This window comes from Girardinichthys multiradiatus, unplaced genomic scaffold, assembly GCF_021462225.1.
Source record: "Girardinichthys multiradiatus isolate DD_20200921_A unplaced genomic scaffold, DD_fGirMul_XY1 scaffold_59, whole genome shotgun sequence".
In the NCBI taxonomy this organism is placed as follows: domain Eukaryota; kingdom Metazoa; phylum Chordata; class Actinopteri; order Cyprinodontiformes; family Goodeidae; genus Girardinichthys; species Girardinichthys multiradiatus.
In genome coordinates this window covers 1-54,538 of record NW_025917712.1, presented here as the reverse complement: position 1 = coordinate 54,538, position 54,538 = coordinate 1, and the positions used below count along the sequence as shown (strand labels likewise).

General features: G+C 38.1%; 2 protein-coding genes across 3 annotated transcripts; both read right to left on the bottom strand.

Moving 5' to 3' along the window:
* Nucleotides 1-14,624: 14,624 nt before the first annotated feature.
* Nucleotides 14,625-23,923, bottom strand: LOC124865250 (phenylalanine--tRNA ligase alpha subunit-like). Its single transcript, XM_047360210.1, has 13 exons — nt 23,748-23,923; nt 23,411-23,548; nt 21,422-21,520; nt 21,207-21,325; nt 19,461-19,553; nt 18,276-18,404; nt 18,073-18,188; nt 17,912-17,996; nt 17,729-17,828; nt 16,900-17,068; nt 16,614-16,691; nt 16,145-16,259; nt 14,625-15,046 (listed from the first exon to the last, which is right to left on the bottom strand). Exons 1-13 carry the CDS (start codon nt 23,892-23,894, stop codon nt 14,941-14,943), a joined length of 1,494 nt encoding a protein of 497 aa, XP_047216166.1. The 5' UTR covers nt 23,895-23,923; the 3' UTR covers nt 14,625-14,940.
* A 1,842-nt stretch (nt 23,924-25,765) lies between these two features.
* Nucleotides 25,766-42,615, bottom strand: LOC124865251 (interleukin enhancer-binding factor 3 homolog). 2 transcript variants are annotated; one of them, XM_047360211.1, is made up of 18 exons: nt 42,553-42,615; nt 39,768-39,861; nt 38,058-38,281; nt 37,791-37,965; nt 37,355-37,502; nt 35,078-35,169; nt 33,883-33,978; nt 32,167-32,278; nt 31,989-32,086; nt 31,796-31,907; nt 31,596-31,709; nt 31,277-31,482; nt 30,945-31,121; nt 30,583-30,864; nt 29,469-29,571; nt 29,332-29,379; nt 27,691-28,101; nt 25,766-26,544 (listed from the first exon to the last, which is right to left on the bottom strand). In XM_047360211.1, the coding sequence occupies exons 2-18, from the start codon at nt 39,774-39,776 to the stop codon at nt 26,417-26,419; spliced, it is 2,535 nt and encodes an 844-aa protein (XP_047216167.1). In that variant the 5' UTR covers nt 39,777-39,861; nt 42,553-42,615; the 3' UTR covers nt 25,766-26,416. The 2 variants fall into 2 exon arrangements, with proteins under 2 accessions (XP_047216167.1, XP_047216169.1); XM_047360213.1 differs by lacking the exons at nt 25,766-26,544; nt 27,691-28,101 and adding an exon at nt 28,197-28,804 and having other exon boundaries at nt 42,553-42,613.
* Nucleotides 42,616-54,538: the final 11,923 nt, after the last annotated feature.

Sequence of the window (54,538 nt, the reverse complement as noted above, 5' to 3'; positions counted from 1 at the left end):
CACCTTGGACATTTGTGACCTTACTGGGTTTGTTAATGGTGATAATATTGATCAAATACTAGTAATAGTATATACTCATTGGAAGGAGTTAGTGATTTTTACTGGTAGGTTTTTCACCCTTTCCTCACCTCTTTTCCCTCAGGTCTTGCCTTGAGGGAGTAGAGGGGGCAGAGTAACGGCCCGATCCGGCGGGGGAGAATGCAGCCCGTTCAGGCGGTTCTCCCTGACCTCTGTCCTCCTCGACTTACTCTTCTCTTCCCCTTTTCTTTTTTATGTGTAATCCTTAATAATCCCTTGAGTTTCATACCCTTAATGCTTGTTCTTGCCTAACACCTAAATTCACTGGGTGTTTTAATGCCTAAACTTAAAAATTTGGCTTATTGTATTTTGGGCTTAATACCTAAAACCTAAAATTATTGAGTTTGTGTTTGATTAATAATTTTTTTATATAATATTTAATATATATTTGTTTATATACTTTTTATCTTTCAATTTATGGCCTACCCTGATGTCTTACCCTAAACCTAAGGTTTCAGGGTTATTGCCTAAAACCTAAATTCACTGGGTGTTTTAATGCCTAAACTTAAAAGTTTGGCTTATTGTATTTTGGGGCTTGATGCCTAAAAACCTAAAATTATTGAGTTTGTGTCTGATTAATAATTTTTATATGATTTTCTTAATATATATTTGTTTATATAGTGATAAATGGCCGAAACACTCAATGACCCAGAGGTCCACTACTGATGATGTGTCTACTCCTTTAATGTTTAATCTCTAACCATTCAATATTTCATATTAAATGTTTACCATTTATGGTTCAACTATAGGCGTTTTTAACTTAATTTTGCTTCAATCCTGAGCTATTCTTCAATTTCATGTTTTCGACTGCTGTTCTTCTTTTCCTCACTACTGATTTTTCTGTATTTTACACTGGGAAATAGAATCTTTCCACAATTTTAGTCTTTCAGTAACCAGCCTTTCAGGACTTATCTTACAGTGGGATTAGGACCTCAGCATTTATTTAGTAAGTTAGCTTGTTTGAAGGAGAGCTTATACAGCCTTAGCATGTTATACAACTCTGACTTTAGCTCTTTATTATTATTATTATTATTATTACTATTATTACTACTATTTCCTCTGCTTGGGTGCGTCCAAGGACATGAGAGCTGCGGACGGCGTGCGACGGCCAGTGCATTACCTTTGACTTTCCAGTTTCAACCACTCAGTCGCTGGACGAGTTGGGGAGAGTCGCCGAGAGAGAAAAATTGCCTAACCTAGCCAGCGCCTTTCGGACGAGCGGGCTCTCTTACATTCCAGTGGTCGCACCTGAGTTCTCTTGGTTAATTCAGCTCCCTTTTATAGCTTCATAGGTAGTGGGAGCAAGGCCCTTTGTGCCTGTTGGACAGCATCTCACCTTAATCTTAGTGGTGCAGGCTGAACACTCCAGGTAGCTCTTAATCTTTACTCTTTGTTTTTATCAATTTTTAACTGCATAGTTTATGTTGTACAGCCACAATAGAACATAGTGCTCTTTTCAGTTGACTATAGGGATCATGTACTAGGTACATAACTCACACTTAGCTGTTTTCTCACCTTTTGACATTTGTGACCTTACTGGGTTTGTTAATGATGATAATATTGATCCAAATACTAGTAATAGTATACTACTCATTGGAAGGAGTTTAGTGATTTTTACTGGTAGGTTTTTCACCCTTTCCTCACCTCTTTTCCCTCAGGTCTTGCCTTGAGGGAGTAGAGGGGGGCAGAGTAACGGCCCGATCCGGCGGGGGAGAATGCAGCCCGTTCAGGCGGTTCTCCCTGACCTCTGTCCTCCTCGACTTACTCTTCTCTTCCCCTTTTCTTTTTTATGTGTAATCCTTAATAATCCCTTGAGTTTCATACCCTTAATGCCTGTTCTTGCCTAACACCTAAATTCACTGGGTGTTTTAATGCCTAAACTTAAAAATTTGGCTTATTGTGTTTTGGGCTTGATGCCTAAAACCTAAAATTATTGAGTTTGTGTTTGATTAATAATTTTTTTATATAATATTTTTAATATATATTTGTTTATATACTTTTTATCTTTCAATTTATGGCCTACCCTGATGTCTTACCCTAAACCTAAGGTCTCAGGGTTATTGCCTAAAACCTAAATTCACTGGGTGTTTTAGTGCCTAAACTTAAAAGTTTGGCTTATTGTATTTTTGGGCTTGATGCCTAAAACCTAAAATTATTAAGTTTATATATGTTTGTTTATATACTTTTTATTTTTAAATTTATGTCCTAGCCCTGATGTCTTACCCTAAACCTAAGGTCTCAGGGTAGTTGCCTAAAACCTAAATTCACTGGAATTATTTATTACACCTGAACACCTGGGTTTAACCCTAACTTACAAGCCTGTTAAAAGCTTGATTCATGCTTTATTTCACACCTGGTGGGTTTGCTTACTTTAAAAGTTTTCTTACTTTAGTTTGACCTATACACCTGATATTTCCCATCTCAGCTTTTCTCTTTTTATATTTCTGTTCATGTTTCTACTGTACAGATGGTTTACACCTGGTTAAGTCCACTTCATCTTGCAAAAATAAAAGTCCGTTTTTCACTTACCCAGCATGCATTGCGCATGCTGTCAACTTCGTTTTTTTAAAGATTAATTCATTTTTAAAAAAACCTACTATGGTCTCTCTGAACCCTTATACTTTATATAATTGAGCTCAGGTGACCTTACTCTATCACACCAAGGAGACTAATTAGGTCTTGAAGTGTAACAATTGCTGTCACCAGGACTGACCTGGCTAGCTGGCTTAGTGACCCCTGGGCCGTTTCTGAGTTTTCATTCAAGAAGCCGGTCTGAATTCACACCTTTCTGGTAAGTTTTCTCACCTTGTTAAAGGGGTTGTGAACTGTTATGGTCCATCAACTGAGCATTCCAGAGGTTATGCGGTGTATGAAACGCTGGAAAAGCTGCTCAAAATTGAACTGGCATCTGGGGTGCCTGGATGGTGACAGTTTGCTGTTGCCATTTTAGGTTGCCCCTCCTGGAGGCTGGCAGGGTGGTCACAGTTTGCTGTGGCTGATCCTGTTTGTCCTTTGGGGCCATCAATTTGAGCTCTTTCTACCGCACTTTACAAAATTAAACAGAAAGTGGTATTTGCCAATCCTCTTGTGAAAATCAGTGATATTCACTCTAAAACCGATTTTCAACTTTAACTATTACACTTGTGCAAAACTGCAGATTGCTATGGTTGTTCCTGTAAACCTCAGTGATGTTCACTCTACAAACCGATTTGCAACTTTAACTATTAACCCTGTGTAAAACTGCAGATTGTTGTGACTATTCCTCATTTTGTGCTATTTTCACCAAACTTTAGAGAAACTAAGACAAAGATCTGTGTTATAATGGTGTTTGCCAATCCTCTTGTACAAAACAGTAATGTTCACTCTAAAACCGATTTTCAAACTTAACCCGGTACAAAACTGCAGATTGCTATGACTGTTCCTGAAAATAACAGTGATGTTCACTCTAAAACCGATCTTCAAACTTAAACCGGTACAAAACTGCAGATTGCTGTGACTGTTCCTGAAAATAACAGTGATGTTCACTCTAAAACCGATCTTCAAACTTAAACCGGTACAAAACTGCAGATTGCTGTGACTGTTCCTGAAAATAACAGTGATGTTCACTCTAAAACCGATCTTCAAACTTAAACCGGTACAAAACTGCAGATTGCTGTGACTGTTCCTGAAAAAACAAGTGATGTTCGCTCTACAACCGACCTTCAAATTTACCTGTTAAGATTATGCAAAACCTAATTTATATGACACACACCAAGACTTGATCAATCTTGGCTGGGCCTTCCTCGGGTTAGAGTGTATAGTGATAAATGGCCGAAACACTCAATGACACCCGAGGTCCACTACTGATGATGTGTCTAATCCTTTAATGTTTAATCTCTAACCATTCAATATTTAATATTAAATGTTTACCATTTATGGTTCAACTATAGGCGTTTTTAACTTAATTTTGCTTCAATCCTGAGCTATTCTTCAATTTCATGTTTTAGACTGCTGTTCTTTTCCTTACTACTGATTTTTCTGTATTTTACACTGTAAAATAGAATCTTTCCACAATTTTAGTTTTTCAGTAACTGTTTTTATCAATTTTTAACTGCATAGTTTATGTTGTACAGCCACAATAGAACATAGTGCTCTTTTCAGTTGACTATAGGGATCATGTACTAGGTACATAACTCACACTTAGCTGTTTTCTCACCTTGACATTTGTGACCTTACTGGGTTTGTTAATGGTGATAATATTGATCCAAATACTAGTAATAGTATACTACTCATTGGAAGGAGTTTAGTGATTTTTACTGGTAGGTTTTTCACCCTTTCCTCACCTCTTTTCCCTCAGGTCTTGCCTTGAGGGAGTAGAGGGGGGCAGAGTAACGGCCCGATCCGGCGGGGGAGAATGCAGCCCGTTCAGGCGGTTCTCCCTGACCTCTGTCCTCCTCGACTTACTCTTCTCTTCCCCTTTTCTTTTTTATGTGTAATCCTTAATAATCCCTTGAGTTTCATACCCTTAATGCTTGTTCTTGCCTAACACCTAAATTCACTGGGTGTTTTAATGCCTAAACTTAAAAATTTGGCTTATTGTATTTTGGGCTTAATACCTAAAACCTAAAATTATTGAGTTTGTGTTTGATTAATAATTTTTTTATATAATATTTAATATATATTTGTTTATATACTTTTTATCTTTCAATTTATGGCCTACCCTGATGTCTTACCCTAAACCTAAGGTTTCAGGGTTATTGCCTAAAACCTAAATTCACTGGGTGTTTAATGCCTAAACTTAAAAGTTTGGCTTATTGTATTTTGGGGCTTGATGCCTAAAAACCTAAAATTATTGAGTTTGTGTCTGATTAATAATTTTTATATGATTTTCTTAATATATATTTGTTTATATAGTGATAAATGGCCGAAACACTCAATGACCCAGAGGTCCACTACTGATGATGTGTCTACTCCTTTAATGTTTAATCTCTAACCATTCAATATTTCATATTAAATGTTTACCATTTATGGTTCAACTATAGGCGTTTTTAACTTAATTTTGCTTCAATCCTGAGCTATTCTTCAATTTCATGTTTTCGACTGCTGTTCTTCTTTTCCTCACTACTGATTTTTCTGTATTTTACACTGGGAAATAGAATCTTTCCACAATTTTAGTCTTTCAGTAACCAGCCTTTCAGGACTTATCTTACAGTGGGATTAGGACCTCAGCATTTATTTAGTAAGTTAGCTTGTTTGAAGGAGAGCTTATACAGCCTTAGCATGTTATACAACTCTGACTTTAGCTCTTTATTATTATTATTATTATTATTACTATTATTACTACTATTTCCTCTGCTTGGGTGCGTCCAAGGACATGAGAGCTGCGGACGGCGTGCGACGGCCAGTGCATTACCTTTGACTTTCCAGTTTCAACCACTCAGTCGCTGGACGAGTTGGGGAGAGTCGCCGAGAGAGAAAAATTGCCTAACCTAGCCAGCGCCTTTCGGACGAGCGGGCTCTCTTACATTCCAGTGGTCGCACCTGAGTTCTCTTGGTTAATTCAGCTCCCTTTTATAGCTTCATAGGTAGTGGGAGCAAGGCCCTTTGTGCCTGTTGGACAGCATCTCACCTTAATCTTAGTGGTGCAGGCTGAACACTCCAGGTAGCTCTTAATCTTTACTCTTTGTTTTTATCAATTTTTAACTGCATAGTTTATGTTGTACAGCCACAATAGAACATAGTGCTCTTTTCAGTTGACTATAGGGATCATGTACTAGGTACATAACTCACACTTAGCTGTTTTCTCACCTTTTGACATTTGTGACCTTACTGGGTTTGTTAATGATGATAATATTGATCCAAATACTAGTAATAGTATACTACTCATTGGAAGGAGTTTAGTGATTTTTACTGGTAGGTTTTTCACCCTTTCCTCACCTCTTTTCCCTCAGGTCTTGCCTTGAGGGAGTAGAGGGGGGCAGAGTAACGGCCCGATCCGGCGGGGGAGAATGCAGCCCGTTCAGGCGGTTCTCCCTGACCTCTGTCCTCCTCGACTTACTCTTCTCTTCCCCTTTTCTTTTTTATGTGTAATCCTTAATAATCCCTTGAGTTTCATACCCTTAATGCCTGTTCTTGCCTAACACCTAAATTCACTGGGTGTTTTAATGCCTAAACTTAAAAATTTGGCTTATTGTGTTTTGGGCTTGATGCCTAAAACCTAAAATTATTGAGTTTGTGTTTGATTAATAATTTTTTTATATAATATTTTTAATATATATTTGTTTATATACTTTTTATCTTTCAATTTATGGCCTACCCTGATGTCTTACCCTAAACCTAAGGTCTCAGGGTTATTGCCTAAAACCTAAATTCACTGGGTGTTTTAGTGCCTAAACTTAAAAGTTTGGCTTATTGTATTTTTGGGCTTGATGCCTAAAACCTAAAATTATTAAGTTTATATATGTTTGTTTATATACTTTTTATTTTTAAATTTATGTCCTAGCCCTGATGTCTTACCCTAAACCTAAGGTCTCAGGGTAGTTGCCTAAAACCTAAATTCACTGGAATTATTTATTACACCTGAACACCTGGGTTTAACCCTAACTTACAAGCCTGTTAAAAGCTTGATTCATGCTTTATTTCACACCTGGTGGGTTTGCTTACTTTAAAAGTTTTCTTACTTTAGTTTGACCTATACACCTGATATTTCCCATCTCAGCTTTTCTCTTTTTATATTTCTGTTCATGTTTCTACTGTACAGATGGTTTACACCTGGTTAAGTCCACTTCATCTTGCAAAAATAAAAGTCCGTTTTTCACTTACCCAGCATGCATTGCGCATGCTGTCAACTTCGTTTTTTTAAAGATTAATTCATTTTTAAAAAAACCTACTATGGTCTCTCTGAACCCTTATACTTTATATAATTGAGCTCAGGTGACCTTACTCTATCACACCAAGGAGACTAATTAGGTCTTGAAGTGTAACAATTGCTGTCACCAGGACTGACCTGGCTAGCTGGCTTAGTGACCCCTGGGCCGTTTCTGAGTTTTCATTCAAGAAGCCGGTCTGAATTCACACCTTTCTGGTAAGTTTTCTCACCTTGTTAAAGGGGTTGTGAACTGTTATGGTCCATCAACTGAGCATTCCAGAGGTTATGCGGTGTATGAAACGCTGGAAAAGCTGCTCAAAATTGAACTGGCATCTGGGGTGCCTGGATGGTGACAGTTTGCTGTTGCCATTTTAGGTTGCCCCTCCTGGAGGCTGGCAGGGTGGTCACAGTTTGCTGTGGCTGATCCTGTTTGTCCTTTGGGGCCATCAATTTGAGCTCTTTCTACCGCACTTTACAAAATTAAACAGAAAGTGGTATTTGCCAATCCTCTTGTGAAAATCAGTGATATTCACTCTAAAACCGATTTTCAACTTTAACTATTACACTTGTGCAAAACTGCAGATTGCTATGGTTGTTCCTGTAAACCTCAGTGATGTTCACTCTACAAACCGATTTGCAACTTTAACTATTAACCCTGTGTAAAACTGCAGATTGTTGTGACTATTCCTCATTTTGTGCTATTTTCACCAAACTTTAGAGAAACTAAGACAAAGATCTGTGTTATAATGGTGTTTGCCAATCCTCTTGTACAAAACAGTAATGTTCACTCTAAAACCGATTTTCAAACTTAACCCGGTACAAAACTGCAGATTGCTATGACTGTTCCTGAAAATAACAGTGATGTTCACTCTAAAACCGATCTTCAAACTTAAACCGGTACAAAACTGCAGATTGCTGTGACTGTTCCTGAAAATAACAGTGATGTTCACTCTAAAACCGATCTTCAAACTTAAACCGGTACAAAACTGCAGATTGCTGTGACTGTTCCTGAAAATAACAGTGATGTTCACTCTAAAACCGATCTTCAAACTTAAACCGGTACAAAACTGCAGATTGCTGTGACTGTTCCTGAAAAAACAAGTGATGTTCGCTCTACAACCGACCTTCAAATTTACCTGTTAAGATTATGCAAAACCTAATTTATATGACACACACCAAGACTTGATCAATCTTGGCTGGGCCTTCCTCGGGTTAGAGTGTATAGTGATAAATGGCCGAAACACTCAATGACACCCGAGGTCCACTACTGATGATGTGTCTAATCCTTTAATGTTTAATCTCTAACCATTCAATATTTAATATTAAATGTTTACCATTTATGGTTCAACTATAGGCGTTTTTAACTTAATTTTGCTTCAATCCTGAGCTATTCTTCAATTTCATGTTTTAGACTGCTGTTCTTTTCCTTACTACTGATTTTTCTGTATTTTACACTGTAAAATAGAATCTTTCCACAATTTTAGTTTTTCAGTAACTGTTTTTATCAATTTTTAACTGCATAGTTTATGTTGTACAGCCACAATAGAACATAGTGCTCTTTTCAGTTGACTATAGGGATCATGTACTAGGTACATAACTCACACTTAGCTGTTTTCTCACCTTGACATTTGTGACCTTACTGGGTTTGTTAATGGTGATAATATTGATCCAAATACTAGTAATAGTATACTACTCATTGGAAGGAGTTTAGTGATTTTTACTGGTAGGTTTTTCACCCTTTCCTCACCTCTTTTCCCTCAGGTCTTGCCTTGAGGGAGTAGAGGGGGGCAGAGTAACGGCCCGATCCGGCGGGGGAGAATGCAGCCCGTTCAGGCGGTTCTCCCTGACCTCTGTCCTCCTCGACTTACTCTTCTCTTCCCCTTTTCTTTTTTATGTGTAATCCTTAATAATCCCTTGAGTTTCATACCCTTAATGCTTGTTCTTGCCTAACACCTAAATTCACTGGGTGTTTTAATGCCTAAACTTAAAAATTTGGCTTATTGTATTTTGGGCTTAATACCTAAAACCTAAAATTATTGAGTTTGTGTTTGATTAATAATTTTTTTATATAATATTTAATATATATTTGTTTATATACTTTTTATCTTTCAATTTATGGCCTACCCTGATGTCTTACCCTAAACCTAAGGTTTCAGGGTTATTGCCTAAAACCTAAATTCACTGGGTGTTTTAATGCCTAAACTTAAAAGTTTGGCTTATTGTATTTTGGGGCTTGATGCCTAAAAACCTAAAATTATTGAGTTTGTGTCTGATTAATAATTTTTATATGATTTTCTTAATATATATTTGTTTATATAGTGATAAATGGCCGAAACACTCAATGACCCAGAGGTCCACTACTGATGATGTGTCTACTCCTTTAATGTTTAATCTCTAACCATTCAATATTTCATATTAAATGTTTACCATTTATGGTTCAACTATAGGCGTTTTTAACTTAATTTTGCTTCAATCCTGAGCTATTCTTCAATTTCATGTTTTCGACTGCTGTTCTTCTTTTCCTCACTACTGATTTTTCTGTATTTTACACTGGGAAATAGAATCTTTCCACAATTTTAGTCTTTCAGTAACCAGCCTTTCAGGACTTATCTTACAGTGGGATTAGGACCTCAGCATTTATTTAGTAAGTTAGCTTGTTTGAAGGAGAGCTTATACAGCCTTAGCATGTTATACAACTCTGACTTTAGCTCTTTATTATTATTATTATTATTATTACTATTATTACTACTATTTCCTCTGCTTGGGTGCGTCCAAGGACATGAGAGCTGCGGACGGCGTGCGACGGCCAGTGCATTACCTTTGACTTTCCAGTTTCAACCACTCAGTCGCTGGACGAGTTGGGGAGAGTCACCGAGAGAGAAAAATTGCCTAACCCCCTAACCCTAACCCTAACCCTAACCCTAACCCTAACCCTAACCCTAACACCTAAATTCACTGGGTGTTTTAATGCCTAAACTTAAAAATTTGGCTTATTGTATTTTGGGCTTGATACCTAAAACCTAAAATTATTGAGTTTGTGTTTGATTAATAATTTTTTATATAATATTTAATATATATTTGTTTATATACTTTTTATCTTTCAATTTATGGCCTACCCTGATGTCTTACCCTAAACCTAAGGTTTCAGGGTTATTGCCTAAAACCTAAATTCACTGGGTGTTTTAATGCCTAAACTTAAAAGTTTGGCTTATTGTATTTTGGGGCTTGATGCCTAAAAACCTAAAATTATTGAGTTTGTGTCTGATTAATAATTTTTTTATATAATTTTCTTAATATATTTGTTTATATAGTGATAAATGGCCGAAACACTCAATGACCCAGAGGTCCACTACTGATGATGTGTCTACTCCTTTAATGTTTAATCTCTAACCATTCAATATTTCATATTAAATGTTTACCATTTATGGTTCAACTATAGGCGTTTTTAACTTAATTTTGCTTCAATCCTGAGCTATTCTTCAATTTCATGTTTTCGACTGCTGTTCTTCTTTTCCTCACTACTGATTTTTCTGTATTTTACACTGGGAAATAGAATCTTTCCACAATTTTAGTTTTTCAGTAACCAGCCTTTCAGGACTTATCTTACAGTGGGATTAGGACCTCAGCATTTATTTAGTAAGTTAGCTTGTTTGAAGGAGAGCTTATACAGCCTTAGCATGTTATACAACTCTGACTTTAGCTCTTTATTATTATTACTATTATTACTGCTATTTCCTCTGCTTGGGTGCGGCCAAGGACATGAGGGCTGCGGACGGCGTGCGACGGCCAGTGCATTACCTTTGACTTTCCAGTTTCAACCACTCAGTCGCTGGACGAGTTGGGGAGAGTCACCGAGAGAGAAAAATTGCCTAACCCTAACCCTAACCCTAACCCTAAAGCAGGTCAATTTTAGCAAGTCCCATTGCTGGGAATGCTCTTGGCCACGCCCACTTTTGTGATCCCGCCCCCAATTGCCTTAACTCGCCCACAGAGCGTCAAAGTATGGGGAGGAACAGGTATGGCCAATCCCATGCTGGGAGGACCCAAATCAATCCCTTCAGGGACTTGCAGAAGCCCAACTCCAATGGGAATACATATAAATGCAATAGCCATCTCTCTCATGGTTTCTATATACCCAGAATGCCTTGGGAGTTTTAACACCGTTTTTGGGCATTTTCACCACTTTTAATCCTTTTTAACCCCCTACAACCATATATTGGCGTGTTCGTCTAATCAAGGGCTTTCCGCTGACATACATATATCCCACCTATAAACCACTTTACAAAACAGTCGAACCAAAAACAAACAGAAATTTCCCATGATGCCGCTGGACTCCGTATAATTATAGAATGCAACCATGAGTGAGAGTACTCTATCCCGGAGAGATCTAAAACATTTTTTAATGCCGACCTTCCAGGGAATCGGGAAGATACCTTTTGAGGTAAGCTTCCTCACATGATTATTACTTATCATGTGACTTGATCCTGGGGTCGTGCGGTGTATGGGGCACAGGATCAAGCTTAGCACTCCAGGGGTTGTGCGTTGTATGGAACACTGGAGATGCTGATTCCCTCTACTTGATCCTGGGGTCGTGCGGTGTATGGGGCACAGGATCAAGCCTAGCACTCCAGGGGTTGTGCGTTGTATGGAACACTGGAGTTGCTCGTCCCGGCAAGTGTCCTTCCCGGAGGACGGCCGGACCGTCGCGGCTTGCTGCGGCCGGTCTGGTTCGTTCTCTTGGGGGACACCAGGGCACGGGGGGCCGTAACGACCTAGAGAGGCTTGCTTCTCTGGGGGGGCCCCTCAATCCCCTGAGATGAGACCATTTCTCAACCTTACTTGGGCAGGCCGGAGTAACCTCACGGTGTCAACAACCGGCCTGTTTACCGAACGGTTCTGGGTAAGGAGGTAAGTATGCGGCCCTCCTGCGTTCCACTCTGGAACAGCACGCAGGATGTGGTGGTCCAGGGCGTCAGGACCTTAAACGTGGCCCAGTCTTCTATGAGGGTTAGCCTCGCTCATGCACGGTCCATTTTGCACCTCACACGTCCAATCCAATCCGTCCTCTAAACTGTTGTTCCACTTCAGGGTTCCAGGGTTCCTGGAGAAATCCAGGTCCCCGTTACCTATGGCATTGGGATGGTGGTGGCTTGCTGCTGCCATTCCGATTAGCCTCTAGGTGATAACCCTCACATTGGTGGTTCAACAATTGGGCTCCTTCAAATTGTCATCTTCCTCCAAATTTACATCCCCTAACCCAGCTTAGAGGGTTAGGCCGTGGATGCACTGGACAACCATTCCCTTTGTTTATTCAGATTATTTAAAATTTTTTACTAACTCACTCAGATAACGTTTTTCAAAGCTCGAGCTTTAGTATATTGTTTATTTTCTATATTAAATTTTACTCCCTGCAGTATCTCATTTTAATTCCAAAATTAGAAGGTCCTATTGAACAATTTTAAACAAAAACCAATTGGTCTTCATGACACACACCAAGGCTTGATCAACCTTGGCTGGGCCTTCCTCGGGTAGGGTGTCTAGTGATAATGGCCGAAACACCCAATGATCCCGGGGTCCACTACTGATGATGTGTCTCAAATTTCTATTTTAGTTCAAATTTTACTTTAATTTTAGTTTTACATTTAATTATCCCTTTTAACTTACAATCTCTAAGATCAGAATTAAATCTATATTTCTGTTTCATTCGATTTTTAAGCCAAATTTTTAACGTTCCCATTAGCTTAACTAAGTTTTTATTCCCTCCCAAACATTTTACCTACAACCTCCGGCATTGGGGTTGTGGGCGGGGGTGTGGGGACATGGGTAGAGTGGTGGTGGGGGTCCTGGGTCGGTTTGATTTGTCATTTGGGGAAGAAACTCGTCGTGGCTCCATTCTGTGACCGGTTGTCCTTGGACTACTGGGGGTTCCTAGCCGGATTGAATTGCGGCGTGGGGGGTTCATCCGAGCCCCTTGCTTAGCTTCTTTCCGGTATTGGGTTTTCATGGTGGCTCGGGGATGCCGGCCAGTTTGGTTGCCTGCGGTGGGATTGAAACTTGTTGTGGCTTCATTCCGTGGCCGGATTTCCGTTGTCTGCTGTGGGATTCTTGCCGGTCTGTGTGCGGTGCGGAGAGTCTGTTAGGACCCTTTGTTAGCTGCATTCCGGTACTGTTTTCCTTTGGTGGATGGGGGATCCCGGCCGGGGTTGTTGCTATACGACGGGCGGAGACCTATCGCTGCCACTTTCCGATGTTGGGTTTCCTTCGGTGGCTGGGGGATCCTTGCCGGCTTGGGTGTAGCCAAGGGGGCTTAATCGAGCCCCCTGTTGGCCCCATTCCGGGACGGGGTTTATCCGGCGGCTGTGGTTCCCAACTGGTTTGCTTGGCTTTGCGGCGGGTGGAGGCCCCTCCTGGCTTCATCCGATTCCTGGAATTACCTGCACGATCTTTGCCTGGTTCCTGGGCCCTTGCTCGCTCCCTGATGTGGTATTAGGATTGTGTTATTGTGTACCTTCCACCTGGGTCTAACATACGGAGATGAGCTCTTGAGTGACATGCGTCGGCCCGTGCCTTGCCTTTGACTCCCTACACCAAACTTTTTCGGTCATTAGACTGAATTAGGGGGATGTCATCGTGACACTAAACTCACCCTAACCCTTGCTTCTCTGATTAACGCCCTAACCCCTTCTTGTCACAACTGTCATTTAGGTTTATAATGAGATTAAATTACACAGGTGGTTGCACTGGATATTTAGTGGCATCAGAGTAAAGGGGGCTGAATACAGATCACACTTTACAGATTTTTATTTTCCTCCAACCTCATATTTATGCACTACTTTGTTTTGAATACTGGCAGGCAGCCTGGTTTTCATGCACAACTCGTCTCTCATAAGCCTGAAGGAGCTCCTGCAGTAAAGGTTTACTGAGAAAACCAGGGCTGAACTCATGAGCAACGTAAAGGATGTACATGAATAAATGGCATGAGCTGAACGCAGCTTGGAAATCAAGACTCAGTGCTCCATTTTTTTCCTCACAGTTATTGTGAAGAAAAGGGACAGAAAGATGAAGTGAAAGATGACATAACCAAGTAATGTAGGAAAATGTGCTGAAAGACACAACTCACCGGGAAAAAGACATGTCAATACACTTAAATAGATAGGCCAAAAATAGAGCATTAATCAGAGGAGCAGCCAAGAGGGCAATGGTAACTGGGGGGAGCTGCAGAAAACCATAGCTCGGGTGGGAGGGCGTGATAAAATGATAACTCTCAGATGTGTACTCCACAAATGGAAAAAATAAGACCTGTTTACAGTTTGCCACAAGCCAGAGACTGCGGAAGTCATGAGATTGGAGCAGAAGGTTCACCTTCCAAAACGTACAGCCAAAGCTCCTAAAGACTGGTTTAGAAGAATGCAATTATTTGTTAAAACGGCCTAGTAAAAGTCGAGAACTAAATCCAATTGGGAATCTGTGGCAGAAGCTAAAAATGCTGCATAATGTACTTTTCAGATTTATATTTGTAAGGAATTATGAAAACTCCATTTTCTTCCACTTGACATTTTCTGCTACTTTGAGTGGGTCTATCAAATAAAACCCCAACGGAGCGTATTGAAATACTGTAAAGTGAAAATGGGAAAAGGTCAAAGAGGTATGAAGAACTATGTAGAACTTAAACATACTTAAAAATGACAAAGACAATACGTTGCTAGAAAAGGCTTTATTTTATCCTGCATTTCAAACGTTGCCTTTTTCCTGTACAAGATACCTTGGCCAAGATGGTATGAAGAGTTTGCCATGTGTAACAAAAGATAGGACTCTACTATTATGGTACTTCTGCGAGGTAAAGTCCCAAGTATTTCAAAGACAGAATCCTCTTTCCAACATCTCCGTTCAGACTTTGACTAGGAGTGCCCAGTGGGTGGAAGGCCGTCTACGTCCCGCAGTGGAAATGTTAGGGTTAGGTTTGGATAAAACGAGTCCACTCGAAGAATGAGGAATTTGAACAGATAGGTTGAAACTCAGGAGTCCAGTCGACATATCGGGCTGTCATAGACCATCTGCAGGTTCACCTTGTGTCCCACCAGTTCTCTGATGTTGTTGATGCCGTATTTGATCATTGTGGGCCTGCGGATCAGAGGAGACGGCTGAGTGAGCAAAAAGAAAACGCTACCAGCTGGTGTCTGCATCGAAGGAGGACTTCAACACAAAGGTTGTTGGTTAAAGCATTAAGGTTAAAGTCAAAGGTCACACTTAACAAACCCATGACCCTGGTCATCTACCAGGTAAACTGAGACCGATTCTTTGGCTCTAGTCATCAGGGTTTTCACACACACAAGTTCAGGGGTTGTAGCACATGAACAATACAAACAAAAACTGTTCTGCAAGAACCAAAATGAAATAAGATTGGTTAACCTGTTGCTTTCATTGTAGCACTTTTTCTTCCTTCTAATTGGAACCCTTGAAGACTGTGCAATCTTCCAGGACCTCATAATAACTCCAATCAATTTACAGTTATAAATACATCTTCACTAATATTTGTTCAAATGTGCTTTGCAGGGAAACAACACAGATGTTCATATCGACGAGGCTCTGCCATAATTCTGACTGGATATTTGACTTTTTCCTCCCATCAGAACCGGCAGATCTGGTATGTTTTCAGGGACAGAACCAGCCTTTAAACACAGTGGTCCCAGATCAATATTAGCCTGCTTTGTTTTTTGTTCTTGAACATCCCAGCCCAGGCTTTCAGTTTGCATCAGATGGTTGAATGTGGACACAACCGCACAGTAAAACTGGAATAGATAAAGAAGTTGGACATTAAAGCTTCTGGAATGGCCCGGACCTGGACCCTGATGGAAATGTTTGTGGAGCATTGGTAACATTTTTACACATTCTGTCACTGAGGAGCGTTACACTTCCAAGGAAAAATGACATCAAGAGTAGCAGGAATAATAAAAATTTGTCGTTCAGAAATTTAAAAGAAAAAAAACTGTGGCATGTAAAAAAAAAAAGAAATAAGTATTTTCGTGTTCTTTAAATCCCCAACTGGATGTCGTGATTTAACATGACCTGACCTAAAGCATCGACACAACATTGTTTAGGGAAACCATCCGGAACAACGGACAATCTTCTGTGACGCACAGACAGACTGAATCACACAGATTTAATCAGCTTGCATTCTGCTATGTGCAACAAGTTCTTGTGTTTAATGTGCATGCTCACCTCTCCAGAGAAAGGCCCCAGGCAATTACCGACACGTCCTCAGGGAGACCCATGGGTAGGAGCATCTCTGGTCTGAAGACCCCAGAGTTTCCCACTTCTACCCACTTTTTCAGTCCTGAATCAACAGAAAGACAGATGCTTAAGACAAAATGTCATGAAATAAATGTAAAAATAAAAAAAATAAAAACATACTGCAGAAATGACAATGACAAAAAGTGTTTTCTGGTAGATCATTAATGAAATACCTTAAAATTGAGTATTTTGAAACTTAGCATCAAGCCTAAGCTCATGAAGTCGTTTAAACTGTCTCACAGAGGAAATGAGAAAATTCAAATTTTTCCATTTCTATCAACAATTAGCCCCAATCAAGCAAACCTGTAAACACTGACTAAATGTTGCTCATATAGGCTACAGATGGATGTCGGCTGAATGTTAAAGCTGGAGGTGATTATACAGAGCTCTAGTTTACCTTCATGGTAGCTGAACACTTCCATACTGGGCTCTGTGTAAGGGTTGTAGGCTGGCTTGAAGCGTAGCTTGGTTATTCCTGACAGAAACATAACAGGGATCATTTATGTGACAAGATGTCAAAACAAAAACAAAAAAAGACACACAACCACACACAACAAGAGGAAAAGTACACATTACTTCAACACTGCAGTTTCCAGAGATATCAATGCTGTCCATTTAGTAAAATAAAATGCAGACCAAAATTCAATCCCAACTCTCACTCTGTGTTCTTTGTAAATCCATACCTAGTTTGGTGAAGAACTGGTGGAGGACCCCCATGAGGTGCCCCAGTGTCAGATCCTTGTCGACGACCACCCCCTCTATCTGGTGAAACTCTGCTAGATGGGTGGCATCCAGGGTCTCGTTCCTGAACACCCGGTCGATGGAGAAATACTTGACAGGGGTGAACTTTTCCTGGAGCATGAGAGGAGCATCATGGGTTATAATAATAACACAATGATAATAATTAAGAGTCTGGTTGCCCTTGATTTCTTTTTAAAGAAACTGGGTACAAGAACGGTTTATAAGTAAGGAATCACATTTAACGTCTAAATACCAAGTTTTAAACTGAGCTAGGTCCTGCAGGGAGAGATGTGCTGTTTATAAGTATTATTTGTAAGCTGCAGAAAATTTTAGCAAATGTTTACACATTAGGACATATTTCTGGCTACTCTTCTTAGCAGAATCAGTAGTTTATTTAAACAGGTTGGTTTCCTGCCACAGACCTGGGATTTAGGCATAGTCTATACATTTTTAGTAGCCTTGTGGTCAACTACATGTTAGCTTAATGACAGCCTGATTTATCCATCCAAATTCAGCTCCAACATGTCTCTTGTCATACACAAGGCTTCTTGCTTTAAGTGAAAACTTACATTCTCATCTTTCATGCCATATTCCATTTCTGTCTATTTTGTTAATTTCCGTTTAAAAAGAAATAAAATTAACACAGCTCTGATAACTATAAGGCATTCAGACTGTAGGCCTAATTCCTTAGTAACTGTGGGTATGAGTCATCATCCCAAAGAGACAAGGCTCCTTTCCATTACATCTTCAGTGGTTGTATGTGCTGCTCACCTGCTGTGCCAGCTTATACAACATGCGTGCGCTGACAGCCGTAGTGTGAGTCCGGAGGATGTTCTTCTGAGCCTCCTCTATCTTCCAGTTGTATTTGTACCTGAAACGCAGCCTTGTGTTGACCCAGATCTGTTGCAGAAGTGCAAACAATGTCATGCTGGTTAGTTAGTAACCATGCCTCACCCTTGTGAGCCATAGCCTCCCTCTGAGTGGACCTTCTTCACTCTCTCCAGGTATTCCAGTGGGAACTCATGAGCGAGCGCCGGGTCTGAAATGGGACGTTCTGAGTCACTGCTCGCCACTGATTAGGGAAGCACTGTAAAGGGTTTGTGAGTGAAACTTACCGGACAAGAAGAAGGTGTCGTGCTGGTCTCTGGCCGGGTGCTGCTGAGGCTGGTACAGAGAGTCAAAATTCCAGAAGGAACTTTCTATGAAGTTGTTTGTCGGCATCTCAGAGAAACTACGGGAAGAAGAGACTCCCGTTGCTTGTTTTTAATGGCAGTTAAATATAGATGTTTCTCGAATTCAGTGCTTAACAGATTCTCACCCCATCTCCAGGAAGATCTGCCTGAACTGTGTTCGCACCTTCATGAGAGGGTGCAGGTGGCCGCAGTTCGGGGCCACGCCCATGGCCTCAAAATTGTATGGCTTAAACTTCTTCTCCTTCCAGCTGCCACTACAACCCAACAAAACGGATCAAACAGGATCACGGTAGTTTACCAATCCTACCCCCCTCCCACATCAGGTAACAGGGATATAAAGCTTCAGCCTATTCATCTAGGATTTTATCATCTGCAGCCAAGATGAGTAAAAGCATCAAATCTATGTAAAGGGCAACATCAATCTGAATTTTGGGCTATGGGAACACAGCACATCTGGATGCTGCTTTTAGCAAAATCCCCTCTAGAATATTTTCAAGCCAATGTGATGAGAGTACTTCTTACTTCCTGCTCAGTGAGAGCCTGAATTTATTCCTGTCAAAATCCCAAATTTTACCAATTAAATACAAAAGCTCAATGGAAACCTGTTGATTCAGGGTTTAAATATTGAAGCTGGGGGAAAAAAAGAGTCAGGCAGGAAGAGGGATGGCTGGATGGATAGATACACGGATAGAGGAACAAATGGAAGGATGGACAAATAAATGGTTGGATAAACGGACGCGGGAAGATGGAAGGATGGACAATTAAACTAATTGATGAATAGATGATGGATGGATAAAATGAAGCATGGATGGATGACTATGGACAGATGAATAGATAGATGGATAAATGACTGATGGATGACATGTATGTATAGATGTGGAAAAAAGGTTGGACACAGACAGACAGACAAATATGGACGGATAGAAGGATGGGTGGAACTTATAGACCATGGGATAGGGAACAAAATCTAGAAATCTATAATTTTTCCTTTTCTTACCTTTTTCCATACTTATTCATACCTGGTAAAAAACAAAGTCCAGGGTTCTCTCTTTTAGGCTGTGTAGGAACCCTGGAGAATTTTGATTCTAATGAACAGTTTAAAAACATGCATAAAAATGCCATCAGTTTGTCCTGCTCTGCCTTTAGGACCAAGTCCTTAACTCTGGACTTGTCCCCATGTTTGAGCAGATGTTCCTCTGCGTCCTCCGCCTGAAAGCCTGCACACTGTCACTGGCTGACAAAGCGGGTCGGACAGGACGCCATGTTCATTTAGATGTTCAACCTATTGGTAACCAAGGTCAAAGACTCACGTGGCAATCATCTCAGGGGTGAGCTCGGCCTCCTGTTTGGTTATGGTGGTGCTGAAGGAGCTTCCCTTTGCAATCCAATAGGACTTAACAGTGCTAAAAAAAATAAAGGAATAAACTGATTTCACACAACCATTAAAGCAAGGAGCAAGCTTATGTAGTTTCGGGTAGGTTTAAAATCATTTCAGTCAATACAACTTGTATTACTAAAACAAAGAGTAAAATGCTTGAAAAACCTTCTGCAGCAGGAATATATTGATATTTTAAACATTTTGAGTATGCCTCCAGTGAAATCTTGTGAATCTGGTTAAAAGCATTCCATCCAGGTTGGAATAGTCTGATAAACCAGACAATGTATTTGATAATTAATCGGTATATTTCTTGTTTAAGACGTGGATACACCACCTTACTGGCAGAAAATCTCCTGAGATTTAAAAGAGTTCATGATCACATAGACTTTTACAACAATCCCAGGCCCACAGCATTACAGATCCTCTACCATACCCAACAGTGAGAAAAAAACGGTACTTTTCCACACATTGATCTGTTCTTTCACACCATGAGGTGTTTGATCATCTCTCACCAAGACTGAGATCTTTAAACAACAAAGCACATGGTTCCAGTTGGTTCCAGAAGACTTCAGCAAACTTCACTTTTACATTCATGATGGTTGGATGGAAATAGCTTTTTCCTGAAGTCACTACCAAACTACCATGTCTGGTGGTTGCTATGGAAACTTGATGACTCCAAGATGGCCCACATTGCTGAGGGTTTCAGTAAGATCCCCCTTACCAACCTGCTCACTGTGTGCACATGTTGACAACATCAATGGTTCCTCGTCCAGCCAAGCAGTCAGCAGCTCAAACAACCGGCGTCATCTCATATTCATATCCCAAAAGGAAAATGTTCATTTTTAAAAAGTCCTGCAGTACCATTTATTTTAAAAGGGATTGTAAGGGCTCCCAAAAATTGTTTTTTCCCAAGCCGTTTCTAAATGCACTCAAGCTGAAGGTAAAATTTCTTTAAAATCTTCAGTGTGAGAATATATAACTACCATAAAAGATGCATTTACCTAAAGGCTTTACTCGGGATGATAATAAATGTGGCTGGCTCTGTAAATTTGCTGCCAACAATGTTTTCTTTCTTCAACTTAAAGAACATGAGAAATAACTTCGTATCTAGAGGTCGGTTTGAAGTTAAAAAAGGATCTAAACACTGCTGCAAAACCCTGCTTGCTGTGCTCAATGGGGAAAATGTTCTGAGAGGATAAAATGAGAGACGCTTAGATCTGCTCTGCACATGTGTGTTTTATCTACCACTCAGAGGGACACGGCTTCTTGGGTAAGAGGATTTTGAGTGAAAACATAAATTGGTATAAATCCACAGCATATTTTTGTCATCCAAACATCGAAATCCAAATGTTCCCATCCAAGCTAAACTGAATAATCTTGGGTTCTTTTACATAATGCTAGCTAGATAATCCACTGAAAACAGCCAACTGTCTGAAGTTACACATCAGCTGCTTTCATGAGCTACAAGCATGAGAATAATGCCGGTAAATTGTACAATACATTAGACAGTTTCAGACCACTTGATACTTTTTAAGAAAAGAGAAACGGCAACAGAAAAACTGCATCTCTGTTCAAATGATGGAAGGATAAGACCAACCAACAGCAAACCTTCTGCTGCCACCTACTGTCAGAGAAATGTACTCAATAATCACTGCTACATAGAAGTTTGAAGACCTACACTTCAGCCAGGAGTTTTCTCTTCTTCAGCTCGTTCTTCTCCTTCTTGTCGAGCTGAGCGGCGTTGCCCTGTTTTACTAGGAGAAGCTTCTCTCTGACCTGGTCTTCTATGCTCTCCACCTGAGGGCCAAGCGTAGCCACACAATCATCTCAACACAGAACAGGGTGGTGCATCATATGAGCCTAAAACGGCCGTTGGTAAACAGAAGTGCATACAGTTCGGAATATCCTGGGGCCTCCCTCATAGGACTTGTCCACACGGATCCACTTGTTGGACATGGCCTTGCTGAAGCCGATCTTCCCAAATGAGAGTTTCTGCATGAGAGAATTGAAGAAGTTAAATAACAGCATTAACTTATGTGAATCGAACACTTGAAATTTTTGGAGGGATCACAACTGAGTATTAATTGCTTTATTTTGCAGCGTCTCTGCAAGTCTATTTTTATTTTTTAGCCAAAAACTGCCAAAAAAGGCCCAAGTAGATCGTGACAAACAGACAATAAACATATGAATCCCATTAAACAAATATGCTTCACCCTATAGTTACCGTACGGAAAACAAAATCCACTGCCTCTGACACTTTAACTGGTGGTAGAGGTGGAGGTGAAGAAGAGGCATGAAGTACTTCAGATGTCTAACATTTATCAGAAATGGTTTCAGAAGGAGCTTTTAAGAATGCTATCTGTCGTTAGTCGTTTTAAAGCAGTCAGGGGGCAATTTTTAACATAAAAAGTTAAATATTAATCACTTAGACAGAATACTACTTTGTTTTATTTAAATTACCTTATAGACTATCCTAAAAAAACTATTTAGGATAAAACATAATGGGTCTTAATCATAAATCATATTTTTCCTTATTGCATAATTGGGTTAAATAGTATACCGTTTATGTAATGATATGCTGGTATATTCCTTTTGTAAGATGTGGATAAAATGATTGCAGCTAAAAAACAAAGGTTGTGACATAATGAGAGATCATAAATTATATATATATATATATATATATACACACACATCATGTAAAATAAGATGAATACAGTGTTGGTCATGTCTAAAACGGATTTAAATTGTTATAACTGGTATAATTTGAGATGGCATGACCAAAAACAAAAGTCAATATTCAATTAGTTCAATGAGCAGCTGTTCCATTCAAAACATTTTAAATAAAATGTTTACGTGACCAATAAAAACGAACTGTTAACATGACAAGCTGAAAACCGTCCCTTAGAGACGGTTTTAGGGTGCATATTGTCATTTTTATTACTTATTGACATGATAATGTAACAGTTAATATTACAGTCTCTATCAAAGCGATTTTTATTAACAGATTCCCATTGTTGCTGGTTTTGAACGAAAGAAACATTAAATTCTAATAATTTTATCTAATAATGTGTAAAAAAAAGAACAATTATATTTATTGTTGTTGATATCAATGCTCCACTACTCTACCTTTACTACAATATTGAGGCTGTAATGACAAAACCATAATTCAACCAAAATTAACATGGTTTAATAGGGTTCATAAGCAAAATAAATGATAAATAGTTCTTTAATTCTTTTTTTAAATATAACAATAAAATGAAAATAGACAAAAGTGACTATTTGAGGATTTATCAAGTTTACAAGTTACTAATGTAGAATAGTTTTGGGCTAGTTTTATTAGTTAAAATGATCTAGGTTTGTATCGCCAACACTTCTTATATTGAATGACACCAGCTATCCAGACAGTACTTTCAAAATAAAAGCCAGTATATATATATATATATATATATATATATATATATATATATATATATATGGTCTAACAGGGCATGCTTGTAGACAGATGTAGCTGTGGGTTTGATCTGACAATGTATGTTGACTGGACAGAACACCGGTTTTCAAAAATAAAAGCAACATTTTAGGATTTGGAGATAAATTAAGGCTCATGATGACTTTATACAACAAATCAGAGGATGATATTTCATGCAATAAATCATTTACTTGGTCATTTGGGACATATATTCTCTTTCTAAAACAGTGTTGTTAAATCTAAGGTTTGAGAACTAATCGTATATTTTTATGGGTGACTTTAGGTAATGTTCTGGACACTGAGATGCCTTCTGCACATTTCCAGCTGTAAAGTACATCGATGAAGAAATTTAAACTGTGAAATAGAAACCTCTCAGATGTTTTCACACCAGTGAGTGCTGATGTCCATCTCACCATGAGCTCAGCCTGTGGCAGACCCTCCAGAAGGATGGAGCTGAAGACCCGGGCTTCATGGCTGCCCTGCTCGGCTATCTCAGTGCCCTCCTCTGTCAGTTCCCAGTGTTTGGAGGAGCGAAGCTCCGCTGAGATCACCTGGACAGCAGAGAACAAAAATGACTTACCTTCCCTGAGTATCACTGAGGCTGGGCCACTTACGCTTATTTATCTCGGGTTCTTCATTTAGCTGAGTCGTTCCTTTCAAATCTTCCTTCTTTAAGCCTCATTGCATCAGTCACGCTAAATGTTGACAGTAACTCCAACTTCCGCTAACTCTCATTCCGGCAACACTCACATCGCCAAGCGCTTGCAGACTTTTCACGGCTCCGATGATGACCTGGTGGTCCACCCCAAGGCTGGCCGCCACTCCCAGGCTGTCTACGCCGCCATCCACCTTCTCAATCCGCTGTAGAAGCGTTTCCACCACACCGGTGTCCGCCATGCTAAACCCTGCAAAGCCCGAAAGAGACAGGATGTGACGTCAAAGCAACGATTCATTCAATGCCCTGTGGGAACCTAAGCGCGTCGGCCATATTGTGACTGGCACGTATCTGAAAGCAGCATAAGAATGATTGGAATCTGGGTTTACCCAACAAAAGCAGAATTAAACATTAAGTTCAACTAAGAGTGATATATTGTATAAAAAAAATATTATTTTAGTACTAAATGAACAATGTCTACAAACCCCACTTCACAAAGTCCACTTAAACATAGCTTTATTGACTCTTTATAGTTTTATGGAGGATAACAGTGCGTGTAGTTTTCTTTTATCATGCCAAAAGATTAGTGTGACTGTGCAACACTTTATTATTTTTTCTCAAATCTGTACATTATATAAAGGCCACTCAAGTATAATCATGAACTCTATGGTACATCCATTGAATACTTACTCCGAGCCTGTTATGCATGAATTAAACCCTCAGGCTAAAGACTTTAGATCAGGCCAGTTTTCTCACCAATCAAGCATAATGGTGTCATTGCATTAAAGCAGGTACTGGTAGTTTTGGTAGAATAAAGCTGGAAAATTAAATTAACATATCCACTCATCGGCTGAGAGAAGCATGAAAGAGTCTAAAATATTCTCGTATACACCTGTGCTGACTTTAGACTTGATAAAACGCAGTAGACCAACACCAGCAGTTTGCATACCTCCCAAAATCAGACTGTGGAAGCTTCCCACTAAACCTGAAGGTGCATGAATTCTGTGCCCTTCTCACTCTTCCTCCCGACTCTGTGACCTTCCAGATAAAATGCTTTTTAAAAAAAAATAACTTTTGACCACTAAGCAACAGTCTAGCTCTTTTTTCCCCCTCAATTTCAGTAATCCTATTGTAGCTTTTCCCACTTTTTCCTTCTACTGAACCTTCTATGAATATGCTTGGATACAGCACTGTGAACAACCAGTTTTTTAGCAATGTCCTTTTGTAGCTTAACCTCCTTGTGGAGAGTCAATGACTTCTGGACATCTGTCAAGTCAGCAGCCTTCTGCGTGACCCTTGAAAATTTGATGTTTTATGTTGACAAGAATTGTATTTTATGACAGAATTTTAGGTGTTCATCGTTTCTGAAGAGTGTTTTAGATGGCGGTAAAGCAGTACAGTGACCTGCATTTTGAGACAATAAAAATTCAATGGAAGTTATTAGAATTTAAATGTTTTAAGATTTGTGAGCTCAATATTTTGACTGAATTCTGAAATTACATAGAGAATCCACTTTAAATAAACTTTATTTCACCTTGGACTATCTAAGAAATGAATTAAAGTCAGTTATCAACTTTAAGATATTCTTAAAATTACTGGATGAGCGCACACTGAAGTGTGATGTAAACACCTTCTCCCTGTAGGCTTCATTGACAAACTATTAAACTAAGAGGTTCATTAGTTTGGTCTGCAGCTTAGGAAAAATCAATAATAGTTTATATCAACTATAATTAGCCACACAGGTTATTAGTTGATGCTTACTAACTGTAAAAGCGCCAAAACCCTAAGTTGCTTTAAATCAAGATTAAAAACTTATTTGTTTAGAGCGGCCTTTGACTGTGCCATCTAGGCATGATTAGTTGCGTTTTCAGTCCAATTTTCCTTTCATTTTCTTGTCCCATCATTTTATTTTACTTTTTTAAATTACCTCTGTTTGATTTTATCATTTGATTTGTTTTTCTGTGTTTGTATCTGTGTTTATTTGCTTTGTGATTGTATTGTAATTGTATGTACAGCGCTTTTAGTGTCTTGTTGCTGGAAAAGCACTATATAAATGAACTTACCTTACCTTATTAACAAGACAAATACCAAAATGTATAAACAGAACAGTTAATTCAAAATAAAAACAATTTATTATAACAAACACTCTGTTACACATTAACAAGAGTAAACCCCACCCAGTTTAAAAGCTACATTGAGCAGAGATATTGATTTAACAGCAGAATAAATGTCCCCAGTTATCTTTGAAAAATCAGATGGTGAAATCATCACATAACATCAGGTAAATAACAAAAATAGCCAAAAATCACAACCACCGCTAGGTACATTTTAATGTTACCACAAAGCGCAGCAAAGTAATCAAATCAAAAAAGGTTAAACAATATTTCTGTTTTACCCATCTCACATTTTTCCAGCCATTAAAAGGAAATTGAAGTCAGGACTATAAAATAAATTTGTGGCATCAGTCTTTATGTTTAGTGGCAAGTGCCAGGAGCAAAAACGTATAAAATAAATAGAAACAAAATGTAGAACTGATCATACAACTGAAACAGACCACTAATGTTAACCACAACTCAGCTCTGACATTTAAAAAGTCCACAAATCTCAAAGTGTGCCGACATGTGCTACATCTAAATCCAAAAGCACATAGAAAAATGGAAAAGGCAAAAGAGCCCTAAGTCTTTGATCACTCTCTTTGGAGAAGGGCTGAGACACTGATGCGGGGTGTTGGGTGCCGGTGATTTACAGACAGAGTGGTAACAGCCTATCTATACTGGTAATTCATGTTGCCGTCACCCCTGCCGAAGCCTGGGCTGTGGTACGGAGTGTGGTTGGAGCCGAAGCCCTGGTTGACACCTCCCTGTGCACAGTAACCGGATTGGTGACTGAAGCCTGGAAACAATATAAAAATGGGAGAAGAACTTGAATTGTGATTATGGTTCCTGCACATTTATTTTAAGTCAAAATAAATTCTCAGTCATTTATGGCCGTGTAAGAATAAATATAAAGTTTAGAACTTATAGGAGACGTATCCACAGTGGCAGTACACATGGATACAAATGCTTGGGTAAACAGCGTCTAATGGGATAGAAGATCGTGATTGGATGGGAGAAACAACTAAATCAATGGACAAAAAGGTTAATGTGCAATTAATCAAATGTTTCATTTTCTATTCGCTTCCAATTACATAAACAATCATTGCTAAAAATAAAAGTTTTGTTTTGACACATTCTGCTTTGTAGGCTTGTGCCTACTTTGTAACGTCTCCCAACAGCACAACACATTTTTGCAACCAGCTTAAATTTAAACTTTGTGATCTATTAGCAACAAATACAGAAAGTGACTGACATTTTCTTTTGAGTACATTTCAATACATTTGTAGTTTTTTTTTTTTTTTGTAGCTTTGTGCAAAGTAACTGCTATTTATTATTAGTGTTGACATTTCTCATACATTATCTAATTTAGTTTTTATTTCCATTTATTGTACAGATTGCAGAAGGGCTTTGAGTATTTTATTAGTGCATATTTCTTTATATAATAGCATGCAAAAGTGATAATTCAACAAGGAGGCATGAGGGAACATTTTATGTTGCAGGGCAAATCATTGTTCAAGTGCCGTTTTAAGAATTCCAGTGCTCAAATCCCTCTTTCATCTATTGTTCTAATACCACTGCCATATTGGGGCTGTATTCATAGGTCAATACTTGGCAGACTGGAAGTTTTAAACATACTGCACAAGTAGATGGATGGACACACCGAAGGACTGATGGGATAACTGATATGAAAGAATGATGTGTGGGTAGACAAACTGATAAATGGATTGCTGAACAGACCTAATGGACAGATGGATGATGGAGAAACAGATAGATGAAAGATGAATAGATAGTCAGTAGAATGGGGAATAAAGTCTGGAAGTACAAATATTCTTCCATACGGTCTCTTTCCATACTCAATAACAGGAAAATACTAAAGTTCCAAACTTTTCTAGACTGTGTAGGGACCTTTTGTTTCAAGCTTAAAACTGAAAAAAATCCTCACCTTCGTAACTGTATTCCCGGTTACTTCCAGGGACAGTACCTCCTGCCACCTGGCTTGGGTAGGCAGTGCTGTAGGAATAACCACCCATACCCCCCTGGTTCTGGTTGAAACTCTTCTTTACTTGCCCATACTGGTTATATGACCCCTGCCCTGCAGAGACGTTTAAAAGATAGCCTCCTGGAGGTCCTGCTGGTCCCCTAGGGGGACCTGGAATGTTTGACTTCCCACCCTTCAGCACTGGGGGTTTCTTTTTGGGCATTTTGTTGGCAGCTTGGGCAGCGTAGCAGCCTTCATTCTGGTAATAAGAACCATAGGAGCCTGGAGCTGGTGCTTCTGTGGAGCTGAACAGGCCACCTGAAAGGCTGCTTGATGCCCCAGCTCCTCCATTTGCTCCACCATTGTCGTAGTAATCTAGAGATGACAGCATAGCAGTCTTAAAACAGGTACAATATTTAGATGGTAGCATCTTGTGTGTGTTGTAAACTTGCAATGAATAACTAAGTCAGTCATGAATGCAACATTTATTAATAAAAAGAACATATAAAAACAGCTGGAGTAAGGAATCCTCCCATAAACAGATCATCATATCGATCCAGTCGGAGCCCAAATTTAATGCAAACAACCTCTGTTCATCTTTGTCAACTGCCAATACAAATCAGGCAATAAAAAAAACCAAAAAACACTAGTTGTCTATTTAAAAGTTGGGAGGCAGAGATGTCCCTAAAGGCAGTATGTTGTCCAGCTCCCACTGGTCATAATTATGAGAAGACACTGAGCCAAGTTGGCCCTGAGGTTTGAGGAGGTCCAGGTGTTCAGGTTCATCCACAGCAGGTTGACAGGACAGAGGGCATCTTAATGGCTGCATGCATGCAGTGGAAGATCATCTCCCCAAGGTGGCAGGGTGTGACAAGTGGTATTGGCAAGACAGGTTAGGAGGAGTCATTTATTCCCAGGCTTGTGGACTTGATGGTGATGGGACTTTATGGTCCTGCTGGAACACTACTGAGTATTTTGTCCATTCAAATCCTCTCAACAGGACTGTTTTATTTTTCTAAGACTGGGGAGTTCTATGTCGCAAACTCGGGGTAGCCATAGTAGTCTGAGACAAAGTCACCTAAAGAGTGAGACAGGGCAGAGAAGGGAGAAAAGAAAATCAAAATTAGATTATTTGAAATTTTTCTTCTGCCTTGATAATGGCAGGCCGTGTTAGGTCAAATTCTGCTTTTTTTTTTAATTGGCCTGTTCTTTTTTTTTGTTTTTTTAGATTTCTCTGCTCCTGTCACGCTCAGGTAGGTCAGTCTTCAAATCAGGCTGCCAGAATGAAGAAAGGGAAACTCATAAGAGAAGGCTTGTCAAAAACCAATTCAACCCTGTGGCTTAAAGCAGAGAAATGTAAAATCACTCAGCTAGGATAATCCCAGCAAGGTATCAAGGAGCTTTTACACTAACCGTTTACACCCCCCCCCCATAGATTTCAAGAGCTCTGGCAAGTTGCAAGAAGCTAAAGGACACAAGAACATCTTTGCCAACACAATGGTCGACCTTATTTATTTTACTTTCATCAACAATAAAAAGACATTTGATACAGGAAGCAGTAACCTCAAGCACAGCAACATTAGAGGGAAATAAATAAATACTCACTGTAGCCAGAGTTAGTGTTGTTCCCATATCCATATGTTCCAAAGCCACCTGAGAGGAAAGCACACATTTAGTGCGCCGATATAAACTCCATCAGCCCTGTTAGTCAAGTCTGTAAAAGTAGAAATGTAGGTTTCTACCTCCTTGGCCGTAACCTCCGCCGTTATTGAAGCCTCTGCCTCTTCCACGACCTCGTCCTCTCAATGCACCAGCATCCACACCTCCCATCATGCCAAATGTGTGCTTAAGAGGATATAAAAATATTTTAAAATAAACCAGAAAAGCAAAATGCCCCTCTGTCCTGCAGTCAACAAGTGTAACCTGTTTTCTTACAGTGCCCTTGCAAGTAGTCTAACCCCTTTGACTTTACACTTTTTTTCACTTATTTCACTGAGATTCTATGTGATAGATCAGAACAATGTACGGCATAATTATGAGAAATTGTGGATGGTTTACTTTTCTTATTTCACAAAAAAAAAAGAAAAGGGAAAAGTGGTGCATTAGACCCATGGTGACTTTGGAGGAGTTGCAAAGATCCATAGCCCAGGTGGGAGAATCTGTAGATGGGAAAACTATGCCATATAGGAGACACAGCAAACAAGTGAAAGAAGGTTCTCTGATGAAATTAAAACTGACCTTGCAAAACACTGCAAGCAGCGTAAAACTAGCACTGCGCATCACCCCGAATACAAAATCCCCAGTTTCAAACATGTTGGTGGCAAGAATGCTTTTCTTCAGCAGGGATAGACAAGATGGATGGAGCTAAACACATCATCCTGGAAGAACACCCATCACGAGTTGACAAAAAACCTGAGACTAGGGTGGAGGTTCACCTACCAGGGAGGACTACCAAAAAACATCCACCCTGAGCTACTATAGAATGGTTTTGATCAAATCATATTCATGTGTTAGAATGGCTCAGTCAAAGTACAGAGAAAAACTCATGATAACTAGTGGTGAGACTAAGTGCTTTTTACAGAAGCTCTCCATCCATCCAGCCTGACTGAGTTAACTATTCTGCAAAGAATGGGGAGGAATTTCCAATTCTAGATGTGCAAACATGGTTGAGAAAGATGATTGATTTCAAATATCTACATATTCGCTCAGGGATGAATACAAATGTGCACACAACACTTTTCCCACTTTTATTTGTAAAAAAAAATAAAGACTTAAAATTGTGGCTGTAAGGCGACAAAGTTTGGAAAAGTTTAAGAACCATAAATGCTTTTGCAAGGCAACATGCAGGATGCTCACCATGGGTGGGCTCTTCTTCTTTTTAGCAGGCTCAGGAACAGAGCCTTCAGGAAAAAGTTTCTCCAAGGCTGCCAGTGCTGCATACGCCTTCGCCACCTTCTTATTTGAACCTGTGCCCTGGAATTTCTGCCCGTCTATCTCCACCTCCATGACAAAGCGTTTGTCGTGACTGCCGCCCGTCTCTGAAATGAGCTCATACTTGAGGCACCGCCGCTTCTCGTTCAGCTCCATTACAGGGTTCTTGCCATGTTTTGTCAGAATTGGTCCCTGCTGGCGAGCAGTCTGACGAGAGAGAAGACAGGTAATGATAGCTCTGAATATTAAACCTTAACGCCGTCCAAATGTCATCGTCTGAAGCTTACCTCGGTAGATTCAGAGGAAACACCAGCTGCTCCGGTGGCAGCAGTGGAAGATTCAGTAGATGTTGCTGCAGGCTTTACTTCCTCTGCAGTGGTTGATACTACCACTTCTTCCAATTTCACAGCTGGTTCAGCACTTTTCACTTCCACCCCAGTAGGTAGGCCCATGTCCTGCAGTACCTAAACTCACCCGAAACATTCACTTTGATTGAGATAAAAACAGCAATATTTGTCTCCTAAGTCAAGCTTTTGGCTCATCTTTCTGAAAGACTGCCTAGTATGAACTATCAAGGTAAATAACACATTTAGGATGGTCCTTTAAATGCTCTGCTCACCTTGACAGCTACGTGCAGCTTGGCAGTACGCTTGGATGGCCCAGAAGCCTCAAATGTCTTTTTGTCCACCTCCACAGCCATAGTAAATACTGGAACATGAACTGGACCAGTTTGGGATATCAGTTTATACTGAAGACCTGGTTTCAGCTGATTCAGCCTCATTAGGGCATTCATAACCTGTTGGGGCTCAGCCTTCTCTTCTGCAGCTTTTGGGACAAAACAAGAAAGGATTTAGCTATTTTACTGCCAGAACATCAGTGCACCTTTAAAAGTATATAAATAGTGAATCTAGTCATCCAAGTGCTAAAGGAACACGTACATTTCTTCTGCAGCTTTTTCTTCTTTTTGTTTGGACTCTTATTATCAGGTCCTTCTTCTTCCTCTATAGGCCTTTTCATAGGTGGGGCATATGCTGTGCTGGGTGGGATTTGCACTAAACAACACAATAAATTACCCCATTACAACAAAATTAGATCAACAGTCATAATTGTAAACTTCCAATTGAAGAGGGTGATGTACCTGTGTAATCAATAGGGGTATCACTGCGAGGTTTTTTGGGCATTTTTGACGGAAGTGGGTCCATCCCAAGTACTTTGTGAAGCTGTCCGAAAGCTGACAGCCTTAAAGCATGCTGACAGTAGGAGAGGCAGAGTTTTTGTAAATAACATGATTTACTATCTGAATTATTCACAAACAACTTTACTGAACTCACTTGAGCACTCGATGTGATGTCTTCTCTCTGCTGCTGATTCAAATGACCAATAGCATCCGTGGGGTCCTTTTCACATGGATCATAAATTCCAGGACCATCTGCAAAATGGCAATTTAGAATTGTATTTTGAACCATTGCAGATATATCTTGAGAGGATGCCCAGACGCTTTTCACATACCTGCCATAAGGATCCCTGAAGCAAGACACTCTAAAACTCTCCGCAGAGCTTCACCTGCCCCCATGGGCCTGTTTCCTGTCCCAATTGCCTTCTCACAGATCAGCTCCAGTGGCTGTGCAGCAGAAGAAAGAAACTGTGTTACAAATGTAACAGTGCTGCGTTGTCGTTTTTCCCTCATCCTAGAATTATACATCTTAAACTACATGCTTCATATTTATTTATTTTTATGTATAGTGCCTCCCAAAATATTCACAGCCCGAGAACTTCTTCACATTTACCTAAAAACCACAAACTTTAATGCATTTTATTGGAAGTTTATGTAATAGAGCTTTATACATCTGGAGATTGTTGTTTTGCCCATTCATCTTCACAACATACCTCAAGCTTAGCAGATTGGACTATAAGCATCTGAGAACATCACTTTAAGTATTGTCAACGATTCTTAAGATTCAGGTCTGGACTTTGACTGGGCCATTGTAAGACATGAACATGTTGTGATCTAAACATCATTGAAGTTCTGATCTGGGGTCTTTTGCAGCCGTGAGCAGGTTTTCTTCAGGACTGCCCTGTATTTAGCGTCTTCATTCTTCCCATCAACAGCATGATGCTGCCACTATCACAGGACACTATAAGATGGTGTGTTTGGCTGATGTGAATTTTTTTTCCAAACTGCATTTTGCAAATAGAACAGAGTTTAGTTTGGTTTCATCTTAGCATAGCACCTTTCTCCAAAGATTTGCTGTGTCTCCTATAATGCTTGAAGCAACATGAGAGCACTTATCTTGGCTTTCTTATGGCCATTCATTAAATGCTAAATTTCTTAAATGTGCAGCTAATAGTTGTCCTGTCAACAGATTTTCCCACCTGAGCTTTGGATCTTTGCAGCTTTACCAGTTACCGTAGGTCTCATGGCTTCTTCTCCGACTGATGCTCAGATGACAGACTAAATAGAGCTCTGTGAGAAGTTCAAAGCTTGGGAAATTGTTCATTGATTTAAACTTTTCCACAACGTTCTCCCTGACCTGTCTGCTATGGTCTTCATGATGCTGCCTATGTTTCCTTCACAGAACAGCTGGGATTTATGCTATGATTAAATTATACAAAACTGGACTCCATTTACTAAGCGGATGGCTTCAGAATGCAGTTTGTGACGATCGATTTAATTTAGGGGTGTCAGAGTAAGGGGGTATGAATACGAATCACACTTAAATATTTATGTTTGGTAAAAAAATAAAAAAGCTTGAAACCATTTATCATTGCCTTCCTCTTCAACATTATGCAAACCAACCGACTGGTCTATCAAATAAAACACTTTGAAGTTTATGGTTATAACACAAAACGTTCAAGAGGTAAAATAAAATTCTGCAAGACTGCACAATGTATCATATATCGTCAGCCAGGTATCAGTGTGTGTGATATACATCACAAAGGACCGTTTGGAGTGCAATAATTGTTGGTTAAAATATTTTAAGTGTTGTGAACTTGCACTTTACACGGGATTGTAATATTTAGCCAGTTGGACAGAGTATCACGGCAGCAGACGCTCACACTGGACATAAATGACATTACCCAAAATGCTAAAGGTCCCAGAGAGATTAAAGCACAGATGAGAAAGAGAGGGAAGAAGAAACTAGGCAAATATCACAACTGATATTGCCTTGGCAAGAAGGGCGGCCCTAATGTATATTATAATGAAAACTGGGTTCATTAACTTACCCAGCCACGAAGCGGGGCCCATGTGGAGACTCGGGCGCACAGGTCCCTTAGGATCCGGATTACAATGACACAGGAACGCAGCCCATTGGCTCTGGCCTGGAAACACAAGCAGGAGTGGGGGTAGGGCAAGAAGGGAGGTGGACAATATTAGTCAAGAAGAGAGAACGATGTGGGAAAAGCAAGACAAACACCCACATAAAAATGGAGCCACAGACTATTACAGTCTAGTTTTGTAATTATGGAAAATATCCCCAGATATTAAAGAATTGTTTCTTTTAGAATATTTGATGATCATGAACACATAACTATGTACATAAAAAAAAAAAAAAAAAGAACTGATGGTGCAGTTATCAGGAGTAAACAAGTTCTTTTGTGGGGAAAAACATGCAGCTAACAAAGATCAGAAGAAAATAAGTAAATAAAAGCATCTCAAACTCAATCCTAGGCTAATGTGAGAAACAAGTAAACCATTACAAAAGGCTGTGCAAACATGTGCCATCACTCTAAGGGGTCGTGGTGAAGTTAGAGACTGAAATACCTAGAAATGACTCAAGGTGCAATATTCCTGTTGATTTTGTGGCAAACACTAACAAAAGCAGCCAGAGGAGCAGAAAATGATGAGGCCACATATTCTAAACTTACAAGCTGCTGAGATGAAGCACTGACTGTTACAGCATGTAAAGCCAAAGGTGACACAGCCAACCGTTCTATGAATAATAAAACACGGTTAACCACATCTAACGGTTTGGCTTACATTATCACATGGGGCAGCAAAACGTGCTCTAAAGGTAGCTTGCATATTTACATGTAAGAAAACAACTCATTCACAGCAACAATGATATTATAGAAATATTGCACCTGGATGCATGGCTATTAGTTGCAGATTGTTTGGATTTGAGTTAAACGAAAGCAACGATAAATGACAAAACTAATTAAACCTAGAGCTAAAAGCAACCATTTTTACTGGAAGAAATGTTACTGACAGAGAACCTGTAAAGTGAGCAAAGCAACTGAAGCGTGTGATGAAACACATATCCTAAGAATCAACAAGTCATCAAATTATACTATAGGAAATACACCTCAAAGGAGGAAATACAAAAGAAAAATATATCTGAAATTAATATAAGAACAAAGAGCATAAAACCAAAGTCAAAGCTACATCTGTTTTAGAGACAAATAAAGACAAGATTCAAACCTGGAACCACTTAGCGTGGCGTAGAGATGCCAAGGCAGTTAGGCATTTCTGCCTGTCCAGAACATCCGGGGGCTCGATGACTGAAAGCGTTTCTATTGGCAGGTGGAATAAGAAGACAAGGTACAGTTTGACCAAGGGGAGTTCTGTCAGCCGGCCAGGGGGAACTCAGGCAGCCTTCCCAAACCACAGGCAGGAAGGGGGAAGGGGAGGGGATCCCTCCACTGGATAACCACTCAAAGCTTTCAACTTCCCAGTTAATATTGTTTTACAGTCCCCCCCAACACACACACAAAAAAAAAGACCCCTGTAACTAGAGAAGCATTGAGAAATTGCCCAGTGGCCAGAATCAGACGCTTCACCACTGGTCGGGAACTAAACATTCAGTCTTTTTCAAGTCAATGACCTCATCATACCAACTACTACCAAATCTGACTAATACTGCTCTTTGGTGTGGAAGTTATTAGTGAGTGAAGACTCAAAGGTGCCCATTTTCCAGTATCGTATTGATGTATTTAAAAAATGTAGTCTGAAAAAACACACAAAAGCTATTCAAGGGGAAACTTTAAATAGCTTCTCAGCTTTTCTCGAATGATGCCACAACAGGAAGTTAGATGTCAACAAACAGGAAGCTGAGCGTTTTAGAACATAATTTTGCCGTTTCATCCTTCAGATAATTGCTTTGAAACAGGTTGGATTTCAAATCATTGGCTGCGTTGGAAATATCACTGTTCAGAGAACGGTCTACCAACTTTAAAGGGAATACATACTTAGACGCTAACCATGCTAATTGCTAATGAAAGATGCTTAAGGCAGCTTAAAACATCTTCTTAGCACTTTACCTTTGTGAAATCTTTGCCAACTGCTGAGCTGTGAAACACCAACAGCTCTCTGATGTCACCTTTCAACCTAATATAAATAATCATCATTCATGAGAGGTTTCTGTGTAGGAACAATATATGAATGAATGATTTAATATAACAGCAACTCAAAGTACTCTTGTGAAATCATTATATTTTTTTTGTTAAAACAGTTAAATTACTCTTTTTATTTACATTTAGATTCTAAGGAGAAACTGGAATTGGCTAAAATCGACACTGGCAGGTCGGAGTTCTCCAAAACCTGAGGTCGGAAATTGGCCACAGAATTTCTTATCAGTGCATCTCTACTTGAAACCCAGCGTACTTCCAGGGTTGTGTCTCAAGTCATAAGCTGTGTAAAAACACAAAGATGAAAAAAGGCATAACCATCTTTTAGACTAAAATGGAAAAGAAAAGTATCAATGAGGAGGATGTCTCCACAGTTTTTTCAGCTCAAACAGATGCTTTTTTCCCCTAACATTAACAGGAGGTGGAACCCCTCCCCTTTGCCCATATACTGGGTACACTGCACTTTGCCCCTTCCGAGACAGAGAGCGGCCAGTTGGTCAAAGGTCCAGCGTCCCTAAAAATTGACAAACTAGAAGGCTTGACAGAGAGAATCAGAATTGGAACCACAGGCAAAAATTATCAGATGCACAAAAAGTGGGTATCAAAACAAGTCCACACTGCAGCAAAACTGATGGCTCAATAAATGAAGGCCCAAACTGGGCATCACTGTTATTGCAGGGCTACAGATAAAGTCAAGGCTCAATTCTTACTGTTGTTGAGTGCTCTGAAAAGGTAGTAAGAAACCAGAGACCTTACTCCACACCAAACATTTATTTCAATGATTCTAAAGATGGACCGCTAGGACAACTTGTTGTCAAATTGTCATCCATGCCAAATTCCTGTGCCCCTTGTCATTATCTGTAACCATGGACCTTTCCTGCTAAAAAACAGAGGCGATTAACAGCCCACTATGGGGTCAAACCAAGAGTTTGGGCTTTTGCTACTCATTTTTGCTGCAATGCAAACCGTTCATCATCAATGATAAAACACATGCAAACACAGTGGTCTCAGTGGTTTTGTATTTGGGTTAATTCTCAGTAAGCCTTCATTTCATTGGTTACCTGATCTTTAAAAGGGGAACAGAAACCATATCTTTAACAATAATTACACTACCTGCCCTTTACTGTATATTGGGCCATCAAAAATGTACAATTACATTACATGGAACTACGAGAGTGTCTAGAGAGCTATAAACATAGCACAGTTTTATTATCTGAAGGTCTTCTTGTCCCCTAGCTCCATTGAAGGCCCAATAAACAATATCTATCTAGCCTTGTTTCCTGCCTGGCCTCCCAGCTGGAAGTAGATTACCACTAATAAAGAAAGAGAGTCCTTGTTTGGGGGTGCTTACCTCCAGCAGTAGCCTTCTCTATTTCTTCACGAACCAAAGGGGATGTAAAGTGAATTGTGAGTGTGAGAGGGGGCTCCTTTGTGTTCTGGACAATGATGCTTGCATCAAGGATGTTTTGGGCAACTACATATTTGTCTTCTGTTATTGTCTGGAAAGAAGAAATAGGACAGGCCATTCATTTGCATATTTATGAAATATTTTGAGCAGATTACCGTAAATATGGTAGGAAACCTAAACAGATTAAATAAGGTGACTGCTGTGGTGAGGGTTAAGACTGGATTGTGGCATGTAGCAGAGGGTTTATTGAAAAGTCCCATGAAACGACAGTTCCAGAAGGAACCCAAGTTAAAGTTGATTTAAGCATAAAATAGACAGCATGTAGACACATCAGCAATGTTGCTGCTTCATCTTCTGCATCTTAGAGTCACAGTCGTACCTGTATCTGCGTCACAAGGTTTTCATACACCCTTTCCAGCAGATTGATGGTAGGCTTGTCCTTACAGAGTAGCACCAGCTCTAGGTCCAGATCTCCTTTCAATAGCAGACCCTTAGCAACCAGGCCCACCCTCATAACACCACGCAGAGTGCGAGTGGCCTGATCTTTCTGATCACTTTTGGAAGACAAAGTAGATAAAACAAGTTAGGTCTCTATATTGTTATTATCTAGTAACCAACAGGACTGTACTGCCTAATATTTCCTGACCTGTCCTTGTCAGTGTCTGTGCTTTCAAATTCAGACTTAGAAGTTCCCTTTTCCTCTTTATCCAGCCAGTCAGAAACGGCTTTAAGAGCACGCTCTGTGTGGGACACCATGTTCTGGACACTTTCCAGCTCCTCCTGAGTTGGATAGATGGCAGAATGTTTGGCCATAACGTGGCGATCCCCGTTCATGAAGACACGCATTGCTCTATGGCGCACAGGGGGAGGCTAGGGTTGAAAACAGACAAGGTAGTAAATTAATGAAGAAAAACTTCAGGGGCTCTTAAAAAAAAAAAAAGCATGGCAAGTAGAAACTAACTTGCATCAACATCCACTAAACAGATTATCTGATGTAAGTATATAGAAATGAATTACAGTGAAATCTCTCAATGGGAACAAATTTGAATACACATATTGCCAAATAATAACGGGAGCTTCAATTACAAATTTTCCATTAGTAAGAGCATAATCCAGGACGCAAGCCAGCACTCTGCATGCCCCTTTCTACCCTGACTTTGTCGTGCCAGTATACTGTATGGTCCAGGTGCTGCTGCTGTGTGCGCGCTCTTTCTCATGTGTCGTTTTCCCTACTTTTCCTGCACCTGACACACAAATGAGCCGAGGGTAGTGGTGCTCACAACCAACAGCCATCAGAGAGGTTTGTGCAATGCTCCAAAAAGTGCAAGGCTCTTGTGCATAGCAAACGAAGTGGTCTCACACAACGTAACTCTATAGAATAACAATAATATGTGACTTTTCTTAGCATTTTGTATTGCAATTGATAATGAAACAATTTGCTTTCAGTTGCAAGCCTGGAGATTGTGATGCAATCTCTGCCAGGGCTTCTAGGCAGGTAGTACGGAAAGCAGTGATGCCACAATTTCTCACTATTGTGTTGGGTTTTGGGACCTCTAGGATGGAGAACGCACCAGATATCTGTCCTTAAGCCATAATGAAAGTTGTTGGTCCAAGTTGTAAAACAAAAAAAGCCATCAATTATTCATGACAAACAGGTGGTTCTCCCAAAGAAACTGTGTTGTCATTATTTATTGTTTCTCTGGTAATTTACTATGCAATGCTTCTAGCAATGCTATAATATATAATTATTATATTTTGTTAAAAATGGCCATGTTGGAAAAAAATTATATTCAGAGGTTTCACTGTATTGCTTTTGGTATTACTGCCTTTAAAAGAGCAAAACATAACTCAATGTAAACATCCTAGATATTTTCTCTTTGTATTTTTTACCATAAGCTTGTTACAGACCTCAACACCTGCCAAGCTAATGCAAACAGTTATTGAACTATATTTGCTGATCCTGCTTTATGCAACAGCCTCCAGGTCTACCTGAAATGTTTATTTAGGCTGCAGTATTTCCAAGGTTCTGCAGATTTTAAGTTAGATTTGTTTTTTGTTTTAGGACTTAACTTTGACTTAAAAGACTGGCTAATTTGCCATTATGTTAAAGGCAAGATTCAAATGTCAGTGACCACAAAAGCTGAGTGCATACACAAACAATCTAAAGCCAATTTCCACATATACATGAAATTCAAGGCATATTGGAATGACCACCTGCTGGCACCTTTACAGCAAATTAAATGTGACAAGATAACAGTTTCTTTAATTAAGAAAATTAAAGAAAGACTAGTATATTGTTTAGCTAATTCTTAACATAGCATTTGGTTGATAAGAAAAACAAAAATTGCAATTTTACCATTTTCATTGTAGTGAAGCGGGTGGCTTTACTGTCCAGAGAATAATGTTTACAGTGTCTTCTTGGAAGGAGATGGCACAGCTGGTGCTTGTTTCTGCGAGAGGAAATCAATGATCATGGCACTGTGAGTAAAGACTAAGCTGAATGAACAACAGACACATCATTTATTGATTTGATTTAATGTTACTGTTTAAGGCCGTCAACTTGTTAAATAATTCTTAGAGCCACTAATCTAAGTCTGAAAGAGGACGACTTTTTTTCAGTTGTCAATTGCTGCCAGTTGCTCACTTAAATTAATATAATTAAATCATTATTAAGGAACACATGAGTTGGCCCCAACTCTGTTTTGCTGACACTGGTCTTGTTGATAATAAACAAGAACATGGACTTAAGCAAGGGGTCAGACTTTATCTGATATTCTAACTGTGTCAGACTGACCTCATCCTCAAAAAAAAAATGTGCAGATAAATCTTAATTAAGTATAAATGTTAACACACCCAAAAACACATTGCTTATATATATTTTTTTCCTCGATGGGGTTTTCATTAAATCTTAGTGACTTTCCTGTAATTAACTTATTTAGATATAGTAAATGACTTTGGTGTGGCCAGTAAAACTACTGAGGATTGATATGATCAAATCCCAGTAACGTGCAGTTTCCAATTGCTGGGTTTGTAAAAAATCCCCATAAAAACCTATTTTTATTTCCTGTTACAGTTAGGGAATTCCAGAGAAAATTATTATTTTCACTCCTGTTGAAAGCATCCCTGTAGTATAATGCTGAACTTTTAGTTGGGTAAAACTAAAAGTTTGATTTACCTAGAGATTGTTTCCTTTGAGATAAATTTTTACATTTGTAATTACTTTACAGTTTAACTTGTTTTTTTTTATGCTTAAGTCAAACCAAAAGTCTAATAATTTTACCCGTACACCAAAAATCCACTGATTTGATTTGTGCGCACATTGTCAAGGCTATTGTTCAAAGAATGGGGGTTGTAACATGAAGTCACGTGACTGCACGTCGCAATCGCCGCATTGGGTGGCAGCTGCAGCCTGTTTTCGTTGTTTTAGAAAACACTGAGTACACAACGTCGACTACTGTGGCTGAATCGGATATCGAGGGCAGATTTGGACGGCCAAGTGTGCAGTGCACATTTTGTGACAGGTAAATAAATAATATTTGCCTACATGTACTGTACTGTAATAATATTCTGAAAAGTAGTCTGCCAAGACCTTGAACTTATCAAGTTGATTCTGAGCTGGGCACTGCCACCCAGCGCTGTGACCTACTTCAGTATGCCGTGCTCCAACGCCTTGACCATTATACTGTAAATGTATTGTCTAGTAATATAACTATTATGTAATTATCCAATAAAAGGCAATATTGAACTTATTATGGATTTTTGCCAACGTGGTGGCTATGAAAAAAATAGTTGTGCGGCCAATTGTCCGGATTTGCGCAAAACAAACAAATAGGCCATCCATATGGATCATCCACCTTGTTGATCACAATTTTCTTGAGGTAGATGACCTTATCGGGAGGCTGTAACAACTCTAGATACTTATCTATGGTCGAAAAAGTTTACAATGTTGTGAAATGCGTGAAGCGATATGGAGACACCCAAGGTGGCGGACCGGCGACTTCAGTGACATCAATGATTTACAATTTCTTCCTAAAATTCTGGATTCAATCTTATTGTTTACTTTGAACAAGAAAACAGCCTAGTCTTTTTGTTTTAATGAGAATGATACCAGAATAAAGGTATCACATTAAACAGTTTTGAATGTGACCTTTTGGGTAAATAACGTACTATTACAAATGAAATAACTCGTATTTATGGATAGAATGTACATCAACAAACGTTTGCCTACAGTTTCAAGACAACATCTAAAAAAAATGAAGAAAATATGCTAATTTTGTGATGAATATTCTGCTTTTGGTCACAGCATTTAACTTGTTAATTAAGTTAAATACATAATCCCAGTTTGTCAGGATTTAAAATTTCAAGCCTCTTCGCGTGAAGCCATAACATGCCTAATATGACTGACTCTAGTCAGGTAAATACTAGTGCTGCCGTTAATAGCAAAGCATGTATATATCAGGTTAAAGATAGATGTATTCGGGGATATTTTAGCAGAGATTTGGTCTAAACGCTGCCGAGAAGATAATACGGTGAAACGGCGACCATGCCCATTGTTGTTCCATTCATTAACTCACCAACTCTTGGCATCATCTCGAACTAATCTACTGTAGGCACGTAAAAAGCTACTGGCGTACAATGCGCTTTTGCATGAAATAGCTCATGCAACGCAGTCGGTCCCAAACCCAATTGTTCCGCCGGAGGAATTATAAAACCGACGCCATTTTATTTTGGTTCAGTTATCCTCGACCAAAAAAGAAAAAAATATAATTCACCTAACGTTTCAAGCTAATGGCATGCTTCCTAATAAACAAAACACAACAAACGACATCAAACCTATGTTTTTTATTGACCATATATAAGTCTACAAATATATCAATTATAAAATGATATTTAGCTCTGTTGGTTAAGGGATAACAAAATGGTCGAAGAGACAGGAGCAAGACCCCACTGTATCTCCGACCAGTTAGCTATAGCAGGTTAGCTTTACCGAAACTCCGCAAAGACCAACGACTCAAGCACAGGAATGGAAGCAAATAACGAACAAAAATCGTCAACGTGTCTTCTTAGAAACATGCACCTTTTAATATTGTCTTGCAAATATGTCGGGGATTTATTTTACACATTTTACTGTTGATACTTACCAATATATGCTTTCCACCCACGAACCGTGCCACCTTCGAAAGCACTAGCTTAAACTATGCAGCCCAAGCGTAAAGGGAGACGCCCACGACACCAAAATCATTAGCGCTCATTGGACAAACTGTAGATGACGCTGCCATCTGAACGAATATGAACATAGGTTCGTAGGGGTGTGGCCAAGACTCAAGACTACATTATTTTCCTGCTATAAAAGGTACAAGCATCCTATTTTTCCTCGTAAAATTAAAAAAGAATTACGTTTTTTAAATACATTTAAAAGAACTCATAATAACATATATTTAAATTTTAAAAACCTTCTAGCTTTCTATCTTATTCCTACTTTCTATTTCTTTATTAACAGTTGCTGCTCCGAAAAACTACTTGAGATCATAAAGAATATGAACCTTGCAACAAACAATAGATAGAAACCTCTGCAATATCTATATATTTAGACATAATTCTTCTCTCTTCTAATATTACGTCCATTAATTATACAATTTTTGGGGGCATCTTCTTAATGTTGAATCTTAAATCTGATCTGGCTAGATGCCATTCGTCATTGTCGATATCCCGCCGCACTTCAAACTTTTAATCATTTTTATGTTTTGCAAACATATAAAAACCACAAAACACATTAATATATAATTATTGATATATCTATAGGTTTTTAATAAATAAATAATACAGATAAACAAAGTGGGAAGGAAAAACTTTGTTATGTGATAGAAGAACATAAAACACAGAGAGGTAGAGGGAATATGGCACACTGTTTTGAAGGTTTTCACAAATAAAATCTGAAAAGTGTGATATCCAATTGCCCCCATTAATACATCTTTCACAAAACTGCAAGCCTTTTGAGGTGTGTCTTTACCAGATTTGTGCATCTTGAGACTGAAAGTTTTTTCCATTCTTCTTTGAAGAATCGCTCAAGCTCAATCAACAAAGTGATTATAACGTGAAGAATATAGACGTTATAATAATGTTAATAACATAAATGTCAGCATACCACCAAGAAGGACGAACCACATCCAACAGGATTAACTGTGGACGCAAGAGAAAGCTATCTGAAAGGGATGTTCGGGTGCTAACCCGGATTGTATCCAGAAAACATAAAACTACGGCTGCCCAAATCACGGCAGAATTAAATGTGCACCTCAACTCTCCTGTTTCCACCAGAACTGTCCGCCGGGAGCTCCACAGGGTCAATATACACGGCCGGGCTGCTATAGCCAAATCTTTGGTCACTCATGCCAATGCCAAACGTCGGTTTCAATGGTGCAAGGAGCGCAAATCTTGGGCTGTGGACAATGTGAAACATGTATTGTTCTCTAATATGTCCATCTTTACTGTTTTCCCCGCATCCAGGAGAGTTACGGTGTGGAGAAGCCCCAAAGAAGGGTACCACCCAGACTGTTGCATGCCCAGAGTGAAGCATGGGGGTGGATCAGTGATGGTTTGGGCTGCCATATCATGGCATTCCCTTGGCCCAATACTTGTGCTAGATGGGCACGTCACTGCCAAGGACTACCGAACCATTCTTGAGGACCATGTGCATCCAATGGTTCAAACATTGTATCCTGAAGGCGGTGCCGTGTATCAGGATGACAATGCACCAATACACACAGCAAGACTGGTGAAAGATTGGTTTGATGAACATGAAAGTGAAGTTGAACATCTCCCATGGCCTGCACAGTCACCAGATCTAAATATTATTGAGCCACTTTGGGGTGTTTTGGAGGAGCGAGTCAGGAAACGTTTTCCTCCACCAGTATCACGTAGTGACCTGGCCACTATCCTGCAAGAAGAATGGCTTAAAATCCCTCTGACCACTGTGCAGGACTTGTATATGTCATTCCCAAGACAAATTGATGCTGTATTGGCCGCAAAAGGAGGCCCTACACCATACTAATAAATTATTGTGGTCTAAACCAGGTGTTTCAGTTTCATTGTCCAACACCTGTATGTTTAAACGTAAAAAGGTTAAAAACATGTATCAATAGCTAGTTAACTAATCGCAATAAACGGCAGATTGGACTAAAAATGTATCATGTAAATAAATCAGAATATTCTGACTGGATTCGGCAGGATCGGAATTTAAATTGTAATCCAATTGAGAGGGGTGGTTTATGACAATTGACAACCGATCGACATGCATGTAAACGCTTGGCAGGATCAAGTTATTCTGAATGAGGCAAACTGAGCTGAGTGCGCATGTCCGCCCTACGTTAGCGTGAGGGACAGCCAGCAGCGCTAAAGTTTGAGGCATCACAGGACTTTGAAGGATGCTTATTTTGTTCCGATCTCTCATCCTGTAACACAGATAGACCAGTAGCATCTGTTGCTGAGCCCATAGCTTAATTAGGGAGTTCAGTAACGTCTCAATCGTGATTAGAACCTGTTGCGATTCTATCCTGGGAGCTCAGAAGACAAGCAAACTGGTGCCCTAGCTACTGCTTTGTTTGCTAATTTTTGTTGTTCAGCAAAGACAGAAGTACTTTTTCTGTTTTTTTGGGAAATTTGATAACTGCGCATCTCAGTGGTTCTCTTTTGAATAAAACCATATGCATATAAACATACATCATGACCGGATTGATTGATTGTGTGCCCATTTAAACGGTGCTATGCAATTATTTTTTAGTTTTTAGTCCAAATACATTTCAATCCGATCGTGAAATTTTGTGCATGTAAGCATAGCTAGTTTCCTTTCACTTTGCACTATTGTACCACTTTCTGTTGGTCTGTTATAAAATTCCAGTAAAACATGCCTAGGTTTGTGGTTGTAACATGACAAAATGGGGGAAAATTCCAAGTAAATGTTTTTCCAAAGCACTGTCTCAATTCCTGATAGTACAAAAATAAATGGGCACAATAGCAGGTTGTTGTTGATGAAAATTTAGAAAGTGCCTTTGTTTTCTGAGCTGATACACTGCGTGACCTGACAAACGTTTTTGTATCCCCCCAGGTCTCTCATGCTGGTCCTCACTGCTGTATATTTTATGTCAGGGATCGGGAAAATGGCTCTGCAAACAGCTCTGTTTTAGTTATGTTATGCAGATGATTCTGGGTCTGTGAAATACAAGATAATGGAAGAACTTGGTGCAGGGTAGCCAACACATCTGGGCAAGAATTACAACAGATCTGACCTCAGCCTCTCCTAAGGGAGGACAGGCTTCATGGGGGTTTCATCTTGTAATGCTGTGATATAGGGAGGCGTTTCTTTTTGGCTGGTCAGAACAGATTCGGTCCAACTCCTAAGCACATGTCTGATGCTGTAAATTGCAAGGTTAAAACCAATAAATCTAACTGAGTGATGATCATCGATTTCTTTCTATGTTAAATACAATTTTTTCCACGACGTTGTTTTAACAGAGAGGCTTAAAGTCCAGGTCTTGACTTCCAGTTGGAAGATCTGGCAACTGGATCCCCCACTCTCTATAAATAGCTTTATGGTTAGTCTTGAAATGTATAACAGAAAGTTTGGTATGAATGTGTAAGTTGATGAGAAACATGCTCTAAAGCAATGTGTAGAATCTGCACATTCAAAGAGTTGCTAGTTTAAAATAAGTTTTAAAAATGAACTAAAACTATCCTTTATGAGATAAAGTATTTCAGCATGGTCACCTGCTGCTGGATAAATTTTAAATATTTGTGTGGGAGCAGAACACTGAGTCACCTTAGTGTAACACGTTAAATATAAAACAAAGGACACTATTTTTAGTCTGCATATAAACACCTAAACTCTGGTTATTTTCAGTTTGGCTATATTCTGTTCTGAAAAGGAATCATAAGCTTGTAAAATAAATATCTATCACTATTATTAACTTTAGTAGTAAAAATAGAAACGGATACGGTACCTAAAGAAAGAATATTTATGTTGGCAGTAGCTGAGAAGGGGATTTAGTTTTGAGGAAGTAATGCTAAAGGTTTAAGGACAGGTTGGATGAATGCACATTACTTTCAACAGGTGTACATTCACCAAACTTAAAACAACTCATCAGAGCAATAAGGCAGACTGAAAGAGTCCAAATGAACAACCAAATTGCTGAAGTTGATGTTTTTTTGTGGGCCCAAATGAGCAGACTGAACACAAATGTCTTGAACAACTTGCTGCAGATCTTGGAGAAAAGGGGAAGGGGCTATTCTAAAACCTATGAGTGCAAATTGTGGCAGCTAATACCCCATAGCACCAATACTAAAGTTTGAAGACCAAGTGTAGAACGATCTGGATGCTACATTCAGGTTTGGTACCTAATCTGTAGAACATCTGTCTGAAGGTTTAATCTTTCTTCTGTAGCATATCTAGAATAACAGAACTTCAGTTCATCATTATGAAAGACTAACTGAACACTTGAACATCTAACAAATACACTTAACATAAGCATCTAACAAATACACTTAACATAAGCATCTAACATGTACATCTAACATGTACATATAACATAAGCATCTAACATATACACTTAACATAAGCATCTAACATATACACTTAACATAAGCATCTAACATATACACTTAACATAAGCATCTAACATGTACATCTAACATGTACAAATAACATAAGCATCTAACATGTACATCTAACATAAGCATCTAACATATACACTTAACATAAGCATCTAACATACACACTTAACATAAGCATCTAACATATACACTTAACATAAGCATCTAACATGTACACTTAACATAAGCATCTAATATGTACATCTAACATGAGCATCTAACATATACATCTAACATGAGCATCTAACATGTACATCTAACATAAGCATCTAACATGTACATCTAACATAACTATCTAACATAAGCATCTAACATGTACATCTAACATAAGCATCTAACATGTACATCTAACATAAGCATCTAACATATACACTTAACATAAGCATCTAACATATACATCTAACATAAGCATCTAACATGTACATCTAACATAAGCATCTAACATATACATCTAACATAAGCATCTAACATATACATCTAACATAAGCATCTAACATGTACATCTAACATAACTATCTAACATAAGCATCTAACATGTACATCTAACATAAGCATCTAACATGTACATCTAACATAAGCATCTAACATATACACTTAACATAAGCATCTAACATATACATCTAACATAAGCATCTAACATGTACATCTAACATAAGCATCTAACATATACATCTAACATAAGCATCTAACATGTACATCTAACATAAGCATCTAACATATACATCTAACATAAGCATCTAACATATACATCTAACATAAGCATCTAACATGTACATCTAACATAACTATCTAACATAAGCATCTAACATGTACATCTAACATAAGCATCTAACATGTACATCTAACATAAGCATCTAACATGTACATCTAACATAAGCATCTAACATGTACATCTAACATATACATCTAACATAAGCATCTAACATATACACTTAACATAAGCATCTAACATGTACATCTAACATAAGCATCTAACATGTACATCTAACATATACATCTAACATATACATCTAACATAAGCATCTAACATGTACATCTAACATAAGCATCTAACATATACATCTAACATAAGCATCTAACATGTACATCTAACATAAGCATCTAACATGTACATCTAACATAAGCATCTAACATATACATCTAACATAAGCATCTAACATGTACATCTAACATAACTATCTAACATAAGCATCTAACATGTACATCTAACATAAGCATCTAACATGTACATCTAACATGTACATCTAACATATGCATCTAACATAAGCATCTAACATGTACATCTAACATAAGCATCTAACATGTACATCTAACATAAGCATCTAACATATACATCTAACATAAGCATCTAACATGTACATCTAACATATACATCTAACATATACATCTAACATAAGCATCTAACATGTACATCTAACATAAGCATCTAACATATACATCTAACATAAGCATCTAACATATACATCTAACATATACATCTAACATAAGCATCTAACATGTACATCTAACATATACATCTAACATATACATCTAACATAAGCATCTAACATGTACATCTAACATAAGCATCTAACATGTACATCTAACATATACATCTAACATATACATCTAACATAAGCATCTAACATGTACATCTAACATAAGCATCTAACATATACATCTAACATAAGCATCTAACATGTACATCTAACATAAGCATCTAACATATACATCTAACATATACATCTAACATAAGCATCTAACATGTACATCTAACATAAGCATCTAACATGTACATCTAACATAAGCATCTAACATGTACACTTAACATAGACATAAGCACAGTACATATACATAGACACATATACATATTATTGGCACTAATGGAACCCCATACATAGATAGTTACCAGTATTCACAAACAAAAGTTTATGAAGACAACCAAGGCACTATTGCACTGGTTAAGAACCCAGTGAACCGAGAGAGATGTAAACATATTGATATTAAGTACCATTTTATTAGGGAAGTAGTAAACACTGGACAGGTAGTGCTGCAATATTGTCCTACTGATCAAATGCTTGCAGATTTAATGACAAAACCTGCTACTAAATTAAAACTGAAAACGTTTTCCCAGGAGATATTTGGCACATAAATGTGCAGGGATATGTTTTCAAGATAGCTCAGTGAGTTACGAGCGAGTGGGGGTGTTAAACTTTACTATTGTAAACGCTCTTACTAAACATGTTTCAATACTGCCACCTGTTGTTATGTATGTTACTCCTGGTGTGCGCATGTGCGACGTCATTATGTCATGATTTTACGTTTTACTTTTGCTGAAGAGAATGGCGCTCTAAGCAAAAGGGCTTACATGTAACTTTGTTAAAGTTCTTCAATAAATATGCCTGATAGATGCTGAAGAAACTCACAGACTCAATTATTTTCATCTCTCTGCAACGTAAATACCTCTGCGCACCACTCACCGCAACAGAACAAACAGTTGCTAAAACTTGTCACGCTGCTTTTAACATAAGCATCTAACAAATACACTTAACATAAGCATCTAACATGTACATCTAACATGTACATATAACATAAGCATCTAACATGTACATCTAACATAAGCATCTAACATATACATCTAACATATACATCTAACATATACATCTAACATGTACATCTAACACGAGCATCTAACATGTACATCTAACATAAGCATCTAACATGTACATCTAACATAACTATCTAACATAAGCATCTAACATGTACATCTAACATAAGCATCTAACATGTACATCTAACATGTACATCTAACATATGCATCTAACATAAGCATCTAACATGTACATCTAACATAAGCATCTAACATGTACATCTAACATATACATCTAACATATACATCTAACATATACATCTAACATGTACATCTAACACGAGCATCTAACATGTACATCTAACATAAGCATCTAACATAAGCATCTAACATGTACATCTAACATAAGCATCTAACATAAGCATCTAACATGTACATCTAACATAAGCATCTAACATGTACATCTAACATAAGCATCTAACATGTACATCTAACATTAGCATCTAACACGAGCATCTAACATGTACATCTAACATAAGCATCTAACATGTACATCTAACATAAGCATCTAACATGTACATCTAACATAAGCATCTAACATGTACATCTAACACGAGCATCTAACATGTACATCTAACATATACATCTAACATGTACATCTAACACGAGCATCTAACATGTACATCTAACATATACATCTAACATGTACATCTAACACGAGCATCTAACATGTACATCTAACATAAGCATCTAACATGTACATCTAACATATACATCTAACATATACATCTAACATATACATCTAACATGTACATCTAACACGAGCATCTAACATGTACATCTAACATAAGCATCTAACATAAGCATCTAACATGTACATCTAACATAAGCATCTAACATAAGCATCTAACATGTACATCTAACATAAGCATCTAACATAAGCATCTAACATGTACATCTAACATAAGCATCTAACATGTACATCTAACATTAGCATCTAACACGAGCATCTAACATGTACATCTAACATAAGCATCTAACATGTACATCTAACATAAGCATCTAACATGTACATCTAACATAAGCATCTAACATGTACATCTAACATAAGCATCTAACATGTACATCTAACATATACATCTAACATAAGCATCTAACATGTACATCTAACATAACTATCTAACATAAGCATCTAACATGTACATCTAACATAAGCATCTAACATGTACATCTAACATAAGCATCTAACATATACACTTAACATAAGCATCTAACATATACATCTAACATAAGCATCTAACATGTACATCTAACATAAGCATCTAACATATACATCTAACATAAGCATCTAACATGTACATCTAACATATACATCTAACATATACATCTAACATATACATCTAACATGTACATCTAACACGAGCATCTAACATGTACATCTAACATAAGCATCTAACATAAGCATCTAACATGTACATCTAACATAAGCATCTAACATAAGCATCTAACATGTACATCTAACATAAGCATCTAACATAAGCATCTAACATGTACATCTAACATAAGCATCTAACATGTACATCTAACATTAGCATCTAACACGAGCATCTAACATGTACATCTAACATAAGCATCTAACATGTACATCTAACATAAGCATCTAACATGTACATCTAACATAAGCATCTAACATGTACATCTAACACGAGCATCTAACATGTACATCTAACATATACATCTAACATGTACATCTAACACGAGCATCTAACATATACATCTAACATATACATCTAACATGTACATCTAACACGAGCATCTAACATGTACATCTAACATAAGCATCTAACATGTACATCTAACATATACATCTAACATATACATCTAACATATACATCTAACATGTACATCTAACACGAGCATCTAACATGTACATCTAACATAAGCATCTAACATAAGCATCTAACATGTACATCTAACATAAGCATCTAACATAAGCATCTAACATGTACATCTAACATAAGCATCTAACATAAGCATCTAACATGTACATCTAACATAAGCATCTAACATGTACATCTAACATTAGCATCTAACACGAGCATCTAACATGTACATCTAACATAAGCATCTAACATGTACATCTAACATAAGCATCTAACATGTACATCTAACATAAGCATCTAACATGTACATCTAACATAAGCATCTAACATGTACATCTAACATATACATCTAACATAAGCATCTAACATGTACATCTAACATAACTATCTAACATAAGCATCTAACATGTACATCTAACATAAGCATCTAACATGTACATCTAACATAAGCATCTAACATATACACTTAACATAAGCATCTAACATATACATCTAACATGTACATCTAACATGTACATCTAACATAAGCATCTAACATATACATCTAACATAAGCATCTAACATGTACATCTAACATAAGCATCTAACATAAGCATCTAACATATACATCTAACATAAGCATCTAACATGTACATCTAACATAACTATCTAACATAAGCATCTAACATGTACATCTAACATAAGCATCTAACATGTACATCTAACATAAGCATCTAACATGTACATCTAACATAACTATCTAACATAAGCATCTAACATATACATCTAACATAAGCATCTAACATATACACTTAACATAAGCATCTAACATGTACATCTAACATAAGCATCTAACATGTACATCTAACATATACATCTAACATATACATCTAACATAAGCATCTAACATGTACATCTAACATAAGCATCTAACATATACACTTAACATAAGCATCTAACATGTACATCTAACATATACATCTAACATAAGCATCTAACATGTACATCTAACATAAGCATCTAACATGTACATCTAACATAACTATCTAACATAAGCATCTAACATGTACATCTAACATAAGCATCTAACATGTACATCTAACATGTACATCTAACATATGCATCTAACATAAGCATCTAACATGTACATCTAACATAATCATCTAACATGTACATCTAACATAAGCATCTAACATATACATCTAACATAAGCATCTAACATGTACATCTAACATATACATCTAACATATACATCTAACATAAGCATCTAACATGTACATCTAACATAAGCATCTAACATATACATCTAACATATGCATCTAACATAAGCATCTAACATGTACATCTAACATAAGCATCTAACATGTACATCTAACATAAGCATCTAACATATACATCTAACATAAGCATCTAACATGTACATCTAACATATACATCTAACATATACATCTAACATAAGCATCTAACATGTACATCTAACATAAGCATCTAACATATACATCTAACATAAGCATCTAACATATACATCTAACATATACATCTAACATAAGCATCTAACATGTACATCTAACATATACATCTAACATATACATCTAACATAAGCATCTAACATGTACATCTAACATAAGCATCTAACATGTACATCTAACATATACATCTAACATATACATCTAACATAAGCATCTAACATGTACATCTAACATAAGCATCTAACATATACATCTAACATAAGCATCTAACATGTACATCTAACATAAGCATCTAACATATACATCTAACATAAGCATCTAACATGTACATCTAACATAAGCATCTAACATATACATCTAACATATACATCTAACATATACATCTAACATGTACATCTAACACGAGCATCTAACATGTACATCTAACATAATCATCTAACATATACATCTAACATATACATCTAACATGTACATCTAACACGAGCATCTAACATGTACATCTAACATATACATCTAACATGTACATCTAACATAAGCATCTAACATGTACATCTAACATATACATCTAACATATACATCTAACATAAGCATCTAACATGTACATCTAACATAAGCATCTAACATGTACATCTACATAAGCATCTAACATTACATCTAACATAAGCATCTAACAGTAATCTAACATAAGCATCAACATATCATCTAACATAAGCATCTAACATGTACATCTAACATAAGCATCTAACATAAGCATCTAACATAAGCATCTAACATGTAACATCTAACATAACATCTAACATAAGCATCTAACATAACATCTAACATACATCTAACATAACATCTAACATAAGCATCTAACATGTACATCTAACATAAGCATCTAACATGTACATCAACATACATCTAACAAAGCATCTAACATGTACATCTAACATAAGCATCTAACATGTACAACTAACATAAGCATCTAACATGTACATCTAACATAAGCATCTAACATATACATCTAACATAAGCATCTAACATATACATCTAACATAAGCATCTAACATATACATCTAACATGTACATCTAACATATACATCTAACATATACATCTAACATAAGCATCTAACATGTACATCTAACATATACATCTAACATATACATCTAACATAAGCATCTAACATGTACATCTAACATAAGCATCTAACATGTACATCTAACATATACATCTAACATATACATCTAACATAAGCATCTAACATGTACATCTAACATAAGCATCTAACATATACATCTAACATAAGCATCTAACATGTACATCTAACATAAGCATCTAACATATACATCTAACATGTACATCTAACATAAGCATCTAACATATACATCTAACATTATACATCTAACATATACATCTAACATGTAAGCATTCTAACACTGAGCATCTAACCATGAAGCATCTCACATGATCATCTAACATAAGCATAACATATACATAGACATCTAAACATATACATTAACCACTAGCCATCTAACCACATGGTACATCTAAACAATATACATCTAACATATACATCTAACACTGAAGCATCTAACATGTACA

Bases quoted from the DNA above. Each gene is read 5' to 3' on its own strand.
- LOC124865250 (XM_047360210.1), bottom strand. From the start codon at position 23,894: ATGGCGGACACCGGTGTGGTGGAAACGCTTCTACAGCGGATTGAGAAG. The intron at 18,189-18,275 runs GTGAGAATCTGT...TTCTTCCCGTAG, and splicing joins CAGATCTTCCTGGAGATGGG to TTTCTCTGAGATGCCGACAA. The intron at 16,692-16,899 runs GTATGGATTTAC...TGTTTCTGTCAG, and splicing joins CCAGTTCTTCACCAAACTAG to GAATAACCAAGCTACGCTTC.
- LOC124865251 (XM_047360211.1), bottom strand. The intron at 33,979-35,077 runs GTTTGAATCTTG...TTGTGTTTCCAG, and splicing joins GCCACGCTAAGTGGTTCCAG to GCCAGAGCCAATGGGCTGCG. The intron at 26,545-27,690 runs GTGAGGATTTTT...TATTGTTTCCAG, and splicing joins CCGGGAATACAGTTACGAAG to GCTTCAGTCACCAATCCGGT.